Source organism: Pectinophora gossypiella, unplaced genomic scaffold (genome assembly GCF_024362695.1).
Source record: "Pectinophora gossypiella unplaced genomic scaffold, ilPecGoss1.1 Pgos_61, whole genome shotgun sequence".
Lineage (NCBI taxonomy): Eukaryota > Metazoa > Arthropoda > Insecta > Lepidoptera > Gelechiidae > Pectinophora > Pectinophora gossypiella.
In genome coordinates this window covers 45,174-113,185 of record NW_026063271.1, presented here as the reverse complement: position 1 = coordinate 113,185, position 68,012 = coordinate 45,174, and the positions used below count along the sequence as shown (strand labels likewise).

General features: G+C 38.2%; 3 long non-coding RNA genes across 4 annotated transcripts; 1 reads left to right on the top strand and 2 right to left on the bottom strand.

Annotated features, from left to right (window-relative positions):
- Positions 1-7,403: 7,403 nt before the first annotated feature.
- On the bottom strand, positions 7,404-22,794 carry LOC126381556 (uncharacterized). Of its 2 annotated transcripts, XR_007568870.1 has the most exons (9): positions 22,757-22,794; positions 9,083-9,210; positions 8,861-8,995; positions 8,636-8,773; positions 8,417-8,551; positions 8,181-8,315; positions 7,966-8,092; positions 7,731-7,864; positions 7,404-7,614 (listed from the first exon to the last, which is right to left on the bottom strand). It is a non-coding gene; the product is annotated as an uncharacterized LOC126381556 (long non-coding RNA). The 2 variants fall into 2 exon arrangements; XR_007568869.1 differs by lacking the exon at positions 22,757-22,794 and having other exon boundaries at positions 9,083-9,371.
- Positions 22,795-29,797: 7,003 nt separating this feature from the next.
- Positions 29,798-31,903, top strand: LOC126381555 (uncharacterized). The gene is made up of 2 exons (XR_007568868.1): positions 29,798-30,346; positions 30,420-31,903. It is a non-coding gene; the product is annotated as an uncharacterized LOC126381555 (long non-coding RNA).
- Positions 31,904-63,077: 31,174 nt separating this feature from the next.
- On the bottom strand, positions 63,078-64,836 carry LOC126381558 (uncharacterized). The gene is made up of 2 exons (XR_007568872.1): positions 64,257-64,836; positions 63,078-63,601 (listed from the first exon to the last, which is right to left on the bottom strand). It is a non-coding gene; the product is annotated as an uncharacterized LOC126381558 (long non-coding RNA).
- Positions 64,837-68,012: the final 3,176 nt, after the last annotated feature.

The window sequence follows — 68,012 nt, the reverse complement described above, 5'->3', positions numbered from 1 at the left end:
TGTTTTCCCGCCATTTTTTTACCGCGATAGAATTTGACCAAGACTAAAATAGATCTCGTGAAATCAAAAAAGTTCTAGGTGCTATAGTTTTGCCAGGCCGTAGGGTGTCTCCCTGATGCGGAGCAGTTTTCCAAGATGACGTTCCGATCATCAATTTTAATTCTGAGACATTTTCTAGAAAAATAAAAATTTGTATGGCGGCCATCTTGTTTTTCGGCCATTTTGTTTTTTTTTCACCGGGGATAAAATTTGACCAAGAATTTAATAGGTTTCGTGAAAATAAAAAAGGTCCAGATGCGATAGTTTCGCCAGGCCGTAGGATGCCGCCCTGATGCGGAGCAGTTTTCAAAGATCGAGAAGTATTTCCATACTTTCAAACACGTTTCGATCAAAACCCTTTTTCCGCCATTTTGATATTTTTTCAACTACGATAGAATTTGACCAAGAAATAAATAGGTTTTGTGAAAAAAGAATCGTTCCAGGTGCGACAGTTTTGCCAGGCCGTGGGATGTCTCCCTGATGCGGAGCAGTTTTTGAAGATTGAGAACATTTTCCGTTCTTGACAAGACACTCCGATTACATCCCTATACACAGTTTTTACCCCCGAGACATTTTCTAGAAAAACAAAATTTTGTATGGCGGCCATCTTGTTTTTCCGCCATTTTGGTTTTTTTTCACCGGTGATTGAATTTGACCAAGATTTAAATAGGTTTCGTGAAAACAGAATCGTTCCAGGTGCGATAGTTTTGCCAGGCCGTGGGGTGTCTCCCTGATGCGGAGCAGTTTTCCAAGATCTGGGTTTTTTCCCATACTCACCGGGAGGTCCCGATCACACCCCCCATACATCATTTTTACGCCCCGACACTCCTTCTGGGAGAACAATTATGTCAGTGAGTGAGTCAGTCAGTCAGTCAGTGGGTTTGTAGCTTTATATTATATAATATAATAACTAGATGTCGCGTGGTTCGCTCGCAGCAAGCTGCTCGCGTATCTTGTTTTCCCGCCATTTTTTTACCGCGATAGAATTTGACCAAGACTTGAATAGGTCTCGTGAAATCAAAAAGTTCTAGGTGCTATAGTTTTGCCAGGCCGTATGGTGACCCCTGATGCGGAGCAGTTTTTGAAGGTCGGGAAGTATTTCCATACTCAACATGACACTTTGATCACATCCCTTTTACGTCATATTCAACCCCGAGTCATTTTCGAGAAAACGAAAATTTTATATGGCGGCCATCTTGTTTTTCGGCCATTTTGTTTTTTTTTTTCACCGGCGATAAAATTTGACCAAGATTTAAGTAGGTTTCGTGAAAACAAAAACGTTCCAGGTGCGATAGTTTCGCCAGGCCTTAGGGTGTCTCCTTGATGCGGAGCAGTTTTTGAAGGTCGGGAAGTATTTCCATACTCAACATGACACTTTGATCACATCCCTTTTACGTCATATTCAACCCCGAGTCATTTTCGAGAAAAACGAAAAATTTGTATGGCGGCCATCTTGATTTTCCACCATTTTGTTTTTTTTCAACGGCTATTAAATTTGACCAAGATTTAAATAGGTTCTGTGAAAAAATAATCGTTCCAGGTGCGATAGTTTTGTCAGGCCGTAGGGTGTCTCCCTGATGCGGAGCAGTTTCAGAAGATCAAGAAGTATTTCCATACTCAACAAGACGTTCCAATTACAACCTCATACACAGTTTTTATCCCCGAGACATTTTCTAAAAAAATAAAATTTTGTATGGCGGCCATCTTGTTTTTCCGCCATTTTGTTTTTTTTTCACCGGTGATTGAATTTGACCAGGAATAAAATAGGTTTCGTGAAAAAAGAATCGTTCCAGGTGCGATAGTTTTGCCAGACGGTAGGGTGTCTCCCTGATGCGGAGCAGTTTTCCAAGATCTGGAAGTTTTCCCATACTCATCGGAAGATTTGGATCACATCCCCCATACATCATTTTCACCCCCCGGCGCTCCTTCTGGGAGAACAACCCTGTCAGTGAGTCAGTGAGTCAGTCAGTCAGTGGGTTTGTAGCTTTATATAATATAATAGCTATATATATTATAACTAGATGTCGCGTGGTTCGCTCGCAGCAAGCTGCTCGCGTGTCTTGTTTTCCCGCCATTTTTTTACCGCGATAGAATTTGACCAAGACTTGAATAGGTCTCGTGAAATCAATAAAGTTCTAGGTGCAATAGTTTTGCCAGGCCGTAGGGTGTCTCCCTGATGCGGAGCAGTTAGTTCTCGAAAACCTGGAAGTATACCCGTACTCTACATGACGTTCCGATCACATCCCTGTACATAATTTTTACCTTCGAGGCATTTTCGGAAAAAACGAAAATTTTGTATGGCGGACATCTTGTTTTTCCGCCATTTTGATTTTTTTTCAACGGTGATTAAATTTGACCAAGATTTAAATAGGTTTCGTGAAAACCAAAAAGTTCCAGGTGCGATAGTTTCGCCAGGCCGCAGGGTGTCTCCCTGATGCGGAGCAGTTTTCAAAGATCGAGCAGTATTTTCATACTTGACACGACGTTCCGATCATACCCCTGTACATCATTTTTACTCCCGAGTCATTTTCAGGAAAAACGAAAAATTTGTATGGCGGCCATCTTGTTTTTCGGCCATTTTGATTTTTTTTCACCGGTTATTAAATATGACCAAGATTTAAATAGGTTTCGTGAAAACAAAAATGTTCCAGGTGCGATAGTTTTGCCAGGCCGTAGGGTGTCTCCCTGATGCGGAGCAGATTTCAAAGATCGAGAAGTACTTCCATACTCAACATGACATTCCGATTACACCCCCATACATTGTTTTTACCTCTAAGACATTTTTCTGAAAAAACAAAATTTTGTATGGCGGCCATCTTGTTTTTCCGCCATTTTGGTTTTTTTTCACCGGCGATTGAATTTGACTAAGATTTAAGTAGGTTAAGTGGAAAAAGAATCGTACCAGGTGCGATAGTTTCGCCAGGCCGTAGGGTGTCTCCCTGATGCGGAGCAGCTATCGAAAACCCAGACATATTTTCATACTCGACATGACGTTCCGATCACATTCCTATACATTTTTTTTTTTTTTTTTTTTTTTTATTTATTTATTTATTTAGGGTGTCTCCCTGATGCGGAGCAGCTATCGAAAATCCAGACGTATTTTCATACTTGACATGACGTTCCGATCACATTCCTATACATCATTTTTACCCCCGAGGCATTTTCAGGAAAAACTACAAATTTGTATGGCAGCCATCTTGATTTTCCGCCATTTTGATTTTTTTTCACCAGCGATAAAATTTGACCAAGATTTAAATAGGTTCTGTGAAAAAATAATCGTTCCAGGTGCGATAGTTTTGCCAGGCCGTAGGGTGTCTCCCTGATGCGGAGCAGTTTTCCAAGATGACGTTCCGATCACACCCCAATACATCATTTTTACCTCTGGGACATTTTCTGGAAAAACAAAAATTTGTATGGCGGCCATCTTGTTTTTCGGTCATTTTGTTTTTTTTTTCACTGGCGATAAAATTTGACCAAGACTTTAATAGGCTTCGTGAAAACAAAAAAGTTCCAGGTGGGATAGTTTCGCCAGGCTGTAGGGTATCTCCCTGATGCGGAGCAGCTTTCTAAGATCGAAAAGAATTTCCATACTCAACATGATGTTTCGATCACATTCCTAATATATCATTTTCACCCCCGAGGCATTTTCGGGAAAAACGAAAATTTTGTATGGCGGCCATTTTGTTTTTTTTTTTATTATGTGTTTGACTTAAGTTATGTGTTACTCCGTGTTTTATATTATATATTTGTTATTTATTTTATATTTGTTACTGTGGTGTCCCTTTATAATAAACGTATCTTTCTTTCTTTCTTTCTTTCTTTCTTTTTCCGCCATTTTGTTTTTTTTTCAGCGGGGATTGGATTTGACCAAGATTTAAATATGTTTCGCGAAAGAAAAATTGCTCCAGGTTTTATAGTTTTGCCAGGCCGTAGGGTGTCTCCCTGATGCGGAGCAGATTTTCAAGATCGAGATATTTCCATACTCAACAAGACGTTCCAATTACAACCTCATACACAGTTTTTACCCACGAGACATTTTCCGGAAAAATAAAATTTTGTATGGCGGCCATCTTGTTTTTCCGCCATTTTGATTTTTTTTCACTGACAATACAATTTGACCAAGATTTAAATAGGTTTCGTGAAAAAATAATCGTTCCAGGTGCGATAGTTTTATCAGACTGTAGGGTGTCTCCCTGATGCGGAGCAGTTTTCCAAGATCTGGAAGTTTTCCTATACTCACCGGGAGGTCCCGATCACACCCCCCATACATCATTTTTACGCCCCGACACTCCTTCTGGGAGAACAATTATGTCAGTGAGTGAGTCAGTCAGTCAGTCAGCGGGTTTGTAGCTATATATATTATAATAATAATAATAATAACTAGATGTTGCGTGGTTCGCTCGCAGCAAGCTGCTCGCGTGTCCTGTATTAGTTCGAAGCTTTGTATGGCGGCCATCTTGTTTAAATCGGTCTCATGAAAACCAAAACGTTCCAGGTGCCCCCTGATGCGGAGCAGTTTTCAAAGTTGACATTCCGGTCATACCTCTATACATATTTTTTGATCTTGAGGAATTTTCTAGAAAAACAAAATTTTGTATGGCGGCCATCTTGTTTTTCCGCCATTTTGTTTTTTTTTCACCGGCGATAAAATTTGACCAAGATTTGAATAGGTCTCGTGAAATCAAAAAAGTTCTAGGTGCTATGGTTTTGCCAGGCCGGACCCCTAATGCGGAGCAGTTTTCCAAGATGACGTTCCGATCACACCCCAATACATCATTTTGACACCCGAGACATTTTCTGGAAAAACAAAAATTTATTTGTCGGCCATCTTGTTTTTCGGCCATTTTGTTTTTTTTTTCACCCACGATAAAATTTTACCAAGATTTAAATAGGTTTCGTGAAAACAAAAATGTTCCAGGTGCGATAGTTGCGCCAGGCCGTAGGGTGTCTCCCTGATGCGGAGCAGTTTTTAAAGGTCGGGAAGTATTTCCATACTCAACATGACATTTTGATCACATCCCTCATACATCATATTCACCCCCGAGGCATTTTCAGGAAAAACGAAAAATTTGTATGGCGGCCATCTTGAATTTCCGCCATTTTGTTTTTTTTTTCAACTGCAATTAAATTAGACCAAGATTTAAATAGGTTTTGTGAAATCAAAAATGTTCCAGGTGCCATAGTTTTGCCAGGCCGTGGGGTGTCTCCCTGATGCGGAGCAGATTTCAAAGATCGAGAAGTACTTCCATACTCAACATGACATTCCGATTACATCCCCATACATTGTTTTTAGCTCTAAGACATTTTTCTGAAAAAACAAAATTTTGTATGGCGGCCATCTTGTTTTTCCGCCATTTTGGTTTTTTTTCACCGGCGATTAGATTTGACTAAGATTTAAATACGTTGTGCGAAAAAATTATTGTTCCAGGTGCGATAGGTTAGCCAGGCCGTAGGGTGTCTCCCTGATGCTGAGCAGTTTTTCAAGATTGAGAAGTATTTTTATACTCAACAAGACGTTCCGATTACAACCCCATACACAGTTTTTACCCACGAGACATTTTCTGGAAAAACGAAAAATTTGTATGGCGGCCATCTTGTTTTTCCGCCATTTTGGTTATTTTTCACCGGCGATTGGATTTGACCAAGAAATAAATAGATTTTGTGAAAAAAGAATCATTCCAGGTGCTATAGTTGCGCCAGGCCGTAGGGTGTCTCCCTGATGCGGAGCAGTTTTTCAAGATCGAGCAGTTTTTCCATACTCAACTTGACGTTTCGATCACACCTCCCATACATAATTTTTACACCCGAGGCATTTTTTAAAAAAACAAAATTTTGTATGGCGGCCATCTTGTTTTTCCGCCATTTTGGTTTTTTTTCACCGGTGATTGAATTTGACCAAGATTTAAATAGGTTTCGTGAAAACAGAATCGTTCCAGGTGCGATAGTTTTGCCAGGCCGTGGGGTGTCTCCCTGATGCGGAGCAGTTTTCCAAGATCTGGGATTTTTCCCATACTCACCGGGAGGTCCCGATCACACCCCCCATACATCATTTTCACCCCCCGACGCTCCTTCTGGGAGAACAACCCTGTCAGTGAGTCAGTCAGTGAGTCAGTCAGTCAGTCAGTGGGTTTGTAGTTATATATATTATAATAATAACTAGATGTCGCGTGGTTCGCTCGCAGCAAGCTGCTCGCGTGTCTTGTTTTCCCGCCATTTTTTTACCGCGATAGAATTTGACAAAGACTAAAATAGATCTCGTGAAATCAAAAAAGTTCTAGGTGCTATAGTTTTGCCAGGCCGTTGGGTGTCTCCCTGATGCGGAGCAGTTTTCCAAGATGACGTTCCGATCACACCCCAATACATCATTTTTACCTCTGAGACATTTTCTGGAAAAACAAAAATTTGTATGGCGGCCATCTTGTTTTTCGGCCATTTTGTTTTTTTTTCACTGGCGATAAAATTTGACCAAGACTTTAATAGGCTTCGTGAAAACAAAAAAGTTCCAGGTGCGATAGTTTCGCCAGGCTGTAGGGTGTATCCCTGATGTGGAGCAGCTTTCGAAGATCGAAAAATATTTCCATACTCAACATGATGTTTCGATCATATTCCTCATACATCATTTTTACCCCCGAGGCATTTTCGGGAAAAACGAAAATTTTGTATGGCGGCCATCTTGTTTTTCCGCCATTTTGGTTTTTTTTCACCGGGGATTGGATTTGACCAAGATTTAAATACGTTGTGCGTAAAAATTATTCTTCCAAGTGCGATAGGTTAGCCAGGCCGTAGGGTGTCTCCCTGATGCGGAGCAGTTTTTCAAGATCGAGCAGTTTTTCCATACTCAACTTGACGTTTCGATCACACCTCCCATACATCATTTTTACACCCGAGGCATTTTTTAAAAAAACAAAATTTTGTATGGCGGCCATCTTGTTTTTCGGCCATTTTGTTTTTTTTTCACCCCCAATAAAATTTGACCAAGATTTAAATAGGTTTTGCGAAAAAAAAATTGATCCAGCTATAATAGTTGCGCCAGACTGTAGGGTGTCTCCCTGATGCGGAGCAGTTTTCCAAGATCTGGAAGTTTTCCCATACTCATCGGGAGGTCCCGATCACACTCCCCATACATCATTTTGACCCCCCGACGCTCCTTCTGGGAGAACAACCCTGTCAGTCAGTCAGTCAGTCAGTCAGTCAGTGGGTTTGTAGCTATATATATTATAATAACTAGATGGTGCTAAGTGCGCTCGCTGCTAAAGCAGCTTCGCGGGCGTTGTATGTGGATTGACGTTTTCGTATAGTTTGTTTCGCATCACAGATTTGTAATAACTATTAAGACAGACACAAAAAGAAATAAAAAAAATGTGTAGGATATTGTTGGTTTATTTTATGTTATCAAAAAATAAAAATATAACATTATATTCTCTCTCTCTCCCTTGCATTGTTCCCATATGGTGGTGGGGTCTTTTTTCCGAGTCTTTTCCTTCCACTTCGCTCTGTTGGATGTATCGTCTGCGGAAACATTGCAGGAACAAAGATCTTCTTTGATGACATCTGCTTCTTTGCCTTCTGTATTTCCTGTTAAAAATAAAATAATATTAATTTATTTATAATAACGTATAGATATAATATCCTTTTCTTAGTCGATAGCGATACGTTTTTGCCAAAGTGGTCGTGGTCGTCATGTAACGTACCTAGATTCTTGTCACTATTGATTGCTGGCTGTCACACTGCTGCATTCATTGAAGAAGCTACCGACATCAGGCTTGGTTGATATAATATTATTGTATTAATAATCTCCTACGCAGTTCTTTGCCTTCTGCATTTCCTATAAATAAAATATATATTAAATATTATATAATAATTTCTTTTCCTTGGTCGATAGCGATACGTCTTTGCCAAAATAGTTGTGGTCGTCATGTAACGTACCTCGATATCTTGTAACTTTTGATTGCTGGCTGTCACACTGCTGCGTGCATTGAAGGACTTCAGGCTTGGTCGATTTTATTCTATTGCAATCATAATCTCCTACACAGTTTATTACACTCTGCATTTCCTGTGAATAAAATATATATTACATTTTTTTTCCTTAGTCTATAGCGATACGTTTATGCCAAAGTGGTCGTGATCGTCATGTAACGTACCTCGACATCTTGTTACTTTTGATTGCTGGCTGTCACACTGCTGCATTCTTTGAATGAGCGGCCAACATCAGGCTTGGTTTATATAATACTATTGTATTAATGATCTCCTATGCAGTTTTTTGCCTTCTGCATTTCCTGTAAATAAAATATATAATTAAATATTATATGTAATTTATTTTCCTTAGTCGATAGCAATACGTTTTTGCCAAAATAGTTGTGGTCGTCATGTAACGTACCTCGATATCTTGTTACTTTTGATTGCTGGCTGTCACACTGCTGCATTCATTGAAGGAGCTGGCAACATCAGGTTTGGTTTATATAATACTTTTGTATTAATGATCTCCTACGCAGTTTTTTGCCTTCTGCATTTCCTGTAAATAAAATACATAATTTATTTTCCTTAGTCGATAGCGATACGTTTTTGCTAAAATAGTCGTGGTCGTCATGAAACGTACCTCGATATCTTCTTGTAACTTTTGGTTGTTGGCTGTCACACTGCTGCATTCATTGAAGGGGCTGCTGACTTCAGGCTTGGTCGATTTTATTCTATTGCAATCATGAACTCCTACACAGTTTATTGCCATCTGCATTTCCTGTAAATAAAATATATATATATTTTTTTTCCTTAGTCTATAGCGATACGTTTTTGCCAAAATAGTCGTGGTCGCCCTGAAACGTACCTCGATATGTTGTAACTTTTGATTGCTGGCTGTCACACTGCTGCATTCATTGAAGGGGCTGCTGACTTCAGGCATGGTCGATTTTATTCTATTGCCATCATGAACTCCTACACAGTTTATTGCCATCTGCATTTCCTGTAAATAAAATATATATTAATTTTTTTTCCTTAGTCTATAGCGATACGTTTTTGCCAAAGTGGTCGTGATCGTCATTTAACGTACCTCGATATCTTGTTACTTTTGATTGCTAGCTGTCACACTGCTGCATTCATTGAAATAGCGGCCAACATCAGGCTTGGTAGTACTATTGTATTAAAATCTCCTACGCAGTTTTTAGCATTGTGCATTTCCTGTTAAAAAAAATAATAATGTTAATTTATATAATTATATTAACTTTTATTTATAAATATATACATATATATATTAGGTGATTTCCAAACTACCCAGGAGGTACACCCAGTAGCTCGCTTTTTTTCATGTGGTTCCCCCGCTAATCGAGGCCGCATCCACCTACTTATATGAGAAGTAAGTTCTATCTAATGAGTTAGCAATAGTCATTCAATAAGCAGAGAAATGTGAAAGAAAAAGCAATTTTTAGCTAAGGAATTTAAAATAAAAAGCAATTTTCAGCAATTAGCATGCAATAAGCAAAGCAATTACTCAGTAATTGTCAAACATAAGCGAGTTGTATAATTTAAAGATATTATTGACAATAACAAACACGTACCGAGTTTGTTAATACTTACATTGAGTTATCATCGCTAAGTTGACCAAATTATTAGTACAGGTTATCACATTCACTAAATGAAAATATGTGTTTTTATCAATTGTAACAATGCTTGCATGACCTAACCAACCGTTGGTGTTGTGGACGCCAATCTTCAAGAGACAAGTGGACGGGTGTGAGGAAAACTGGCAAGATGAACACGTCGGTGTGGGTGCGACTGGTGCACGGGAGAGAAGTGGAGCTAGTTGGCAGATGGAATTAGGCATCACTCTCTTGCTTCAGTTAAGTTCCACTCAGATTAGGTGGGTTGTCGCATGGATGAACATCGCATGGGTTGGAGTAATTCGGAGTAGAACTGTCCATGTTGTTCCCTTCATCGTAGGCACTTCAGTGGACTGTGGATCGATCAACAATAGTTACGTGAGTTGGCTGTCAAACCGATATGACGTGCCAGCCGAATCTAGCGACCAGGTATGCAGGGGATGGAGGTATCCTGTGGAGTAATCATATCAGCAAAGGTGAAAATGTCGGTTGGGAGTGAAATGGAGGGAGAAGGAGAGCTGCAGTCAGCGGTCACGATCTTGCTGTAGATAGACTACATGCTCAGTTTACGTGTAGTTGTAACTGTTCGAAGTTAATTGAAAACGATCGATATGCAAATTCCTGTTTAATAAAACAAGTAATAAATGAACAGGCAGGTGTTTTTTCGGTGTTTAAACGCTAAGACCGTTGTTTGTTTATTGATTAGCAGTGGTATGATGAATTTTTGGATACTGATGAATGCTAATAAGCTAAGTATTTAAAACAAAATCACATTCAGAAGCATTAAAAACACATTAAATTAAAGAACGAAATAATACCATATGAAATATTATTTAATATAATATAAAGGATGGAAAGAAGAAATGACAAGAATGCTATTTAGCGTGACATGGCTCTAACCAGATCCACTGGAAAACATAAAACAATATAAAACCTAAGTTTTAGTTTAGCTCATACACGATATTATGTTTTTTGAGGAACCGTGTCATGCGAAACAGTGTTCTATTGAAAAGTATTGTAAGAAGAAATGCAAAGAACACCATTTAGCGTGACATAGCTCTAACCAGATCCACTGGAAAACATAAAACCATGTAAAACCCTAAGTTTTTGTTTAGCTCATACACGATATTATGTTTTTTGAGGAACCGTCTCATGCGAAACAGTGTTCTATTGAAAAGTATTGTAAGAAGAAATGCAAAGAACACCATTTAGCGTGACATAGCTCTAACCAGATCCACTGGAAAACATAAAACCATATAAAACCTAAGTTTTTGTTTAGCTCATACACGATATTATGTTTTTTGAGGAACCGTATCATGCGAAACAGTGTTCTATTGAAAAGTATTGTAAGAAGAAATGCAAAGAACACCATTTAGCGTGACATAGCTCTAACCAGATCCACTGGAAAACATAAAACCATATAAAACCTAAGTTTTTGTTTAGCTCATACACGATATTATGTTTTTTGAGGAACCGTCTCATGCGAAACAGTGTTCTATTGAAAAGTATTGTAAGAAGAAATGCAAAGAACACCATTTAGCGTGACATAGCTCTAACCAGATCCACTGGAAAACATAAAACCATGTAAAACCCTAAGTTTTAGTTTAGCTCATACACGATATTATGTTTTTTGAGGAACCGTCTCATGCGAAACAGTGTTCTGTTGAAAAGTATTGTAAGAAGAAATGCAAAGAACACCATTTAGCGTGACATAGCTCTAACCAGATCCACTGGAAAACATAAAACCATATAAAACCTAAGTTTTTGTTTAGCTCATACACGATATTATGTTTTTTGAGGAACCGTCTCATGCGAAACAGTGTTCTATTGAAAAGTATTGTAAGAAGAAATGCAAAGAACACCATTTATCGTGACATAGCTCTAACCAGATCCACTGGAAAACATAAAACCATATAAAACCTAAGTTTTTGTTTAGCTCATACACGATATTATGTTTTTTGAGGAACCGTCTCATGCGAAACAGTGTTCTATTGAAAAGTATTGTAAGAAGAAATGCAAAGAACACCATTTAGCGTGACATAGCTCTAACCAGATCCACTGGAAAACATAAAACCATGTAAAACCCTAAGTTTTAGTTTAGCTCATACACGATATTATGTTTTTTGAGGAACCGTCTCATGCGAAACAGTGTTCTATTGAAAAGTATTGTAAGAAGAAATGCAAAGAACACCATTTAGCGTGACATAGCTCTAACCAGATCCACTGGAAAACATAAAACCATATAAAACCTAAGTTTTTGTTTAGCTCATACACGATATTATGTTTTTTGAGGAACCGTCTCATGCGAAACAGTGTTCTATTGAAAAGTATTGTAAGAAGAAATGCAAAGAACACAATTTAGCGTGACATAGCTCTAACCAGATCCACTGGAAAACATAAAACCATATAAAACCTAAGTTTTAGTTTAGCTCATACACGATATTATGTTTTTTGAGGAACCGTCTCATGCGAAACAGTGTTCTATTGAAAAGTATTGTAAGAAGAAATGCAAAGAACACCATTTAGCGTGACATAGCTCTAACCAGATCCACTGGAAAACATAAAACCATGTAAAACCCTAAGTTTTAGTTTAGCTCATACACGATATGTTTTTTGAGGAACCGTCTCATGCGAAACAGTGTTCTATTGAAAAGTATTGTAAGAAGAAATGCAAAGAACACCATTTAGCGTGACATAGCTCTAACCAGATCCACTGGAAAACATAAAACCATATAAAACCTAAGTTTTTGTTTAGCTCATACACGATATTATGTTTTTTGAGGAACCGTCTCATGCGAAACAATGTTCTATTGAAAAGTATTGTAAGAAGAAATGCAAAGAACACCATTTAGCGTGACATAGCTCTAACCAGATCCACTGGAAAACATAAAACCATGTAAAACCCTAAGTTTTAGTTTAGCTCATACACGATATTATGTTTTTTGAGGAACCGTTTCATGCGAAACAGTGTTGTATTGAAAAGTATTGTAAGAAGAAATGCAAAGAACACCATTTAGCGTGACATAGCTCTAACCAGATCCACTGGAAAACATAAAACCATATAAAACCTAAGTTTTTGTTTAGCTCATACACGATATTATGTTTTTTGAGGAACCGTCTCATGCGAAACAGTATTCTATTGAAAAGTATTGTAAGAAGAAATGCAAAGAACACCATTTAGCGTGACATAGCTCTAACCAGATCCACTGGAAAACATAAAACCATGTAAAACCCTAAGTTTTAGTTTAGCTCATACACGATATGTTTTTTGAGGAACCGTCTCATGCGAAACAGTGTTCTATTGAAAAGTATTGTAAGAAGAAATGCAAAGAACACCATTTAGCGTGACATAGCTCTAACCAGATCCACTGGAAAACATAATAATACCTTATAAAACCTAAGTTTTTGTTTAGATCATACACGATATTATGTTTTTTGAGGAACCGTCTCATGCGAAACAGTGTTCTATTGAAAAGTATTGCAAGAAGAAACGCAAAGAACACAATTTAGCGTGACATAGCTCTAACCAGATCCACTGGAAAACATAATAATACCTTATAAAACCTAAGTTTTTGTTTAGATCATACACGATATTATGTTTTTTGAGGAACCGTCTCATGCGAAACAGTGTTCTATTGAAAAGTATTGCAAGAAGAAACGCAAAGAACACAATTTAGCGTGACATAGCTCTAACCAGATTCACTGGAAAACATAAAACCATGTAAAACCCTAAGTTTTAGTTTAGCTCATACACGATATTATGTTTTTTGAGGAACCGTCTCATGCGAAACAGTGTTCTATTGAAAAGTATTGTAAGAAGAAACGCAAAGAACACAATTTAGCGTGACATAGCTCTAACCAGATCCACTGGAAAACATAATACGTTATAAAACCTAAGTTTTTGTTTAAATCATACACGATATTATGTTTTTTGAGGAACCGTCTCATGCGAAACAGTGTTCTATTGAAAAGTATTGTAAGAAGAAATGCAAAAAACACCATTTAGCGTGACATAGCTCTAACCAGATCCACTGGAAAACATAATACGTTATAAAACCTAAGTTTTTGTTTAGATCATACACGATATTATGTTTTTTGAGGAACCGTGTCATGCGAAACAGTTTTCTATTGAAAAGTAATGTAAGAAGAAATGCAAAGAACACAATTTAGCGTGACATGGCTCTAACCAGATCCACTGGAAAACATAAAACCATATAAAACCTAAGTTTTAGTTTAGCTCATACACGATATTATGTTTTTTGAGGAACCGTCTCATGCGAATCAGTGTTCTATTGAAAAGAATTGTAAAAAGAAATGCAAAAAACACTATTTAGCATGACATAGCTCTAACCAGATCCACTGGAAAACATAAAACCATGTAAAACCCTAAATTTTAGTTTAGCTCATACACGATATTATGTTTTTTGAGGAACCGTCTCATGCGAAACAGTGTTATATTGAAAAGTATTGTAAGAAGAAATGCAAAAAACACCATTTAGCGTGACATAGCTCTAACCAGATCCACTGGAAAACATAAAACCATGTAAAACCCTAAGTTTTTGTTTATTTCATACACGATATTATGTTTTTTGAGGAACCGTCTCATGCGAAACAGTGTTCTATTGAAAAGTATTGTAAGGAGAAATGCAAAGAACACAATTTAGCGTGACATGGCTCTAACCAGATCCACTGGAAAACATAAAACCATATAAAACCTAAGTTTTAGTTTAGCTCATACACGATATTATGTTTTTTGAGGAACCGTCTCATGCGAAACAGTGTTCTATTGAAAAGTATTGTAAGAAGAAATGCAAAGAATACTATTTAGCGTGACATAGCTCTAACCAGATCCACCGGAAAACATAAAACCTTGTAATCCCTAAGTTTTTATTCTGCACTTACTATGTATATTATATTATCATTGTATATTCATGGTAAGTTGGATTTACTGTAGGTGTATGCAAATTAATAACAAGCATAGTTGTTTGTTATTTGCGTCATTATAAGTAAATAAATAACGAATGTAGACTTAAAAAATAAAACGTAGGTAGTATGTTGGTTATGACTGTACACATATGAATTAAACTATATGCAGTTACTTTCATTTCTAATAACATTTGGTGTATTTGGTAAGATTTAAAACTAAACAATTTTACCAGAATATATAAAATATGACTCGCTTTCTATTTTTTTAACTAAAGGTGTTTTCTTTTACCTTTAAATTTTTAAGTATTTTTTTTTGTTTTAGCCATATTTGATTTGAAAATTTGAATATCAAAGTTTCACGTTGTTAGGTAGTGCTTTCTTCTCCAATTATTGTTTTTCCAAGTAGTAGGTATTTTCTAGCAATTTCACTTTATTTAGCCTGTATACATGTATTAATTACTTTATGCATGTTTTTGTATCGATGAGTGATCATTCTTCTGTCAATACTGGTGAGACCCGCTTGTGGGAGGCCAGAAATTAACATGATCAAATTTGTTTTTGAATTTGCTTAGAATGGTATAGAACATTCATTGTTGATTATAGGCTTTATTATTTTTACATACACCATTAAAGGTAAAGCATGGTCGTACTTAATATCCTCCTGCGGCTTAGATTTTCAAACACAATAGCGAAACAATGGGATTTGGTTTAAGGACTTTTTTCATGTTTAGCCCATCTGACAGTCGTCATATTTACCCATGTTTATGAATGAAATTGTTCGTCACTGCCGGATACAGGTAATTATTGACCTATTTTATTCCACAACACAATAAATAATGTTCTAAATAATACTTTTCATTTATATATTTGTAGCCACAAATCTGTGCAATTGATGAAGCGTCTTTGCTGACACAATGACGATGACCATTCATACACCATTGAATGCTAATGTATAATATTTTACTGTACTGATTCAACGTACCATAACACATATTCTTTATTCTGTCCGTTCCATTACATGACACACGAGTTTCACTATGTAGCGCTTATGTGTACTCGTTAATCGATTTCCAGCTTGGCATTTGTTTAAGTTTTTGAATATTTCTTCGAGCAAACATTTGTAGTAATGTTATTTCTTAAAGTTTCCTTGATGACGAGTAAACAGGCATCCGGGTAGTTTACTTTCTTCCTTATATTTATTATTTAAGCGTATATTTTTTTGTTTATTTACTTAATTCTAACTTAAGTTACTAATATACGCTAGTATAAAATATTCTTTAGTACAATTTTAATGGAACTTATATTTTTTACAAATCAATATAATTTGCAAATGTTAAATACATTAAAATGTATACACTACACATTACACAAATTTAATCGGTTATAAAAACTTATTTTTCATTATACATTTATTTTCCTGAATTAATGCATGAAAATATCAAGTCGTTTGTGTTATAAAATAGCTAATCCAACTTACCATGAATATCGTATTTTTTTTTATTATTTTAGTAAATATATTTTGCTTACTGCTTAGTGAATGATAAAAAAATAAGTGACTAAAATGACAAAGATTAATTTTACTTAATGTAAGTTAAGTATTGGGTAAAATGCTTTTGAATGATGATTTGTTTAAATATACTCGTAGAAGTATAATTACTGCATAACTTATTGCTTTAAGTTGAGAAAGTAGCACTTAGGAGAAAAATGTATCAATAAACATCATTGGTGTCTTCATCGAAATATTTTAGTATTAATTTATTGTTTATATACGCACTTAAATTTGGTAACAAAATCATTTGTATACCGTTAGCGTTATAAAGTAAAAAATGAAGATCAATAAATCATACGTTTGCTTACAAAAAACAAACAGTTTTAGCGCTTAAACACTGAAACAGAATTCTTTTCAAATAACTTCGAACAATTACCACTTTAATACACCTAAACTAAACATTGTCCATGTACAGCGAGATCCTGAATACTGATTACAGTTTCCGTACTCCCTCCTTTCCAGTCCTAAACGACATTCAAACCTTCGCTGACACGATCATTCCACAGGATACGTCCATCCCTTGTATCCCAGATCGCAAGAATCGGCTAGCACGGCATAGCAGCTTGACAGCTAAAACTCACGCAACCATTGTTGATCGACCTACAAAATCCACCGAAAATGCCTACGACGATGGGAACGACACCGACAGTTCTACTCCGGATCATTCCAACCTGCGACATTCATCCATATGACAGCTTACTTGAACTGAGTGGAACTCAGCTAAAGCAATCGAGTGATACCTGCCTCCATCTTCCAGCCAGCTCCACTTCACTCCCATGCACCGGTCGCACCCGCAGCCAAGTGTTCATCCTGCCAGTTCCCTTCACGCCCGTTCTCTCGTCCCCTAAAGATGAGCCTCCACAGCGTTAACGGCTGGGAAGGGCATGCACACATTGCCAATTGATTAACACACATTTTAATTCAGTGATTGTGACTAATAAAATGGTAAACCTAGCTTTGAAATTCAATGTAACCATCATCAAATCGAGTGCAAGCTTGTTAAAGTCAGTTCTATCGTTAAATTATACGAAAAGAAGAAAAAACAAGATAGAATGAATATAAATAATAATAAATAATTCGCAATATACGATAATTTCAGCACATGATTTAACCGATCTAAAAAAACCCAATAAGCTTAATAACAGAGATGAACTGTTCAGTCTTTTCAAGAAGTGCCACCCTAAATAAAGTTACGTTAAACTTAAAAGTTCTGATATGATAACGTTATTCGAGAAAGGTTGGTCATTTTCGATTCGGTGCCTGGGTAGTAGTACTTTTATGTCACGTCTTTCGCGAACGCGACCTAAAGCTACATACAGTTGACCGTGACTAAACATATCAGATCTAAGATCGACCCCAACGCGACTAATCGTTTGACCCTGGCTCTTGTGAATAGTCATTGCATAACATACCTGCAATGGAAATTGACGGCGACACATCTCGTAAGGGCTGTTATGTTCTATAGGCGCTTTAAAAAGAATTCGAGGGATCAAATAATCTCCTAGTTCACCTTGTTTCCGAACTTTAATAATATATGGAGATGTTTCAACAACTATTACTTTGGTGCCATTTACTAAGCCGTCCGCGAAACTAAGATTACGCGTAATTACACAAACACATTCTAATTTTAATTGTAAGTCGAAATCTGGAACACCTTGTGGTCGAAGTGTATGTAAAAATTCGGGACTAAAATATACTTGATCAGCGTTGTCGCTTAAAACTTTATCTATTGCATAAAAATGTAATACTTCTCCTGGTAGTTTGTCTAAAATAACGGCATTAATTTCTCTAACTGCATCGTTACGGGTGCATAGAATCGCTCTGAAGGAGCATACGCCTGGCTCAGTAAGGGTAACTTCTGGGAATACAAAATCAATTAAATCTTCTAATTCAGTAACATAATCAATGGATTCAAGTTGGACTAATTGCAAATCATTATTATTTGTTTCTAACCTAAGAGTAGGTAATAAATTTGAACCCAGTTTTAAAAGAAATTCTGCATACTGTGCGTCATCCTTACATCTCTGTGAAGTTACCAAACTAAATTTTTTCAATTGTTTCCAAATAGGTGAAGTTTTTAGTGACGCGTTTAATATATCAAAATTCGTTCGGGCTTCTGGGACTACAGGAGGAATTTGACGAAAATCTCCTGCAAAAATAATTATTTTAGAACCAAAAATTTTGTCTGACCTCATCAAATCCTGCAATGATCTATTTAATAAATTTATAAGGTATTTATGAGCCATCGGCGCCTCATCATACACAATGAGATTAGAATTATAAATCAATTCAGCTCTTTGAGTACCATTAGAGATGTTCCAGTATCCGCTATCATCTAATAGATGTAAAGGAAATCTAAACAAGGAATGAGCCGTCATTCCGTTTGTGTAATTTTGAGCAGCAATTGCAGACGATGCACAGGTTAAAGCTATACCTTTAAGGTTACCGCGGATATATGCAGTTATGACCTTCAATAAAAGCGTTTTTCCGGTGCCGGCCGGACCATCGATAAAAATCGCACAGTTGTTGGATTCTCGGTAAACACTATCAACGCAAAGCTTTTCCACGTAATCGAATACGGCACGTTGATCGGGAGATAACTGTGGCAACCACTCTTCTACGTATGATTTCAAACTATCTAAATCATATTCAGTGCGTTCCCTATCCAACTCTGTTGACCTATAAATTACTTCCGGCAAACCTTGTTCTATTAACGAAGTTCCGTGTCTGCGTAGCATTCTATCTATTTGAATGAGGCACATGTTAAACGCGTTTTCTTCGTCATCTGGCACCCTGTAAAGGAAATCTTCGGCCAATTGACGTTTATACGTGTTCCACAGTGACGCCACTGAGGCACCATTAACAGCCAGCGTTACAAAAAAGCTACGAAGTCGTGGTCCGGTTAAAAAAGTGGAAGCTTCTTCCATAGCCCGTTCATATTCGACTGCGTCGTCCGCAAGTCCTACGAATTTGGCAGCTTCTTGAAAAGTTGTGCAATTTGGACCTCCAATTTGAAGTAAATCCGCGAAACTACGACAAGGGTAAACACTTAAAAGAAGTCTTAAAAAGAACTGTTCACCTCTGTTCGGCGCGACCCAAAATAGACGCGCGACGAGCTCACCCCGCATTCTCCGCGTAAGAAATTTGCCGTTTTGCATTTGCACCGCCTGAACTGTCTTTAAACAAGGATCTTTCGCATGAATGTTATAATTTTCAAAAAAGTCTAAGTAGGATACCCGATCAAACTCCTCAGTTAAAGGCCTACTGAAATAGTCAAGAAGATCTGAACCTGCATTATTAACTGCCTCGTTCGCGTGGCCAGGCTTAAAAAATACCGAATTTTGATCGGGCAAATGTACTGTTAACATTTTTACCGTAGGGTTCCTAGCTACAATATCAAATTCGAGAACACGCCACGCTGCTTCGCTAGAACTAATATATCGCTTAGTGACATATTGTTCGATTTCATCCTCACGATGTTCTTCATCAACAACGGCAATACGGGCTTCATCAGGTCCTTTTGTCATGTATTTGAATAAATACTTAATTATGGCACGCTGTGTGGACACTTCTAAATTTATGTGAGCATCATATTTTAGGAGAAGAGCAGGATTATAAGGAACGACCCATAAATCATTAACTATTACGTCTCTGCCGCGATATTTAATAATCGCCTGATTTTTACTATTACGATGTAAATGTATAAAACCTCTATCGTCACTGAAGGTGACTGGTGTTTCTTTTTTTGGAAAATATTTTAAACAGTTTTTTTTTTCACTATTCCAACACGGCAAATTAGTTCGGTAAGGAGGGCCGCATGGACCGTGTATCATGTGATCCATGACAACTTTGTATAATAAAGTTTGTGTTGGATCGGGTATGGTAGCACGAACAAACTTATCAATATCCGGACTTTCTACTGGTCCACCACCTTCCACTCTAAAAGCAATATGCGCATGTGGTAGTCCTCTTTTTTGGAACTCTATAACATGCATTATATAAACAATTTTTCCGAACCATTTACCCGATTTTAAATCTTTTAATAACTCTCCGAGTTTTAAGTTGAAAACTCGAGCACAAGTAAGGGGGTCTTTTGATCGACCTGATAATGTTGAATTTTTTATTTCAGGCCAGTTGGGGTTACATGTTAAAGTTAAAAAATATGATGGTGGACCTAACCTGTTTACCATTGCTATAGCATCCAGGTATTTCTTTTTCATGTATCGTGGACCCCCTGTGAATGAGCTAGGTAAATAAATTTTACCAGGTTCTACTCCACCTTCTCCTAAAATAAACTCGTCATTAATTAATTCTTGGAGTGGAGCTACTCTTAGCCTGTTTTGTTGTTTTGTTTGGCTATTTTTCAAAAACCGCAAGCGTTCTTCTAAAATTCTACAAAACATATCGACTAACCACTCTTCAGATAAACGACCAAATATGCTAAATCGCGATTCGGATAAAAGTAAACAACGGACATATTTAACCTGATTAAGCTTATTGCCCTTATTATCTCTCATATCTGGATGCCAACCAGTATTTCCGTGAGGATATAAGAGAGGATACTGGAAAGTCTCGTATAAGGAATCCATTATATCTATTGTTCGAGGCCTACCGTCTGCTATCTTTTTGACTACAATACAGCGTGGAGAAAATTCTTCGCGGTCTGTACTAATAATTGCGGCAATTTCTTGACCAATAGGTTGATCTCCGAGGATGTTACCGTGAGTCGCACGAGTAGTTTTTTCGAATTTCAAGAAAGCTTCTGATGATACCTCTAAACTTAACCTTCTAAAACAGTTTATATATGGATTAACTGTGTACATGAACCCTGTAATCATTCGAACTACCGTTTTATCTAAACTTAATTCGCTAGCTAAACTCTCTCTCTCGCTACTGTCATTTATGTAAAAATTAATATTATTAGGACTTTCATTGTAAGACAAATCAAAGATACGGTGGTAAATACGTCCTTGAATTTTTAGAAAAGATATACCTTCTGGATGATGATAACCGTGGGAAACACCTAATGCCGAAAATGCAAAAATATTATTGTAAGCGCGTGGTCTATTTAAAAAAGCTGAATTTGAATAAAATTCTTCATTTAATGGGAGAAAATTCTGAACGTTATAATCTCCTGAATGACAACACCATTGTCGACGAGATTTCTCTTCTTCGAACAATGGAGCATTACAATTTGGACATCTATATGTCTTATCAGACAGAAGCGACGTATTTTTTAAATTATATAATCTAATAACATTAAGTTCGCGTCCCTGTTTTTCACCTATTAAATTTTTTGAATATCTCAGCGGCGTTTCTATGTTACGACTATTCTCTGTGTATTTTCGTGCTGCTTTTTTGATAATTTCGGGGTGGAGCTCGTTATAACGTTGAACAGCCTCGCGATGAACGTCTGGGTTGCGTTCGTTATAACGGTGAACGGCCTCGCGTTGAACATCTGGGTTGCGTTCGTTATAACGTTGAACGGCCTCGCGATGAACATCTGGGTTGCTTTTGTTATAACGTTGAACGGCCGCACGATGAACGTCTGGGTTGAGTTCGATATACCGTTGAACGGCCTCGCGATGAACATCTGGGTTGCGTTCGTTATAACGTTGAACGGCCTCGCGATGAACAGCAGGGTTTTTTTTTGTGTATTTCCTTACAGCTTCGCGGTGCGCGTTTTCTTTGCGCGGATTCGGTCCGCGTTTCTGTTTTTTGGGTCGGCCGCCTTTATTTTTAACGCATTGATTTGCGACTTCATTATCAATTCTTTCTAATAGGACAACTGGTATTAAAGTTGTCAATTTTAAATCATTTGTAGAGTCATTATCTGAATTTTGCACAGAGGTTTTATGTGGGGCCAGTGTTGACTGATAGTTCATCAAAATCGAATCTAAAGTTTGATTCACATTCAGTAATGGTGAAGATATTAAATCTACTAAAATAGACTGTGACGTTTCGGAACTAACCCGCGATTCATTTTGCCATATAGAATCGTCATTTAGTACTCTCAATCGAGTTAATGAATATTCGGATCCGTCATAAACTTCATTCGCGAGCAATAGTTTTGCTAGCGCTTCGGTTGAATCACATTTAAATAAACGTGCTACGTAAGGACCGTCCTCTGGCTTTCCCTTTCCTATATTAATGTTTTTGCTGTTAACCGCATGGCTATTAAAGAAATAATATTCACCATTAAACCGCCAAAAACTAAAAGTATAACCCTGACCCGTAAACAATATGCTATCCGTACTGTCGTTGTGATTTGAATTGTTTACATTATAAGCGAATTGCGAATCAACAGTATAGTCACTTGTATTAAAAAACACTCTGTTGTCCAATATATTTTTTAACGTTAATAAACCTATGTCTTTATTCGCGGGAGTTGTAGGATACGTATTAGAAATGATCCAATTGTCCTCCATGCTAACTATATGTACGACGTTACTCCCGACGCGAAGCTCATTGGGTAATTCGTCTGGCATAAAATAACTGACACCCCTCTGAAGTAAATATTTTAACTGCATGTAAAGAGTATCCCCCATTTTTAAAATTTCATCAATTTCGGCAGTAGCGAAAGATGCGCGATTATGGAACACAGAATAAATTGAAGCGCATGCTGAGATAACCGTACATTGCGAATTGTTACCTTCATACATATCGGAGCCTTGGTGTGTTAGACCTAATGAAACAGTAAATGTTAGATATGAATTTATTTAATAGATAAGGTAATACACCCTATTATTGACGTCCCTACTGACTTTATTAGAAAAAAATAAGAAAAATTTCTGTGCTATATAAACAAAAATGATTAGACCGTACCAATAATTTAAGGTGCTAATAATTAGGCAGTTTATCCTATATACTTAAATATAATTATCAATATTATCATTCTCCAATAATCTTTTTTTAATAAAAATAAAATATTCACAGGGAATGCAATAATTTGTATAGGAAAATTAAATTACCTATTATTAAAAAAATAAATTACACACTTAAAATTTCAGTCGGATCAATAAACCTAGGTAACTTTGTTTAAGAACTTTTACACAATGCCGTCAGCTCGTGCCGCACAAAGCAGCAAAAGCAAAGTCACGACAGTCATGTAGAGCACACTTTGTACTTGAACTTGTTGAACATCAAGTCGATCAATAAATTCGTCAACATTGCCATCGTAGCTATGGCTAAAGTGAAAAAAATACGAAGCGCCCACTTTACAATATACAAAATGGCATAACGGTTCTGTAAGTAATATGGTATGATATGGTATATAAAATAAAAAACTTATGGAATACTGAAACTATGAGCTTAAGACTATCGAATATCATTCTAAGCAACTATCTCAAAAAAATACATACTTAAGATTACGCATATTTCCCGGAAGTGGGCTGGACATACTATTAGAGGTGGAGATAAATGGAGCAAAGTTGTTACACTATGGTACCCTAGAGGCCATAAGAGAAACAGGGGTAGGCAATTTAAAAGGAGGGCCGACGAAATAATGTCAATGGCTGGAAACACTAAGACCTGGACCAGATTCGTAGATAATAAAAAAGAATATAGAGAAATGGGGGAGGCCTTTGCCCGAAGGCACAGAGATTGGTTATTGTAGATTAAGGAAAAACTTTAAAATGTAACTTCTATATCTGAAAAAAGGCTATAAATAAATAAAAATATTTCCCATTGGGATAGGCAGAGACCACGCGATTCCACTTACTACGATCCTGACACATCACTTTCGCTTCGACCACTCTTATCAAAAACTTTATGCACGCTCGCTGAGCCCCAGTACTCTTGACCGTGGCTTTTCTTTTAAATATCCTGGAATGAATCGAGGTATGTACTACCTAGGCCTTCTTCTTCCGATTCTACCAATTATACCCGCATAATAAATCTTGTCCATGTCCAAACTATCTAGGCATTTATTATAATGTCAATTCTCGTCACTACATCTTCTTTCACAACGGTCCCTTATCACACTATTTTATCATTATAAGTCATTCCACTCATACTCCTCAACGTTCTCATTAGTAACCTTTTGACAATTTTAACATAACACAAATATTTAATTCCAATTTCATTCATATTCTTTCTCATAATCTGTTCTCTGCCTACCCCAATGAGAAATAGGCGAGATATTATGTAGGTATGCAATGCAGCACTCTATTGACGGAATATTTCGAAGATTTAATATAAAATAACAGTAAAACGTAATACCACAATCTTGATCTTGTTGCATCATAGTGTGAGATTATTTCAAACTAATACAGGTGAAGTATGTATATTTGTCAACTATCACAAAAAGTAATTTAAAAAATTAAACCGATTTCAAAATCTGTCAAATAAAAGTAAGAAATAATATTTAGTTGAATAATTAGAATCAAAATTTTGAAATTACTTTTTATTTAAACTCAGTGTGACTAATAATATTAATACGCCACTAACCAGGTACCTTCGTTAACAAAACACTGGAATACCTATAACGTGTCTTCTAAATTGTTTAATGTATATGGTGCCCGACACACCCTTGACCGTTTTCCAAATTTCTTTAATTTATGCTCAAACCATTAATAATCATACTTACTTAAGCTCGAAGCCTCTTTTAGTATAGTGGAAACACAAGATTCCTAATTTTTAACTGTTTTTCAACCAAAAGTTGGAAATTTCTAAACCAATTTTGATGAGACTTGCATTCTTTCCTATGTTGGACGATACTTAATCTCATAAACAAGCATTATTGCAATATGATTTGTAATTGCTAAGAAATGCATGGACAAACATACATGCATATACACTTCTCATCAAAAAAATCGAAACACCTTGCAAGTTTACGTTTTGTCAGGATTATCAGAAAAATGTGTACATTTAGGAATAAATGTTAAATGTCGTTTAATAGTGAGTAATATGAGCTTATCAAATCTTAATGTTAATGTTCTAAATTTAAATGAATTTTTCATAGGTTTCGTATTTTGTTAAATGAGTCATTTTTATTCCGTATGGAGTATAAAGGAAATGGATAAAACAACACACGTAAATGAAAAAAAAAGCTAAAAAACGTTTATTTAATAACTTGTATTCCCTCCCCGAGCTCTAATTACTGCTTCCATACGGTTCTTCATCGATCGGATGAGAGTCACGATCACATGCTGTGGTATATTGTCCCATTCCTCTTGGATTGCATCTTGCAGCTGGCTAAGTGTTTCTGGGGCAGGATCTCTTGCTCGAATTCGTCTCTTTAATTCATCCCACAGATGTTCAATGGGATTCATGTCCGGGCTTCTTGCTGGCCATTCCATAATAGAGATATCGACTTCGTTAAGATAATCTCGTACGACGCCCGCGGTGTGAGCCCTAGCATTGTCGTGCATGAATATGAAGCCGTTGCCAATAAAATGTGCATAGGGCATCACATGAGGCTCGAGACACTCTTCGACGTACCGATGACAGTTTAGTGCAGGCAGACGTGGCCCAGACACGAAAGCAAGCTCTGTCTTACCGTCGGCGCTGATTCCTCCCCAAACCGTCCACGAACCGCCACCATAGCTGACCTTTTCTTCAATGCAGCATTGTGCATAGCGTTCTCCGTCTCTTCTGTAGACCTTGTTCCTTCCGTCGTTACCATACAGCATAATTTTACACTCATCAGAAAAGAGAACTTTGCTCCACTGTAGGTATGACCAATTTAGGTGCTCACGTGCAAAGTTAAGGCGCGCTCTTCGATGGTCTGCAGTTAATTTCGGCCCATTTGCTGGCTTATGCGGTACCAGTCCACGATCCTTCAACCTTCTTCTAATTGTAGAGTCACTTACAGCCACCCTTCGTACAACACGAAGCCGCTGCTGCAGTTGAAAAGCGTTAAGGCGTCGATTTCTTAAAGAAGTTGTTACAATAAATCGATCATCTCGCTCAGAAGTGACCCGATTCCTGCCAGATCCTGAACGGCGCGTGAACAAACCAGTCTCCCGATAACGTTTATAGACTCTATGAACAGATGACAGGCTTAGATGCAGTCTTGCAGCCACAACACGCTGACTAAGGCCAGAATCCAGCAATGCCACAACTTGGGCGGCTTCTGTGGGCGAAGTATCCATACGTTTTAGAAAAAAAACCTTTTTTCAGACGTCCCAAAGTCACAGTATTGAAATAAAAAACAAAAAGTTTAAGGATAGGCGCCAATTTTTAGTTTTTAAACGCTAAATGTACTCCAACCCTAAACACACATTTGTCTCAAAACAGTGATTCATTTCGTTTATAAGATAAACAAATGAAATTATAATTTTGAATTTAGAATTTTCGCTTATTACTGTAATGGCCAAACTGCCAGCTATACATTTATGTATTTTTTTTCATCGTATGAATTCTTTTTTGTGTTAAATTCGGACAGAAACAATGAAAACGGAAGTGTTTCGATTTTTTTGATGAGAAGTGTATATGGAATTGCAGCTATATATAATATAATTTGGCACACATTACAATATATGGGTCAAATTGATAACCTTTTTTTTGAAGTCTGTTAAAAATGGAATTAGATTAGTTTCCTTCAGTCCCCACCACATGGTCATCAAGATATATAACCATAACCCTAACCATATTCAAAATATAAACAAACCTACATACTCTCTGACAGTTATTTAAAAAAATTCTTGTAGACGAATGTTATTATAGCATTCAAACTTTTTTTCTTCAGATAAACTAAATACTTCAAAGCTTCGATATCTCTATCTCTATATACTTACTTACTTACTTGTTTGATAATAAAAGATAATATTGTAATTATAAATAGCTGTGTTATATAATTAATAAGTAGATAACTTTATAATAGTTAAAATATCTTATAATATTATTATCATTGATTATAGTTGTATTTAACCATCTGTAGTAACTTGTCATTTTGGATAAAATACACTACTTCTTATACGCATAAAACAGACACACTTAGTTGGCTTTTTCACGATTTTAGAGAAAGGTTTAACTTTTCACACAGAATATTAAGATAGTGACTGCTATAGCATAGAATAAGTAATAATACTATGGTCATAGGTTAACTTATGTGTGTATTATAATTTGTTACAGAACTACTTATTACAGGTCATCTAATGAGTGATGTTACTGTTGTGCTACAACATGGGTTGCTGTCAAACCAGAATTACACTCGGATTGTTAGAATTCAAAAAGGATTCAATCGTATTATTATTATCTATAGTGTTATGATCTCTATCTAAATTTATCATAACCTACCAACCTACTTATTTAAATATTCAAAAAAATATTAATAGTAATTAACTACCTATCGCCTATTCTAGTCACACAGCATAAGTAGGGGCAATGATCTCCATCTAAATTTATCATAGGTTAACTAACTTACTTCATATACCTACCAACAGTACCAACCTTCTTACTTAATTCTAAAAAAATATTAATAGTAATTAACTACCTATTGCCTATTCTAGTCACACAGCATAAGTAGGGGCAATGCAATTGATTTAAGTAGATAGGTACCTAATGCCTGTTATTAAGTAAAGTTTTTTTCCATGGCTGATATCAAGCGGCTATTTTAGACATTATAATCATCATAAAATCAATCGATCGTTTCCTAAAATGGATGTAACATAAAAAAATGTGTATTAGGTATTAAGCTCCGTAAAATTTAAATAGGTACTTACCGGCACCGATGCAGGTAACAGCAGTCGCCTGCTGCTCGTCGTCGACGCGACGGCGAAGCATTGTAGAGCACAATGGAATTTCAACGCTTGAACGCTTCATCTGTAAACAAACCACTTCTGTACTCATCATCATCAGCCGTACGACGCCCACTGCTGGGCATAGGCCTCCCCCAAGGATCTCCACGACGATCGGTCCCGCGCTGCCCGCATCCAACGGTTTCCCGCGACCTTCACCAGATCGTCGGTCCACCTTGTAGCGGGCCTACCCACTGAGCGTCGTCCGAGGTCCGACACGTGGTCGCCATTCCAGAACCCTTCCGCCCCAGCGGCCATCGGTTCTCCTCGCTATGTGTCCTGCCCACTGCCACTTCAGCTTTGCAATTCTCCGAGCTATGTCGGTGACTTCTGTACTATATGTGTTTATCTAATAGATAAACAATAAAATAAGAATTACTTATAGCTTTTAAGTAGGTAGGTACTTACCTTTTAATGTTTTCACTTTCAATAAGTGAAAAAGAGAAAATCAGTACAGAAAGTTAAATATCTTACAATTATAATTGTTTATATGGCTAACTTTTTTACGATTTTAAAGATTATTACCTTATTATATACCTAAATATTATAAATAATTGTTAAATTATTAATAACAAAATCGACTTACCTTTGGAAATCTTGAAATACAAGTGAAAAAACGCTTGTCACTTTTTCGCGCCAACGGTTTTGGTACGAATTTACTTTTTTTTTCCATGAGACTAACAAAGAAATTCTGCCAAAACAGATTCAAACAGCCAATATCGAAAAATATTGAGGTACTTTTTTATGTCACTTGGACGCATAGATATCGATGGAATTAATAAATAAGCAATATAAAATCTAATTGTTTTTTGTCACATCAGTACCATTTAACTTTTTTAAATAAGCAACAATGATTGAGTATTTTCATTCATTTTTCCGTAGGTTTTTGGCGGGAAAGTTGCTTTCTTCATTGAATAATCTTTTTTTTTTTCTTATTTTGTCACCACTTGCAAGTGGTCCGAGGACCATAAGCAGGTCTGGGGGGGCTGCCGTTCCTTCATTTCATCAGTCGCGTGTTTTGAATAATCTAAATATTTAATACGAAGTGAACATTGAACATTGAGGGACATTCATGGCTACGTTCCCCAAAAAAATATAGATAACGCTGTGTATCCATGGATGATGGCGCAAAGCAACCTGCTTAGTAATTTGAGTTTAAGGCCCCAGGAAATTAGATTCACCCCGGGTGAGACCGCGCTATTATAATAGAAGATGAAGCTGTAGGTATTGCATAAATAATACCTTTGCGTAACCTGTGGATAAGACATAACAACTGTAGAAACTGTATGGCTGTGTACCATTGCCTTCCGATTTAAGAAAATTAAAAAACGTTTACCTATTTTTAACCAAAGACCTTGTATTTTAACGAATTTAACGTAGTACAGGCTTTTTGGCGGGAAACGGGAACGGGACAGTTGCTTTCTTCATTGAATAGGTAATCTAAATAATTAATACGAAATGGTGTTTTGTGGTTGATGATCGCATTAAGTTAGTCAGAAGACATTCGCGAGTGTTATTATATTGGAGTGTTCAATAAACAAAGTGTATCTGCCTATTTTCGCTTCGTGCCAAGAAACCGCTTCATAACTCGAAAGTTTATGCGGACTTTCGAGTTAATTCGTTTGGGGTTCGGAGTAGGAGTCTACTCCGAGGGTGGGGGCTTAGGTTTCATCATCATCACCTTCATCATTTCATTAATTATCAAGAAAAAAAATACGTAAGACATGGCTGTATGGGCATAGTTCCCTTTGCTTTACCCTTCGGGGAAAACCAAGACAAAAAAAAAAATAACGTAGTACATTTGGCTGTATGGGTTATGTTCCCTTTGCCTGTTCTATGGACAAAATCACCAAAGAAAAGTTTATTATATTTTATTTTATTTTTTTAGACTTTTTGGCTGGAATGGGACAGTTGTTTTCTTCATTGAATAATCTTAAATCTAAATAAAAAATAATTAATACGAAGTGGTGTTTTGTGGTTAATGATCGCATTAAGTTAGTCGGAAGACATTCGCGAGTGTTATTATATCGGAGTATTCAATAAACAAAGTGTATCTGCCTGTTTTCGCTTCGTGCCGGGAAGCCGCTTCATAACTCGAAAGTTTATGCGAAGTTTTGAGTTAATTCGTTTGGGGTTCGGAGTAGGAGTCTACTCCGAGGGTGGTGGCTTAGGTCTCATCATCATCATCACCTTTCATCATTTCATTAATCATCAAGAAAAAAAATACGTAAGACATGGCTGTATGGGCATAGTTCCCTTTGCCTTACCCTTCGAGGAAAACCAAAACAAAAAAAAATGGTGGAGTTCTATTGTTATTGATGTATTGATATTTTCCTGTGCTACTTTTTTCCTACCTAGGTACTTTGTTCGAATTTGTAACTTACAAGTTCATCGAGTCGAGCCCTACTTCCCCGTTTTTGCGTGGATATTCAACTGGTAAAACTTCCAGAACCATTATGTGTTTTGGATAAAGCCGAAATGATAAAAAGTTTGTGGATAATGTTCGTTGATAAATTGCAATGTAAGTAATATACAATCGAATGACACTGTTATTATAAAGTTATTTATTTATAGGTGTTAGATGCTGATCGACTTTGTGTGTAACTCATACTAAGAGATGCAAGCAACAATAACAAGTCTCCTGATGAATGTTCCAGTCCAAGTGTTGGAAGCAATGTGTCTGTATAAGTTGTGGAATATCTTTGGGAAGGCATACAAGAAGAGAAAATCACAGGCCATAAGCTTATGGAAAGAAATGAAGAGTGACATTATATAAAAAAACAAAAATATCTCCGAGACAGGTAATAGGGTGAATATCAAAATGTGCCAAGTTTGGTGGCGAACTTTCATATTCACCCAATAAAGTATTAAGGATTATAATTTACATTGTGTAAGAGCTATTTAAAAGGTTTTATGTGTTCCAATCAGTGTTCCCCAAAAACACAATAGATGGCATTGTTAAGTTTTTTCTTCGTTTAAACTTCTAACTTCATGGATAATAGACATATGCATCTTTTATCTTTGTTTTTGGGTATAAATGATGATGGTAGGTGTATTATGATGATACAACTTCCACCTATTATTATTCTGATCAAAATAAAGAGAAGCAATATAGGTAGCTATATCATTCTATACATAATGTGATCTGAATATCAAGAAACAATTAGTTTTATATTATATGATGATGATGATTCCATCATTTCATTACAAATAGGTAATTATCACGTTAAAAGTGAACAACGCCATCTATCATGTGTTTGGGGAATGTCAATTAGAAAGACCCTCATTGTTATAAGGCAACTTAAGTTGGCATATTTTAATTTCATCCCTATAGATTTAATAATATTGTTATAATCAAGCATATTGTGTAAAACATATTATTGTACATGGGACATCAAAACTACAATTATTTCTTTAAGAACATTCATATTTGCCTTCAGATTCCTGATGGATGTATGTGTTGTTTGCAGGATGAGCTCACCTCAAAAGTATGAACATAAGAGCTGTGTTAAGTGTGCCGTTCCGTTGCATTGTATGTAGTTAGTAGCTATTTAGGTTCATTAATGTTGTTAAACTATGAGCTTAAATCACTTTATAATTTGTTAATAATATCATATCATTAAATAGTTAAATAAGCTAGTTAGGCACATAACCCATATATTTTAATGTTATTGTCAAGTTTATTCTATACCTACTTACTAATATGTTACCATATTAAATTCCCTGACATGATTTATGTAATGACTATGTACTAACATCAGTAAGTAGTAACTGGGACCAGCAGCTTAACATGCCATTTGAAGCATAGATTATCTTACTTCAGGCAATAGGTTGATCAGCCAGCCATCTCCAAACCAAACTGGGGATCACAAAGTAATTTTTGTGGATTTGAACCTAGGACCTCCAGATGTGTTGACTCAACAGTCAGCTACTGGACCATGGAGGCCAAGAGTACTTGGTTAAGTTGCTGTTTTATTTCAACTATTTAATTAAATGTAGAAATATTTTGTGTGGTAGCACCTACTTATGATATTTTAAATATATAATAAAACAACTTATTTCTAAAAATATATCTTTCATTGTCTTTTAATAAAATTGTTTCATTTTAAAATTATTTTGAAAAATATAAATAGTAATCACATTGTTTACCACCACTTCAACTGATAAGATCTCACAATCAGTGTTTTTGTTGTATCAAAATTGTTAGTTGCATTTTAATGTAGGTACCTACCTACCTACCTACTGACAGTGAACTTATGACCTTTTGAGACCGGATTTCCACATCAAACATCCTTTGGTAGTCTTTATTGGCTTAAATACAAGACAAATATTATTACAAAATGTATAGGTACCAATGAGGGACTTTCCAGACTACTTTTCCCAAACAAAGATAGATGGCTCTGTACAGATGTGCGATCGTTTAACCTTCTAATTTTACGGATAATTTATATACTTACTGCCATTGCATTATTATATATTTGAATAATTATTTATTCGAGTAATTAGAAAATAGGTATTTACGTATTTATCACGTTAAATCTGGACAGCTCCATCTGTTTTTTTTTTTTTGAGAAAATAGCCTGGAAAGTCATCTATTAGTATTTTATAAAATATTTCTATTACCTACCTACCTACTTAGTTACTAAATATGCAAGAGTAACATGTGTTGTTGGTGCTGATTCCAGTACACACTATCGAAGTTTATTTGAAGTTATACCTGTAATTTTCTTATCAACCGAAAAGGAAAGGGACGGATGATTGAAAACTGTAACTGGGTACCTTCACACGACTTATTTAAACTATGATAATCGCTAATTACAGTACCCAATGCACCTAGAGCGAGGCGTCAAAGTCACATCGAGATTGGGATAATCGACGCTATTACAGTAGCTCGTGATTACCATGGTTACTCCCCACCAACTCGCTTAAAATCGTCGTTACCATGGTTACGAACTACACGATCCTGATCGACAAGCCCGTGACCTTGACGCACCGGGTTAGAAACCGGCGCAGAATGGATTAGAAACTGTAATTGCCGCGCGATAAAATTTGATCAAGATTTAATTAGGTCTCGTGAAAACAAAAAAAATCCAGGTGCGATAGGTTTGCGAGGCCGTAGGGTGTCCGAAGCAGTATTTCAATACTCAACATCACTTTCCGATCAAATCCCTCATACATACGTTTTACCCCTGAGGATTTTTTTGGAAAAACAACAATTTTCTGGAATTTTGTATGGCGACCGTTTTGTTTTTTTTTTTTACCGGCGATAGAATTTGACCAAGATTTAAATACGTCTTGCGAAAAATAATTGAACCAGATTTTATAGTTTTGTCAGGCCGTGGGGTGTCTCCCTGATGCGGAGCAGTTTTTGAAAACCTGGAAGTATATCCGTACTTTTCATGATGTTCCAAACAAAATCCTCATACATCATTTTTACCCCCGAGACATTTTCTGGTAAAACTATTTTTTGTATGGCGGCCATCTTGTTTTTCCGCCATTTTGATTTATTTTCAACGGTGATTGGATTTGACGAAGATTTAAGTACGTATAGTGGAAAAATAAATGTCTCAAGTGCGATAGATTTGCCAGGCCGTAGGGTATCTCCCTGATGCGGAGCAGTTTTTGAAAACCTTGAAGTATACTCGTACTCTAGATGACGTTCCGATCACACCCCTATACATCAATCTTACCTCTCAGACATTTTCTGGAAAAACAAAACTTTGTATGGCGGCCATCTTGTTCTTCCGCCATTTTGTTTTTTTTTCACCGGCGATTGGATTTGAACAAGATTTAAATAGGTTTCGTGAAAAAATTATTGCTCCAGGTTTTATAGTTTTGCCAGGCCGTAGGGTGTCTCCCTGATGCGGAGCAGTTTTTCAAGATCGAGCAGTATTTTCATATTCAACTTGACGTTTTGATAACACTTACCATACATCATTTTTACCCCCGAGGCATTTTCGGGTAAAACGAAAATTTTGTATGGCGGCCATCTTGATTTTCCGCCATTTTGTTTTTTTTTCACCGGCGATAAAATTTGACCAAGATTTAAATAGGTATCGTGAAAACAAAAAAGTCCTAGGTGCGATAGTTTGGCCAGGCCGTAGGGTGTCTCCCTGATGCGGAGCAGGTTTTCAAGATCGAGAAGTATTTTCATACTCAACAATACGTTCCGATTACACCCCCATACACAGTTTTTACCCACGAGACATTTTCTAGAAAAAAGAAATTTTGTATGGCGGCCATCTTGTTTTTCCGCCATTTTGTTTTTTTTTTCACCAGCGATAGGATTTGACCAAGATTTAAATAGGTTTTGTGGAAAAAGAATCGTTCTAGGTGCGATAGTTGCGCCAGGCCGTAGAGTGTCTCCCTGATGCGGAGCAGTTTTCCAAGATCTGGAAGTTTTCCCATACTCACCGGGAGGTCCCGATCACACCCCCCATACATCATTTTCACCCCCCGACACTCCTTCTGGGAGAACAACTATGTCAGTCAGTCAGTCAGTCAATAGGTACATGGGTTTGTAGCTATATATAGTATAATAATAACTAGATTTCGCGTGGTTCGCTCGCAGCAAGCTGCTCGCGTGTCCTGTATTAGTTCGAAGCTTTATATAGATATTAACCAAGACTTAAATAGGTTTTGTGAAAACAAAAAAGGTCCAGATGCGATAGTTTCGCCAGGCCGTAGGGTGCCGCCCTGATGCGGAGCAGCTTTCAAAGATCGAGAAGTATTTCCATACTCTACAAGACGTTCCAATTACAACCCTATACACAGTTATTTAACCCGAGGCATTTTCTGGAAAAACAAAATTTTGTATGGCGGCCATCTTGTTTTTCCGCCATTTTGTTTTTTTTTCACCGGGTTAAAATTTGACCAAGAATTAAATAGGTTTCGTGAAAACAAAAACGGTCCAGATGCGATAGTTTCGCCAGGCCGTGGAGTGCCGGCCTGATGCGGAGCAGGTTTTCAAGATCAAGAAGTGGTTATATATTCAACTTGACGTTTTGATCACACCCCCTATACATCATTTTCACCTACGAGGCATTTTCTAGGAAAACAAAATTTTGTATGGCGGCCATCTTGTTTTTCCGCCATTTTGATTTTTTTTCACTCACGATAGAATTTGACCAAGATTTAAATAGGTTCTGTGAAAAAATAATCGTTCCAAGTGCAATAGTTTTGCCAGGCCGTAGGGTGTCTCCCTGATGCGGAGCAGTTTTCCAAAATCTAGAAGTTTTCCCATACTCTCCGGGAGGTCCAGATAACACCCCTATACACAGTTTTTACCCCCGAGACATTTTTTGAAAAAACAAAATTTTGTATGGCGGCCATCTTGTTTTTCCGCCATTTTGATTTTTTTTCATCCACGATAGAATTTGACCAAGATTTAAGAAGGTTTTGTGAAAAAAGAATCGTTCCAGGTGCGATAGTTGCGCCAGACCGTAGGGTGTCTCCCTGATGCGGAGCAGTTTTCCAAGATCTGGAAGTTTTCCCATACTCATCGGAAGATTTTGATCATACCCCCCATACATCATTTTCACCCCCCGATGCTCCTTCTGGGAGAACAACTCTGTCAGTGAGTGAGTCAGTCACTACATGGGTTTGTAGCTATATATAATATAATAACTAGATTTTGCGTGGTTCGCTCGCAGCAAGCTGCTCGCGTGTCTTGTTTTCCCGCCATTTTTTTTAGGCGATAGAATTTGACCAAGACTTAAATAGGTCTCGTGAAATCAAAAAAGTTCTAGGTGCTATAGTTTTGCCAGGCCGTAGGGTGACCGCTGATGCGGAGCAGTTTTCAAAGATGACGTTCCGATCACACCCCTATACATCAATTTTACCTCTGAGACATTCTCTGGAAAAACAAAACTTTGTATGGCGGCCATCTTGTTTTTCGGCCATTTTTTTTTTTTCTCCGGCGATAAAATGTGACCAAGATATAAATAGGTTTCGTGAAAACAAAAAAGTTCCAGGTGCGATAGTTTCGCCAGGCCGTAGGGTGTCTCCCTGATGCGGAGCAGTTTTTCAAGATCGAGCAGTTTTTCCATACTCAACTTGACGTTTCGATCACATCTCCTATACATCATTTTTACCTCCGAGACATTTTCTGGGAAAACAAATTTTTGTATGGCGGCCATCTTGTTTTTCGGCCATTTTGTTTTTTTTTCACTGGCGATAAAATTTGACCAAGACTTTAATAGGCTTCGTGAAAACAAAAACGTTCCAGGTGCGATAGTTTCGCCAGGCTGTAGGGTGTCTCCCTGATGCGGAGCAGCTTTCGAAGATCGAAAAGTATTTCCATACTTAACATGATGTTTCGATCACATTCCTCATACATCATTTTTACCCCCGACGCATTTTCGGGAAAAACGAAAATTTTGTATGGCGGCCATCTTGTTTTTCCGCCATTTTGGTTTTTTTTCACCGGGGATTGAATTTGACCAAGATTTAAATAGGTTTTGTGAAAAAAATATTGCTCTAGGTTTTATAAGTTTGCCAGGCCGTAGGGTGTCTCCCTGATGCGGAGCAGATTTCAAAGATCGAGAAGTATTTTTATACTCGACATGACGTTCCGATTACACCCCTATACATTATTTTTACCCCAGAGGCATTTTGAGGAAAAACGAAAAATTTGTATGGCGGCCATCTTGTTTTTCCGCCATTTTGGTTTTTTTTCACCGGGGATTGAATTTGACCAAGATTTAAATAGGTTTTGTGAAAAAAATATTGCTCTAGGTTTTATAAGTTTGCCAGGCCGTAGGGTGTCTCCCTGATGCGGAGCAGATTTCAAAGATCGAGAAGTATTTTTATACTCGACATGACGTTCCGATTACACCCCTATACATTATTTTTACCCCAGAGGCATTTTTAGGAAAAACGAAAAATTTGTATGGCGGCCATCTTGAATTTCCGCCATTTTGATTTTTTTTCAACGGTAATTAAATTTGACCAAGATTTTAATAGGATTGGTGGAAAAAATAATGTTCTAGGTGCGATAGTTTGGCCAGGCCGTAGGGTGTCTCCCTGATGCGGAGTAGTTTCTGAAGATCAAGAAGCATTTACATACTCAACATGACCTTCCGATTACAACCCCATACACAGTTTTTACCAACGAGACATTTTCTGGAAAAACTAAATTTTGTATGGCGGCCATCTTGTTTTTCCGCCATTTGGTTTTTTTTTCACCGACAATAGAATTTGACCAAGATTTAATTAGGTTTTGCGAAAAAAAAATTGATCCAGGTATAATAGTTGCGCCAGACTGTAGGGTGTCTCCCTGATGCGGAGCAGTTTTCCAAGATCTGGAAGTTTTCCCATACTCACCGGAAGATTTTGATCACACCCCCCATACACCATTTTTACCGCCCGACACTCCTTCTGGGAGAACAACCCTGTCAGTGAGTCAGTGAGTCAGTCAGTCAGTCAGTGGGTTTGCAGCTATATATAGTATAACTAGATGTCGCGTGGTTCGCTCGCAGCAAGCTGCTCGCGTGTCTTGTTTTCCCGCCATTTTTTTACCGCGATAGAATTTGACCAAGACTTGAATAGGTCTCGTGAAATCAAAAAAGTTCTAGGTGCTATGGTTTTGCCAGGCCGTAGGGTGACCCCTGACGCGGAGCAGTTTTCCAAGATGACGTTCCGATCACACCCCTATGCATACTTTTTACCTCTGAGACATTTTCTGGAAAAACAAAATTTTGTATGACGGCCATCTTGTTTTTCGGCCATTTTGTTTTTTTTTTCACCGGCGATAAAATTTGACCAAGATTTAAATAGGTCTCGTGAAATCAAAAAAGTTCTAGGTGCTATAGTTTTGCCAGGCCGTAGGGTGTCTCCCGGATGCGGAGCAGTTTTCCAAGATGACGTTCCGATCACACCCCTGTACATCATTTTTACACCCGAGACATTTTCATCAAAAACGAAATTTTTGTATGGCGGCCATCTTAATTTTCCGCCATTTTGTTTTTTTTTTACCGGCGATAAAATTTGACCAAGATTTAAATAGGTTTTGTGGAAAAAATATTGCTCCAGGTTTTATAGTTTTGCCAGGCCGTAGGGTGTCTCCCTGATGCGGAGCAGTTTTTCAAGATCGAGCAGTATTGAAATACTCAACATGACGATCCGATCACATTCCTATACATCATTTTTACCCCCGAGGCATTTTCAGGAAAAACGAAATTTTTGTATGGCGGCCATCTTGAATTTCCGCCATTTTGATTTTTTTTCAACGGCAATTAAATTTGACCAAGATTTTAATAGGATTGGTGGAAAAAATAATGTTCTAGGTGCTATAGTTTTGCGAGGCCGTGGGGTGTCTCCCTGATGCGGAGCAGTTTTCCAAGATGACGTTCCGATCACACCCCTATACATATTTTTTGACCTTGAGGAATTTTCTAGGAAAAAAAAATTTGTATGGCGGCCATCTTGTTTTCCCGCCATTTTGTTTTTTTTCACCGGCGATAAAATTTGACCAAGATTTAAATAGGTTTCGTGGAAATAAAAAAGTTCCAGGTGCTATAGTTTCGCCAGGCCGTAGGGTGTCTCCCTGATGCGGAGCAGCTATCGAAAATCCAGACGTATTTCATACTCGACATGACTTTCCGATCACATTCCTATACATCATTTTTATCCCCGAGGCATTTTCAGGAAAAACGAAAAATTTGTATGGCAGCCATCTTGATTTTCCGCCATTTTGATTTTTTTTCACCGGCGATAAAATTTGACCAAGGTTTAAATACGTTGTGCGGAAAAAGAATCATTCCAGGTGCGATAGTTTCGCCAGGCCGTAGGGTGTCTCCCTGATGCGGAGCAGTTTTTCAAGATCGAACAGTTTTTCCATACTCAGCTTGACGTTTCGATCACACCTCCCATACATCATTTTTACCTCCGAGACATTTTCTAGAAAAAAGAAATTTTGTATGGCGGCCATCTTGTTTTTCCGCCATTTTGTTTTTTTTTCACTGGCGATTGGATTTGACTAAGAATTAAATAGGTTTTGTGAAAAAAGAATCGATCCAGGTGCGATAGTTTTGCCAGGCCGTAGGGTGTCTCCCTGATGCGGAGCAGTTTTCCAAGATCTGGAAGTTTTCCCATACTCACCGGGAGATCCAGATCACACCCCCCATACATAATTTTTACCCCCCGACGCTCCTTCTGGGAGAACAATTATGTCAGTGAGTGAGTGAGTGAGTGAGTCAGTCAGTCAGTGGGTTTGCAGCTATATATAGTATAACTAGATGTCGCGTGGTTCGCTCGCAGCAAGCTGCTCGCGTGTCCTGTATTAGTTCGAAGCTTTGTATGGCGGCCATCTTGTTTTCCCGCCATTTTCTTACCGCGATAGAATTTGACCAAGACTTGAATAGGTCTCGTGAAATCAAAAAAGTTCTAGGTGCTATAGTTTTGCCAGGCCGTAGGGTGTCTCCCTGATGCGGAGCAGTTTTCCAAGATGACGTTCCGATCACACCCCTATACATCATTTTTACACCCGAGACATTTTCTGTAAAAACATAAATTTATATGGCGGCCATCTTGTTTTTCGGCCATTTTGTTTTTTTTTTCACCGGCGATAAAATTTGACTAAGATTTTAATAGGTTTGGTGGAAAAAAAAAATGTTCCAAGTGCGATAGTTTTGCCACGCCTTAGGGTGACTCCCTGATGCGGAGCAGCTTTCGAAGATCGAAAAGTATTTCCATACTCAACATGATGTTTCGATCACATTCCTCATACATCATTTTTACCCCCGAGGCATTTTCGGGAAAAACAAAAATTTTGTATGGCGGCCATCTTGTTTTTCCGCCATTTTGGTTTTTTTTCACCGGGAATAGAATTTGACTAAGATTTAAATAGGTTTCGTGAAAAAAATATTGCTCTAGGTTTTATAGTTTTGCCAGGCCGTAGGGTGTCTCCCTGATGCGGAGCAGTTTTTCAAGATCGAGCAGTATTGAAATACTCAACATGACGATCCGATCACATCCCTTTATATCATTTTTACTCTCGAGGCATTTTCAGGAAAAACGAAAATTTTGTATGGCGGCCATCTTGTTTTTCCGCCATTTTGATTTTTTTTCACCGGGGATTGGATTTGACCAAGATTTAAATATGTTTCGCGAAAGAAAAATTGCTCCAGGTTTTATAGTTTTGCCAGGCTGTAGGGTGTCTCCCTGATGCGGAGCAGTTTTTCAAGATCGAGCAGTTTTTCCATACTCAACTTGACGTTTCGATCACACCTCCCATACATAATTTTTACACCCGAGGCATTTTTTAAAAAAACAAAATTTTGTATGGCGGCCATCTTGTTTTTCCGCCATTTTGGTTTTTTTTCACCGGTGATTGAATTTGACCAAGATTTAAATAGGTTTCGTGAAAACAGAATCGTTCCAGGTGCGATAGTTTTGCCAGGCCGTGGGGTGTCTCCCTGATGCGGAGCAGTTTTCCAAGATCTGGGATTTTTCCCATACTCACCGGGAGGTCCCGATCACACCCCCCATACATCATTTTCACCCCCCGACGCTCCTTCTGGGAGAACAACCCTGTCAGTGAGTCAGTCAGTGAGTCAGTCAGTCAGTCAGTGGGTTTGTAGCTATATATATTATAATAATAATATTATAATAACTAGATTTCGCGTGGTTCGCTCGCAGCAAGCTGCTCGCGTGTCCTGTATTATTCGAAGCTATGTATGGCAGCCATCTTGTTTTTCCGCCATTTTTTTTACCGCGATAGAATTTGACCAAGACTTAAATAGGTCTCGTGGAATCAAAAAAGTTCTAGGTGCTATAGTTTTGCCAGGCCGCAGGGTGTCTCCCTGATTCGGAGCAGTTTTCCGAGATGACGTTCCGATCATCAATTTTAATTCTGAGACATTTTCTAGAAAAATAAAAATTTGTATGGCGGCCATCTTGTTTTTCGGCCATTTTGTTTTTTTTTCACCGGGGATAAAATTTGACCAAGAATTTAATAGGTTTCGTGAAAATAAAAAAGGTCCAGATGCGATAGTACACCCCCAGACATTTTCTGGAAAAATAAAAATTTATATGGCGGCCATCTTGTTTTTCGGCCATTTTGTTTTTTTTTTCACCGGCGATTGGATTTGACCAAGATTTAAATAGGTTTTGCGAAAAAAAAATTGTTCCAGGTGCGATAGTTTCGCCAGGCTGTAGGGTGTCTCCCTGATGCGGAGCAGTTTTCGAAGATTGAGAACATTTTCCGTACTCGACAAGACACTCCAATTACACTCCCATATACAGTTTTTACCCCCGAGACATTTTCTGGAAAAACGAAAATTTTGTATGGCGGCCATCTTGATTTTCCGCCATTTTGTTTTTTTTTACCCACAATAGAATTTGACCAAGATTTAAATAGGTTTTGCGAAAAAAAATTTGATCCAGCTATAATAGTTGCGCCAGACTGTAGGGTGTCTCCCTGATGCAGAGCAGTTTTCAAAGATCGAGCAGTATTTCCATATTTAGCTTGACGTTTCGATCAAACCCCCCATACATCATTTTCAACTACGAGGCATTTCTTGAAAAAACAAAATTTTGTATGGCGGCCATCTTGTTTTTGCGCTATTTTGTTTTTTTTTCACCGACAGTAGAATTTGACCAAGGTTCAAATACGTTGTGCGTAAAAAGAATTGTTCCAGGTGCGATAGTTTCGCCAGGCCGTAGGATGTATCTCTGATGCGGAGCAGTTTTCCAAAATCTGGAAAGTTCCCCATACTCGACGGGAGGTCCAGATCACAACCCTATATACAGTTTTTACTCGCGAGACATTTTCTGGAAAAACAAAATTTTGTATGGCGGCCATCTTGTTTTTCCGCCATTTTGGATTTTTTTCACCTACAATTGAATTTGACCAAGATTTAAATAGGTTTTGTGAAAAAAGAATCTTTCCAGGTGCGATAGTTTTGCCAGGCCGTAGGGTGTCTCCCTGATGCGGAGCAGTTTTCCAAGATGACGTTCCGATAACACCCCTATACATCGTTTTTACACCCGAGACATTTTTATATGGTATAAAAATTTGTATGGCGGCCATCTTGTTTTTCGGCCATTTTGTTTTTTTTTACCGGCGATAAAATTTGACCAAGATTTTATTAGGTTTGGTGAAAAAAGAATCGTTCCAGGTGCGATAGTTTTCCCAGGCCGTAGGGTGCCGCCCTGATGCGGAGCAGTTTTTGAAGGTCGGGAAGTATTTCCATACTCTATATGACATTTTGATCTCATCCCTCTTACATCACATTCACCCCGAGGCATTTTCGAGAAAAACGAAAAATTTGTATGGCGGCCATCTTGATTTTCCGCCATTTTGATTTTTTTTTACCGGCGATAAAATTTGACCAAGCTTTAAATACGTTGTGCGAAAAAAGAATCGTTCCAGGTGCGATAGTTTCGGCAGGCCGTAGGGTGTCTCCCTGATGCGGAGCAGTTTTCGAAGATCGAGTAATATTTAAATACTCAACATGACGATCCGATCAAATCCCTCATACATAATTTTTACCCCTGAGGCTTTTTTCTGGAAAAACAAATTTTTGTATGGCGGCCAACTTGTTTTTCCGCCATTTTGTTTTTTTTTCACCGGCGATAAAATTTGACCAAGATTTAAATAGGTCTAGTGGAAAAAGAATCGTTCCAGGTGTGATAGTTTTGCCAGGCCGTAGGGTGTCTCCCTGATGCGGAGCAGTTTCTGAAGATCAAGAAGTATTTACATACTCAACATGCCCTTCCGATTACGCCGCCATACATCGTTTTTGCCCCCGAGACACTTTCTGAAAAAACAAAATTTTGTATGGCGGCCATCTTGTTTTTCCGCCATTTTGATTTTTTTTCACCGGCGATTGAATTTGATCAAGATTTAAATAGGTTTTGCGAAAAAAAAATTGATCCAGGTTTGATGGTTGCGCCAGACTGTAGGGTGTCTTAATATAATAATAATAATATAGTATAATAATATAATAATAATAATATAATAATAATAATAATATAATAATAATAACTAGATGTCGCGTGGTTCGCTCGCAGCAAGCTGCTCGCGTGTCCTGTATTAGTTCGAAGCTTTGTTTGGCGGCCATTTTGTTTTTTTTTACCGGCAATTGGATTCGACCAAGATTTAAATAGGTCTCATGAAAACCAAAACGTTCCAGGTGCCCTCTGATGCGGAGCAGTTATCAAAGTTGACGTTCCGATCACACCCCTATACATATTTTTTGACCTTGATGAATTTTCTAGAAAAACAAAATTTTTTATGGCGGCCATCTTGTTTTTCCGCCATTTTGTTTTTTTTTTTTCACCGGCGATAAAATTTGACCAAGATTTAAATAGGTTTTGTGAAAACAAAAAAGGTCCAGATGCGATAGTTTTGCCACGCCGTAGGGTGCCGCTTTGATGCGGAGCAGCTTTCAAAGATCGAGAAGTATTTCTATACTTCACAAGACGTTCCGATTACAACCCTATACACAGTTATTTTCCCTGATACATTTTCTAGAAAAACAAAATTTTGTATGGCGGCCATCTTGTTTTGCCGCCATTTTGATTTTTTTTCAACTACGATAGAATTTGATCAAGAATTAAATAGGTCTTGTGGAAAAATAATCATTCCAGGTGTGATACTTTTGCCAGGCCGTAGGGTGTCTCCCTGATGCGGAGCAGTTTTCAAAGATCGAGAAGTATTTCCATACTCAACAAGACGTTCCGATTACAACCACATACACAATTTTTACCAACGAAATATTTTCTGGAAAAACAAAATTTTGTATGGTTGCCATCTTGTTTTTCCGCTATTTTGTTTTTTTTTTTCATTGTCGATTGGATTTGACGAAGATTTTAATAGGTTTTGCGAAAAAAAACTTGATCCAGGTATAATAGTTGCGCCAGACTGTAGGGTGTCTCCCTGATGCGGAGCAGTTTTCCATGATCTGGAATAGTAACGCCCATTATTAGCGTTAGTTATTTTTAACGTTATCGCATTATTTTTTACCTGTGGTATCACTACTGCAGCGCCCTCTGGCGAGCGACTTAACTTTTTTGGTTGCCAATTTCAAAATGGCTACAATCCGCGCCTTCTAACTTTCCCGCACCCGCAATTTTGTTTTTGTTTAAACCGCTGACGTTTCATTCAACCCCCTTAAGCCACAAACACACCTATTGTACACACAACAACTCAAAAATACATCATAACACTTCAAACATTCGAAAAGTGGTGAGTGATAGTTTTAGTTCCCGCGCGACCCCTTGGTAAGTGATTTTACTTTTTGTAAACACTATTTTCATTATTATATTCGCCTAGCCTACGCTCAACGGCCACCAGGGGAAGCTGGTGCCCGGCGTAGCTATAGAATTTGGTGCCTCCTGTGAGGATTAGTCCTCAAAACATTGTTTGTCGACCGCGTTTTCTCGTGTTACCCGCCATTTTCTTGTTAGAAAAAGTTGGAAATTATTTTCGGTGTATTTCAGCTTTCCTCGCATTTAAACCTTAATAATCCGTCTTATAACTACTATTACTACTGTAATTTCCATATTTTTTTGTGTGTGTAAAGTGGCATAATCGCATATTTTCTTATAATTTTGTCCACCGCATTTTTCTTGTGTGTTGCGTCACTATGGCGCCACCCACTGAGAAAGATTTTCGCAAAAAAATATACATTCTCGAATCACGCCGCGATGCTTATTATGCACGTATGCAACGTATTTATGATAGCGGTCCTTCTATTTCAACGGTAGAATCTTGCGACTTATTTCTTTCACAATGTGAAACAATTCTAATCAATGTTGTGGTACTTTTTGTTTATGCTTTTTATTCCAATTTTCTGTGTATAAGGTGTACATTTTATGGTGTTTTATGACGTGCTGTATCGGTGCAAATCGGTTAATTATCAACTTCAACTTGTTTACTACAGTTAATATATGTACCTACGCCATATTATTAATAATTAATCATTTTATAACATTTTTAAATATTCATTTTTTGGAATTGCTGATTATATATTTTTGCATGTTTTTTACACATATTGTTTTATATACTATACGTTTTACAAATGCTAACAGATTATACAGTTTACACAAAAAAATATTATTTATATATTTATATCCATATGATATAAACAGTGTTTATGCTATTAATTACCCACTCAAAAATGAGACCAATGGCTACTAAAACCAAACTCTTTGGGTTAGCTCTATTTAATGTGGGATCACTAAACACAGGACACGACGATTTTCTTGTGGCAATGGATCGCTTTAATGCTGATATAGTCGCCATCAATGAGTCATGGCTACGAGCTACGGGATGGAGAGACGGCATGCGCGCCGGCGCCGCCTGGCTACCGACTGCGCCTCGCGCCGCGTCCGCCGCATATGAAGAATGGCCGGGGTGGTGGGGTAGGGTTCTATGTAAAGGATGATGTCCGTGTTCGTTACATGAAAACCTCTAATATCTCTATAGAACAGAAGTGGCTAACTACGAAAATTAATGGATATTCCCTCGTGATTGGAACCGCGTACAGGCCACAATGGGTAGATGTAGATACTTTCATTGACGCTCTGACGGATTCAGTATCTAGGTTTTCACAATATGATTATATGGTTCTTATGGGCGACTTTAATGTTCATATGCTTACACCCAATGACAGTCAAACTATAAAACTGAATCAGTTTTTGCATTGTGTCGATTTGCGACAAGTTGTCACCGAACCTACTCACTTCACTGCAGATTCAGAGAGGCTAATCGACGTTGTGTGCACCAATTGTCCGGTTCGTGCAGTGTCAGTCATCAATATTACCGGGGCACTCGGACATGCAATGATCAATGTTACGTTAACTTTGAAAAAGGAAAAAATATCTCCAAGATTTTTCACCTACAGACCGCTACAGGAAATTGTCATGGCAAATTTTAGTAGTGACCTAGACTCCATTGACTGGGAATCGGTGGCTATTGCACCTTCTGTAGATGATATGGTATTAAAATTCAACACATTACTCACTGAACTGTTCGACCGACATGCTCCTCTTAAAACAGTACGCATTAAAGGCAAAAAATCCTTACCATGAATCTCGGACACTGTTAAGCTTATGATTAAGTTGCGCAACGAGGCCCATGTAAGAAAAACGCGAACAAATCTTGATGCACACAAACAATACTATAAAGATCTTAAAAAACTTGTAGTAACTAGCATAAATAACAAAAAACGAGCATATTTTAATCATTATATTTATTCCAATGTAAATGATAGTGCAAAGTTTTGGAAAAATTTGAAAAACAAAATTTTAATTGATCCAACTAAAGATGACTGCTTGCCAGACTGTTTCGATGATCCTAATCGGATTAACGATCACTTTTTAAATATCCCAGGACATAATGTGACTGCTACTACACTCGAAACGTATAAATTCAATAATTCTACGTTTGGGCCTGATATCCTAGCTCTTAAGCCTGTTCTAGAAACTAATATCTCTAAATATATCATGTCTATTAAGACTAATGCTACGGGGTGTGATGGTATTAGTAAGGACATGATTATTCTTACTCTTCCTAGAACACTATCGACAATCACTACGATTGTGAATAGATCCATTGTAACTGGAGAAGTACCTGCATTGTGGAAGGAAGCATTGGTCACGCCGTTGCCTAAGGTTACCAATCCCTGTGAACTTAAAGACCTTAGACCGATAAGTGTATTGCCAGTTCTTTCTAAAGTACTAGAAAAGGCAGTATATGACCAGGTAATGAAACATGCAGAGAGGAATAATGTCCTTCCCACACTCCAGTCGGGTTTCCGAAGGGTTCGTGGTACCGTTACAGCGCTATTGGATGTTACTGACAATATACTCGCTGAGCAAGACGTGGGTCGGGGAACGATTCTTACACTTTTAGATTTCTCTAGAGCTTTTGATAGCATTGATACTTCCCTTTTATTATCGAAACTAGCTTATTACGGATTTGATTTAAGGGCAGTGGAATGGTTTAGAAATTATTTAAATAACCGGTACCAGTCTGTGAGACTTAAAAAAACACGATGGTACCAGCTCTACATCCAACCCGCAAATGGTTCAACGTGGTGTACCACAGGGCTCCATCCTAGGTCCTCTTCTATTCATCATATATAGTGCTGACGTAGTCAATATGATTCAGCACTGCAAATATCATTTGTACGCTGATGACATTCAGCTTTATATTTCGGAAGTCCCGACTAGAATATCAGATGCGATAAAGTTGCTAAATGAAGATCTTAAACGGATCGCTGAATGGTCTGTCAGAAATGCATTGGTACTCAATCCCAATAAGTCTCTATTTATGGTACTTGGATCAAGATCACAAATTGAAAAAATTGTACATCAAAAACCTGTGGTACGCATTCAGGACCAAATTATTAATCTGGTAGAAGAAGCTAGAAATTTGGGTATTCTGATGGATAGCCAAATGCGTTTTGAAAAACATGTTGAAAATCTTGTAAGAAATTGTTTTTATAGGATAAAGGTTTTGTACAAAATTAGAAACTTAATATCTGAAAAAGTAAGAATTTCTTTATGTGAGTCATTGGTATTGTCTCGTCTGAATTACGCGGATCTTGTATATGGCCCTCGATTGTTATATAAAACAAGTCGGTTAATACAACGAGTGCAGAATGCATGTTGTAGATATATTTTTTATGTACCGCCGAGGAGTCATATCACTCCTTTTTTAAACAATGCAAGTATACTCAATATGCAATTTTGCAGACGTTTACATATCGCTTCATTAATGTTCGACATAATAAACTTTAAAAACCCAAACTATCTTTTTTCAAAACTCAAATTTCCACATTTTAATAATTTATACAATCGTGGGCATGTGCCAAGAACTTTGCGTCCGCCTTTAAGTGTCCAGCTACATCGAACAGCAGCATTTGCTGGCAGTTTTCGCTACCATGCAACAAAGTGTTGGAATAATATCCCACCACCGATAAGGGCTTTGAAATCCAAATTTACTTTTAAGGAACAAATGAAATCTCTACTTTTGGATATACAGAAACAGGTAAATTCATAGGATGTTGCATAAGTGGCGAGAATTTTTAAATTTTAATTTTACAAGTTGCAAACTTAAAGTATTTATGCTTTTTTTTTCTCATTTTATAATACAAACTGATATAATATATGTCGTAGCAGTGGGGGTCGGTCGTAACATCATCATCAGAATGGAGGGTGGGCGTTAGAAGACAATAATGGCCGTCATCAGTATCACAATCATTTTATTTACTTCCACATAGTTTTTGTATCACGATTAAATAAAGTCACAGCATAAGGTACACACTCACGGCAACGTCACGGTATTCGTAACGGTTACACAGTCTCTCGTTATCTAGCGCGCATAAGGACGTTAGCGCGAAGGGGCCCTCCACCACCCATGGTTCCAACATTCGGACCGAATCATCGGGACATGTGAACGTACTTGCTAGGTGCTCTTTTCCGATCACACTTTCTTGACGTCCCTACAAGTTATAGGTGAGCGACTATAGCACTCCACGTTCCGATCGTAATTATTCGACACGTCCGTTCACGACGAAGGTTCGCGGTAGACTGCCCGACTAGAACGGCAGTGCACGTCCGCTCGACACGACGACTCTGTAGTGACTCCCGACTTCACTCCGCTCTGCTCGTACACCACCTTTCGTCGGAGCGTTGCAACTTCATGACGGAAGTGACGTAACTTCATTTTATTTTCCGATTTGATCAATTTCTCTTCTTAATTCATAACTAACTCCGACACGGCCATCCTGCGCGACACACGTCCTCGTGTGTTAATCTGAAACAACATACCACAGCACAGTATCCAAGTTCGCTCGGTCATTCCTGACCAACATGAGACTCTACTTGTGACTCTACACGAGCTCTACTTGTGACTCTACACGAGCTCTACTTGTGACTCTACACGAGCTCTACTTGTGACTCTACACGAGCTCTACTTGTGACTCTACACGAGCTCTCATGACATCATGATAAATCATCAACTAACAATACACGGACCATTGACCAGTATTCACACACTATAAACAACCAAACATGAAAATCCAATTACTCTTTACACGTCTGTCGTTACTATCACCTAAACGAGCGATAGTAACTCATGCCACTCTACTGAGTGACGATATCTCACAACCAGGCGTCACTACCACCTAAATCGAGCGGTAGCAACTCATGCCACTCTACTGAGTGACGATATCTCACAACCAGGCGTCACTACCACCTAAATCGAGCGGTAGCAACTCATGCCACTTACACCAAGTGACGATATCTCAACACAGTCGTTACTGCCACCTAAATCGAGCGACAGCAACTCATGCCACTTACACCAAGTGACGATATCTCAACACAGTCGTTACTGCCACCTAAATCGAGCGACAGTAACTCATGCCACTTACACCAAGTGACGATATCTCAACACAGTCGTCACTGCCACCTAAATCGAGCGACAGCAACTCATGCCACTTGCACCAAGTGACGATATCTCAACACAGCTAGCACACAAACTTTACATTTTAGTTGGTAGAATAGTGGTCCATGGGTTACAAATTTCTTCTACATCACTAATTTCTAATTCGTGTAGTTTGACTAATTCTACCGGAAGTCAACTTGACTTAGATTCAGGTACAATGTCATGACCAAATACAAAGTCAACATGACATCCAGGCCTCGACCGCATACCTGTAGTTTCTAAGACGAGCAGCACAAAAGTGGCTGCAGCCCCGAACACTACAAGTGCGCAGCTTCCTATCAGAGTTGCTCCGAAACAGGTCAATCATAGCTGTCATTGCTCAATTAAATCAACCAACATTACACATCTACTGCAAAGCACAACAGGCTGTAATATTCCTCCCCCAACTGCGGTTACGCTACAAAACAGTCATGAGTCACAACATCCCCTCCCGGGATGGCCACCATGGTCCACGACCACAAAACGACAGAGCACCCTGCTCTCACACACACAAGTCATAAAGTCACAATGTAGCGACCAACACCTCGAGGAAATATTACCGCACTTACACAATTACTGATTCGGTATGATCATCATTTAGAATGTTTTGCTCCAATTTTTACCGACTTCAAAAAAGGAGGAGGTTCTCAATTCGACCGTATATATTTTTTATTTTTTTTTTTATGTTTGTTCGGGCATATCTTCGTCGTATATGAACCGATTTTGATAATTCTTTTTTTGTTTGAAAGGAGATATACCCAAGGGGGTCCCATGTCAAGGAAGTCAGGATCTGATGATGGAAGACCAGAGAAATCGAGGGGAATTTTCAAAAATCGTAGGAGCGACTAGTGCGTTTGTAAAGTTTTATTGATCGGATCGATCTTTAGGCTTTGGGAAAACTTCCCGACCTTCGAAAACTGGTCAGCATCAGGGAGATACCCTATGGCCTGGCAAAACTATACAACCTAGAGCAATTTTTCTTTCACGAAACGTATTTAAATCTTGATCAAATTCAATCGCCGGTGCAAAAAAACAAAATGGCGGAAAAAAAAGATGGCCGCCATACAAAATTTTGTCGATTTTGGAAGAAGCCCGTTTGGGTAAAAATAATGTATGGGGCGCTTACTCAAAACGTCATGTAGAGTACGGAAATACTTTCTGGTCACCAAAAACTGCTCCGCATCAGAGAGATACTCTACGGCCTGGCAAAACTATCGCACGTGAACCAATATTTCTTTCAGAGCACTTATTTAAATCTTGGTCAAATTCCATAGCGCGTAAAAAAAAAAACAAAATGGCGGAAAAACAAGATGGCCGCCATACACAATTTTGTTTTTTTTTTCAGAAAATGTCTCGGGATATAAAATATATATCGGGGTTGTGATCGGATCGTCATGTTAAGTATGGAAATACTTCCCGATTTTCGAAAACTGCTCCGCATCAGGGTGACACCCTACGGCCTGGCGAAACTATCACACCTGAACCAATTTTTCTTTCACGAAACCTATTTAAATCTTGGTCGAATTTAATGGCCGGTGAAAAAAATACAAAATGGCGAAAAAACAAGTGGGCCGCCATACAAAATTTTGTTTTTCCAGAAAATGTCTTGGGGGTAAAAATGATGTATAGGGGTGTGATCGGAACGTCATCTTTGAAAACTGCTCCCAATCAGGGAGACATCCTACGGTCTGGCAAACCTATTGCACCTGGATTTTGTTTGTTTCCACGACACCCATTTAAATCTTGGTCAAATTCTGTCGCCGGTGAAAAAAAACAAAATGGCGGAAAAACAAGATGGCCGCCATACGAAGAGGGACAGTTTCGAATAAACAGGACACGCGAGCTGCTTTAGCAGCGAGCGAACCACGCGAAATCTACTGTATCTATATGTATGCGTGAGTGTGTATGATAGCAGCTTCCACTGACAACCACATGTGTGTATGTACACATACACATGTGTGTGTGTGTGTGTGTGTGTGTGTGTGTGTGTGTGTGTGTGTGTGTGTGTGCGTGTGTCTGTGTGTGTGCGTGTATCTGTGTGTGTGTGTGTGTGTGTGTGTGTGTGTGCGTGTGTCTGTGTGTGTGCGTGTGTACGTGCGCGTGTGCTCGTGTGCGTTAGCGCGTGTGTGAGTGTGTGTGTGTAAACATGTTCATCAATAATAATTGTGATCACTACTAATAATATATTATTTATTATTATATATGAATATAAATCAGAAAATCTGTCTGTCTGCATCCTTGCTCGGTCTAACCATCACTTTAAATCGTAAAATAAAATAAAATTTTTAACAAAAAAAAACCGACTTCAAACGCAAAACTAAAAAGCAATAAATAAATTTACTTCGCACAAAGTAATTAGTACGTATTTTCAATTAGTTAATTAATTTATAATTCTGAAGTCGGTGCCAAGTAAATGCTACAACAACCCTACTACAATATCAAATTACTATGTACACACAATATTGTTTAATACCTATATCAAAGCAATTACAAAACAATGTCAAACAAAAAATTACAAAACAATCAGTATTGAAAAATATATGAATCGGTACTTCGTTGTAGCATTTCCTTGGCACCGGCTTCAGAATTATAAATTAATTAACTAATTGAAAATACGTACTAATTACTTTGTGCGAAGTAAATTTATTTATTGCTTTTTAGTTTTGCGTTTGAAGTCGGTTTTTTTTTGTTAAAAATTTTATTTTTCTCACTAATGATTTACTCTGTTTCGGGCTTTTTCTAAGCCTATTTCATTTAATCATAATCCAAATCATTTTACTTCGCAATGTTCACTTCACTTCATTACGATTCCCAATTTAACTAAAGTGAACAAAATAGAACTTTCTGCACTATATTCGTTTGAATCCTAATAAAAAAATCCATTACTTATTCAAATCAGGTAAAACAGATACGACTCACCGGGACGTATAAGAATTTCCAATAAAAGATCAACCACTGGTCTTGTGACATGGTTTAGGTCTTCAACAGCACCAGCGCAGCAAGTCCGGCTGGTATACAACTCGCTGCCATGATGTCGTCACTTTACACGGCTACAGCTCAGCCCGCGCCATTTTCATCCCCGCTTGCAATCCACCAGTTGCCGAACCACGTGCAAAGTTTTGGCATGAAACAAAAGAATTCACTGTATCACAGATCATATAATACTAACGTACAGATGCCTCACGTCATACAACGAAACTGTGCCGTTCTAACTCGGGCAATTCTTCGGGCTATTTTTAGTTCTAATAAATGACCACTAGATGCCGCTAAAACGCCCCTTTTTTAGCGGCATCTAGTGGTCATTTATTGATGGGATCGAACGAATCGAGCGACATCTAGTGAAATTTCAGCTTACTGAGTGCAAGTTATTGCAAGCACAATATATTTACTTAGAGTTAGAGTAAAATTAAGATAATAGATGGCGCAAACGGATTTTATTTCTCAACGTTGACATGTTAGTATTATAATCTGTGACAATGATCTGTGACATTGTCAAGGTGACAGTTGTTAGTTGACATACGATTATATCTGATGTTTGGTGGGCAAAGAATACAAGGTCTTTGTTTGGTGGGGTTTATTGATTACGTCTTCATTTTGTATTGGCAAAAATATATCTCCAACTCCTGTAAGTATCTAATTAGTTACTAAAACTGGAAGATAATTAAAAACATAGCTAAGGTCCTACCTAGAACGCAATCGTCCCTTATCATCCCGGGCGTGTCGTAAACCCGACTGAGGAGAACCTTTATGAAAGACAAGTCTTTTCTAGCATGATGAAACATTACATTGGACCACCGGTTAAGCACCTGAGGACTTTGTATAAAGTGCTTCCAAATTGGTCTCTGCTTACTCGTGGCTCTGCCCAGCCTAATCGGGATTACAGGCGTGAGTATAAGTATGTATGTAGTAGATACTTTTTTGTGTAGCTGTCACCTATCTATGGTACAAATCATAATATACTGTTTGTTGAAAAAAAGTTAAATAAGTCTAGTTAGGCAGTGAGCGTGTTGTGAATTTAAGCCTGTAATTTATTTCAGATCTCTAAACACGATGATAACCATTATGAAGCATGCAAAGGCTATTTGAACCACATATCAACAATTTTCTGACCATGACCAAGTGATGAATATGATACAAGTCTACCTCATGAAAGCCACACTACTTTTCAAAGAAAAATATTTTCTTTGGAGTTGTAGGTATTATAGTGAAAACTTAATCCTGACTTCTGTTCTGCATAAATGAGAATCGCACTATGCCAGGTATGTATGCTTAAATTATTATCCCATTAACCCATTTCTTTGAGCCCGAATATCTAAATGTTCAATAAAGTAGATAAATTTCAAACTCATCGGATTACATGCGTAATAGGTCATCCATGTGTCTAAATGTAAAAAATAGAGCCTACTATTACTACTCATTGGTATATGAGAGTATTAACTCACACTTACTCTCCTTCTCAGGGCAGACAGAGCAGAGTTTTGGCACACAAGTTTTGTCATACATTGCAATATACCTACTATTATTATATAGTCACTATTACTCTAATATAAAATAGGTCATAATGGTAGACTTGTTTGCATCTCAAACGATGAACCCGGTTCAAACCCTGGTACCGGACTTGCATTAATTTAATTTAAACAGTTCACATCTAGCACACTTGGCCTGACCATTATAGGTAGCGATACAGCCTATCGTTAGCCTAACGGAAAGCTCGTGAGGTGCGTGTGCTTAGTTCATCTTGTGATGAATGTTACTTTGACTACCTCAATGGGATGCAAGATCTTGCTTATGTTATGTTATTATATTATCTGTGATACATAGATAAACTAATGCCTATAATACCTAATGGGTGGTAGAAATGTTTTGTTCTGAATATCATTGCCGATCAAAATTAATGTGCTCTTTTAATAACTATTATATTTTCATTTGTAGGTAACATAATATAGCGAGTACCCTGGTTGAGTCAAGATAATATAAAATAAGTGGAAAGATAATGTGGCCCAAGTAGTAAAGGAAAGGATGTGCAAACAGCCGAATGTGAATCTGGCAATAATGTGCCTGTTTAAATGAGTTTTAGTTGAGTACCAAATAGTTACCTAGGTTTTCCTGGGAAAAACACTGATCCAGCTTTTCTGATTCAACTGAGTTTGTGTATGGTTTTGAATAAATAACTAAACAATAGAAATGTGTCTTTTTTATTTTACTATCCCCTTTCCATTACATAGATAGATATCATTTAAAGTAACTATAAATAATTAATTGTTCATTACAATTTATATAAAAGTAGTATTAGTATATTATAATTAAGATACCTACTTGATTATTAAAATTAACAAATTTAATGAAGTTGGATTTTTTTTTAATGACTAGAATGAAAATACAATAAATATTCAATTAAACTACTTCTTTAATTCAAAAGGTATTACATTTTGTTATTGTTAGATACAATACTAATTTCTTTTTTAACACTTTGCATTTTGGCGTGTCTTCAGTAATTGACAACCGTCTTCTCTTCGGCGTGTTGCACTGGTATGCTACTGCTGGCGGCTCCACGAGCTCTTCAAGTTCGCAGTCGCGAAGCCGTTTATTTTTGTACACCTTTTTCGGTGTCAGTACTTTAAAAGTACCTGATGAACCTAAAACGAAAAATAGTATGTATTAAATAATGTCGTGAATCTTATCTTCTTATCGTGGGTGGAATACCAGCCTCATCAACCCTAGTGTCAGGGTTATGATTGAGTCGCCAAAGGCCCCAAAAGATGAATGTAAAGCAAAGTTGTTGGAGATAACAATACCTAACATAAAGGAAGAAAAGGGCAATTATAACATTCATTAAAGTAGGTAGGTAACTAACGTATTAACGTAGCCATTTTATAAATATTAAAATGTGTATGATAAGTGATTCCTAAAAGATAGACATAGGTAGGTACTTATTTATAAAAAACCACAATACATTGTTTTGTTATATCTCAAAACCATTAGGCAGCTTTTTCGATGAAAGCTCCCACTAGTCTTGATTTTTTCGGACATAGATTGAACATCAGCGCTCAAAAAGCAAAGTTACTGTTAATATAGCGACGTGACAGTATTTCTCCGCGGTGCGCGATTAGGCGCCGAACTGGCAACATGCGAAGTGCGTGGTAAAAAGTTGCAAATATAGAAGCTCAAAGAAAAAAATATGTAACACTTCTTGTAAGTCATGACATTGGTGCTAATTCCTGTAAACACATCTAACTTTATTTTAAGTTATATCTGTCATTATTATTTTTTTCTTTTGAGATAGCCGCCAACAAACAGACGAGCGAATGGCGTGGGAGCTTTGTTTTATAATATTATTATAATGACAGATAGAATAAAAAAATAATAATGACAGATCTCTCAATGCGTCTTATCGGGGCTTCGGGGGATGCTAGGGCTGGTAGTTATTTCTGTCAGAGAATTAGCCTGGCGATTCAGAGGGGTAATGCTGCCAGCCTGTTGGGCACCTTGCCTCGATGTGACGCATTGGAGGAGGTGTTTTATTTATAGGGTGTGTTTGTTTTGTTTTTGTTTGAATAAATTGATTTTAATTATAATGACAGATATAACTTAAAATAAAATAAATAAAAATAATGATTAGATTACTGACGTGTTAAAGGCAACCAGACGAGATATAGAATGTAAACAAAGTTTCAGAGGTTCAAAACATTTATATTTGAATAAATTATCATAAAGTTCGAATTTTAATCGCTGTCGTCTGTACTAGACAAAGATGATTCGTCGGAAGAGTCCGAGTCAGCTGTGTTTATGATAAAACTATCTATCGTATTATCAATCATGTTGTCAATACTGTGTTTAAATCAACAACTACTCATAATACCAGCAAAAATCAAAAATAAAAGTAACAGAAACGGAATAAGGCTGCCCCCACATTGGGCGTTGGCCGAGCGTACGCGTTTCCTGAGCGTGCTGCCGGCGTCGGCGCGGCGCGGGCGTCGCGTCAGCGCGCCGTCTGTGGGGCGCGGGCTTCGCGTTGTCCAGCGCCGCACAAGCGCTGCGTGAACGCCGCGCAGACGCCGCGCTTACGTCGCGTTCCACGGGCGACTGACTGACTGACTGAGATGCTAGCGGGCGCGGGGGGGAATGTGTGCGGGGGGCACGGGCGGCCGAACGCCCGTGGAACGCGACGTAAGCGCGGCGTCTGCGCGGCGTTCACGCAGCGCTTGTGCGGCGCTGGACAACGCGAAGCCCGCGCCCCGCAGACGGTGCGCTGACGCGACGTCCGCGCCGCGCCGACGCTGGCAGCACGCTCAGGAAACGCGTACGCTCGGCCAACGCCCAATGTGGGGGCAGCCTAATAAGAACAAAAATCTAAGTAGGTAAATACGGGGACGAAAAAATATGTATCACTTCGAACGCAATCCAAACAGAAATGAACATGTTCATAAAATGGCGGTCCAAATGTTGACAGCTGCAGTACCGACTGCTTTCCTGTACCTACCACGAAACACAACGACAGCTGTCGTTGACCAACTGACGCCATAACTGCGCGTACGAGTGATAAGGACAGAGATGATAATCCCTGGTTATCGCAATGTAACTCAGTAATGGTCCGTTTGTTTACCTTTTTGTATCTCGTCTGGTTGGCCTTACTTTACGTACCTATATGATTTTAGGTAGCTACGCTGCGGTATAGGTTTTGCGTGAAAGAGCCACAAACATAGTAGGTACCTACCTACTTAAGTAAGTGGAATGATAAGGCTTTATTACCTACATTAACTCGATTCATCTGCCACACACGATGCGTCAGGTCATCGTGTGTACCAATGTAACCTACCTACCTATAAAATGTATGACGAAATCGTGGGTCGCCCACCAATGAACTGTTTATTATAACACTGCCCGATCCTGATGCCCGAGCCCGCGATCTCGACGTATCGCGTTTGGGTAGTTTAATAACCGCTATAATATATACCTATAAGCCCTGTAAGCGCGGTGCACTGTTTTGTACAAGATTGTAAACAACTACGTCTCAATTCCGTGTGTCGAGCAACTATAGACTTTATGTCATTATAAAGATAAGATCCATTCTAGCTTGTTGCGTTGCGCGAGGTCACGTGTTATTACGATTGTAGGTAAGTAGGTAGGCAGGTACCTACCTACTGGCTGAGTCGCGCAAACGCAAATGATAGGTACGTACGATGCGATGCGATGCGTAGTAGGTACCTAGGTATGTAGGTAAATCTGCCTGTATGTTTGTTACCCCTTCAGGCTTAAACAACTGGTTACGTTATGGTAGGTTACATTACCTACCCATCTACGACAATCGCCGTCTGCGTAAAGTTGAAAGCGAAAAGCTACTTTTCTACCTATAGCTACCTAACTTACCTAGGTAGATACTTACCTATTAAGGTATTATAAACTGCTTATACGTCCCACTGCTGGGCACAGGCCTCCCCTCAATCAACCGGAGGGGGTATGGAGCATATTCCACCACGTTGCTCCACTGCGGGTTGGTGGAGGTGTTTTTACGGCTAATAGCCGGGACCAACGGCTTAACGTGCCTTCCGAAGCACGGAATCATCTTACTTTTTCGAACAATCACACCTGATTGCTTGAATCACCATTCAAGCCTGAAAAGTCCTTACCAAACAAAGGACAGTCTCACAAAGTGATTTCGACAATGTCCCCATCGGGAATCGAACCCGGACCTCCAGATCTTGAGCCTATCGCTCTAACCACTAGACCACGGAGGCTGTCAATTTGTCATTAAGGTATTAAGTAGGTATTATAGATAGTAGGTAGGTATCTTGGTATAGGTACAATAAAGTAATATTTTACGTCTTTAATTATTTTAAACCCTACAATTTATGTTAATACGGCTTTATTATAGTTTAGTTACTGAAAATGGTTCGGAATCGAGACGTCTATAGGCACCTATCGAACCTATCTATCATCACAGCCCGGACACTTCATACAAACAACCTATCCCCTACTTTAAACATTTAACTAGGTAGGTAGGTACCTACATTAACTTGTCTACATCTAAGTAGTAGGTAAGTTGTAATTAGCTAGGTACCTAACATTTCAATTACATAGGAGGCCTGTTTAAGCAATTTCTTCTGTCGGTAGGTATCATTCATGTAGGTAATAACTCACTATCACTATACTAAAACCCAATATTATGTAGATATTCAAGCAATAGGTAGGTACCTAACCTACAATAAAAATTTGATTGTATTTGTATTAATTCGGTGGTAGGTAAGTACTTTTTTTTTTTTTTTTTTTTTTTTTTTGACGTGACTTATTGTAGATTTGCCGCAGATGGCATTAACTACTTGGCCGGACAAATGGGGAGCGCTGAAGGCTCTCACCCGGTACAACGTTTAAGACAACAGGCCTGAGGGTGCCCAGTTGGGCGCGAACCTCGGCTCAGGGCGTCGTCTGAGAGGAAAAATATTTGAAAGAATTAATCGACCCTAGTGGGTCGATAGCGATAAGCGCTGAATGAGGGAAATCGTCGACCACGCCGGCGGGGTCGGTATCGGGGACCTGAAGTGTTTGGTGTCGCGAGCTGATTGGCTGCCTCTATGGCTAGAGTAATCGGGTCGTCGGGATCGTATATTACGTCCTTCGGACGCCGATACTTTTCAGTACCGTCCCTAAGCGGAATGTACTCGGAAGCCGCAACTACCAGGGGATTTGGGTGGTGCGGAGCAGAATCGAAAAAACGTTTGGAAGCTAATTTGAGCCATTGGGCAATGGTTGGCAGACCTAGGTCAATGTGCAGATTTTCATTGCGAAGGAACCACGGAGCTCCCGTGGCTTTCCGCATGAAACGATTTGTATTACTTGTAGACGGTGAATTTGAGAGGGGCTCGCGTGAGCGAAAACTACCCCTGCATAGGTCATGATCGGACGGATGCAAGTCGTGTAGATTTTCACCTTATTCCTAAGGGACAATTTACTTCGCTTGTTAAGGAGACAATGAAGACGGCCCATTACAAACGCGGCGCGATCGCGCACTCGTTTGATATGGGCCTTGAAAGTAAGACGTCTATCTAAGACTACGCCGAGATATTTGACTTGCTCCTCCCAAGGGATCGGCTTGCCAAACATCGTGATGACTTTAAGTTGACGGCGTGACCGTGGCGTGTTATAATAGCCCTTTGAAAAGTACACCGCTGCACTTTTCTCCGGGTTTACCTCGATTCTCCATTTGCGAAACCACTTGCCCAAGGCATTGGCCGCGCGTTGGAGGATTCCGGTCATCATAACTCGACCACGGCACGAAGAAGGTAGGTAAGTACCTACCTACCCAATTGTAGGTAATAACTTGACAAATTATTTGTGCTTACCTGGTGAGGAAGTGCTTGAGCGATTTTGAACGTCTTGAGTCTGATATGGTTCTGGAACTGCACTTCTCTGGAGTCTTTTTCTATGACCAGTCTCATTTCGTACATACTTGATATTGAAATGGTCAATGCATAAATACCTTGACCGCAAATTTTCTGCAGGCAAGTGGGCTATGTTCATATTACCTACAAGAAAAGAATATAATTTTCAATAAAACATAAATAGCCTATAGATGTTCCACTGCTGGATCGTCTCTACCCTCAAATAACAGGAGGTAATCGTTTTGGTGGTAGCCCGGACCAACTATATAATTTCTGAAGCAAAGCTTACTCTTACTTTTTCGGACAATTAAGTGACTTAGTCCGCAATGTCATAACTAAACAAAGATTAATGGTTGGATCATGGTAGTGGTTCCCTGGAAGAAATTGCTTAAACAGGCCTCCCATGTGTACTGTAGTAGGTATGTTGCATAAATTTTTTTATGTTCTAACTGTTTGTGATCATTAAAAATATTTGATTTGTGATGAATAATCTCACAAAGTAATTTTGATAATATCAGAAACAGTACCCGGACCTCCAGATCATAAGCCTAATGTTCTAATCAATAATACACAGAGGCAGAATCTACTAAAACAGCAACTTTTGACATGTCTTATTAAGTTCTTGTAGGTACCTACCTATACATAATGTATGTATAGATTGTTACCTGCTGAAAGGTGGTCAGGTGTGAGCGAGACCAAAATACTAGGTATACCTCATTTGGGTTCCTGGCTTCTGTACACAGTCCCGATGTGTGAAATTGGTACAAAACTGTAGGTTTGGTAGATAGTAGTTTATCTTAGGTATCTATTAAGACTGTATAAGAAGAAATAAATTAATGTTTTATTTTTATTTATTTTCATCTTAAATTAAAAGTAAATGTGTAAGTAGATATCTGGGGGGCCAAAATGGCTACATCAAAGCAATTCATCTAAGAAAGCAATATTGCTATTTGACATTTGTTTGCATCGCACACTTACTTTTATATGCACAAATGTGAAACTGCAATATTGCTTTCTTAGATGAATTGCTTCGATGTGGCTATTTTAACCGCCCTGGTCTATAAAATGTTCAATAAAACAGTCCAAAATTCAGCAATAATTATGTACTTGATTGACTTTTTTTAACTTTTGTCCCTTTTATTCCACAGTTCACTTGGAAATATAAATCCATCGCATACAGTATTGGTATATAGTAGGTACTTTACAAGTTTTTGACTATTCCAGTGCTTTAGTAGTTATAGCAATTGGTTCAGAATCTGGAGGCCCTGAGTTCCCAGTAAGAATATGTTAAAAATCACTAATTATGATTTTCAAGTTTGATTAGTATATCTATATGCCATGCTAAATTACCCAATTGTACAAAAGTTAATTTAATAATTCCAAATTGACATTGAGCACAATACCTAATTATATTATGTTCTTCAGACAGAAAAAACTGTTCTACTACTCTAAACTGTTGATCTCAGCTTGAGTTTAAGTATTACATTAATTATGGTAAACTAAATGATAAATGGTGACAAATGATAAACCGATTAGGTACCAAAATAATAGTCTAGCAAGTAGGGGGAGTGGCAATAACTTTCCCACCATGTTAATTAGGTATTTCTTTTTATTTTATTCCAGTTTTGATTGTCATTGATTCTATCAAATTGTTTGTTTGATAACTTTTTGCAGTTTTAATATTAAAAATAAATAAAAGTAAACATTTAACTACTTACCGCAATTCTCAAGCCATACTTTTAGGCGGTTGACGTCATCCCACGGAAAACGGAACATTGACTTCTGTTCCGAAGAATTTGTACAATTATAATAAGAACAATTGTGTGCAGACATTTTTTATAACCACTGTTCCTGTGCCGCTACGTGAAAGCAGGTTTCATGAAGCCAAATCAAAGTCCGATTTCAGTCCAGGGTTAGTTTGTAAACCACAATACACAAAACGTAGAAGGCGCGTTCGACTCGTAATTCAAACGAAAACAAACATTTTCAAACATAGGTACCTAGGTTACTAACCTACGTTATTTGAAAGTTGCGTTTTTTTTTTGTTCTCAAATTTAGTTTTAAATGATATTTATACAGGTTATATTTTTTTTTTAAATTTGATATTGTATCTCCCATAATTTATGAGAATTACAACTAAACATTTAATTAATTCAATAAAATGTATTTTGCAAATAAACACAATCTTTTAAAAACGTAATATTTTATTATCTGTGGCAAAGCTAGATCGATGTTGCAATAATTAACGATAGATGGCGCAACTTTAAGCGAGCTTCTTACACATAATTATAGATGGCGTTAATAAAAACGAGAACGTTCAACCCCTCAACAAGCTCCATACTCGACGTAGTTCCGACGTAAATCCGCTAGAGTAACCACTAAATTTAAAAATATAAAAATCTCCATTAAATGCCAATATCTTTGATTAACTTTTGGTTGGAGTATAACTTTTAAATTATAAAACATAATTTTAGTGCCTATTTATCGATTATTGGCTTTTAAAGAAACTTTAATTACAAATCGGTACTATTAGCGTCATCTATTGAAATTTTTTTGAACAATGTTTCCTAATGTTCGCGATGAGAACCCATGACTGTATTATCGTATTCAAGTGACTTTCTTTCAATCGGTTTAAAAAGATTACAATAAAGAATGTTGAATATTGAAAGATTTTATGAATGACGGTAGATTACAAAACACGTTATTTAACGAGGCTTAATTATCATGTCATGATTAATTTCTTTTTGCTTGGAGTGCGAAAATACAACTTTAATCACGCAGGTTAAGCGTGTCTACACCAATTCGAAATATTTTTAGACCAAAATACAAAGATTTGACGATGATGAAAACAGATTGGAAAACGCGGTATGATTGACACGGATTGACACAATATGTCTCATCAATTTTCTTTTTAAACAAAGGGAAATAGTAATTTCCAAGTTAATTTTAAATCAATTTCCTCATTATTAGAAACGGAAATTCACCCAGCAATGAAGTCAATAACAATAAGGTTCCAGTATGAAAACGACTCACCGTAATAACAGTTTCCAAGTTGAGGTACCACAATTTCCAAACACGACTGCACACATTATGGAAATATTGTGATGTTCACGCCATCATATCTTACGGCATGTAGTGATGCCGATCATTAACAAGGTCCAGGTCACTTCAAATTCAGGTCCATCTTCAATGGACACTACATCTTCATCACGTGATCACACGAATGTGATAGTCATCATAATCTTCTTCTGATTGTGATAATCGAAACTTGCATTGTCTTGTTGTGAACGTCGCATCACATTGTCTTCATCCAAGTTCACTAATCCCACTTCTGATGTCGTAATTAGTGGGTGTGTCGGTCGTAACATCATCATCAGAATGGAGGGTGGGCGTTAGAAGACAATAATGGCCGTCATCAGTATCACAATCATTTTATTTACTTCCACATAGTTTTTGTATCACGATTAAATAAAGTCACAGCATAAGGTACACACTCACGGCAACGTCACGGTATTCGTAACGGTTACACAGTCTCTCGTTATCTAGCGCGCATAAGGACGTTAGCGCGAAGGGGCCCTCCACCACCCATGGTTCCAACATTCGGACCGAATCATCGGGACATGTGAACGTACTTGCTAGGTGCTCTTTTCCGATCACACTTTCTTGACGTCCCTACAAGTTATAGGTGAGCGACTATAGCACTCCACGTTCCGATCGTAATTATTCGACACGTCCGTTCACGACGAAGGTTCGCGGTAGACTGCCCGACTAGAACGGCAGTGCACGTCCGCTCGACACGACGACTCTGTAGTGACTCCCGACTTCACTCCGCTCTGCTCGTACACCACCTTTCGTCGGAGCGTTGCAACTTCATGACGGAAGTGACGTAACTTCATTTTATTTTCCGATTTGATCAATTTCTCTTCTTAATTCATAACTAACTCCGACATATAATTATATGAATAGATACACACACATATACAAATATATATATGTCGTAACAGTGTGGGTCGTAACATCATCATCAGAATGGAGGGTGGGCGTTAGAAGACAATAATGGCCGTCAATAGTATCACAATCATTTTATTTACTTCCACATAGTTTTTGTATCACGATTAAATAAAGTCACAGCATAAGGTACACACTCACGGCAACGTCACGGTATTCGTAACGGTTACACAGTCTCTCGTTATCTAGCGCGCATAAGGACGTTAGTGCGAAGGGGCTACTCGCCCTCTACTTGCCCTCCACCACCCATGGTTCCTATATTCGGACCGAATCATCGGGACACGTGCTCTTTTCCGATCACACTTTCTTGACGTCCCTACAAGTTATAGGTGAGCGACTATAGCACTCCACGTTCCGATCGTAATTATTCGACACGTCCGTTCACGACGAAGGTTCGCGGTAGACTGCCCGACTAGAACGGCAGTACACGTCCGCTCGACACGACGACTTTGTAGTGACTCTCTCGACTTCACCTCGCTCTGCTCGTACGCCACCTGACGTCGGAGCGTTGCAACTTCATGATGGAAGTGTTGCAACTTCATTGTATTTTCCGATTTGATCAATTTCTCTTCTTTATTCATAACTAACTCCGACACGGCCATCCTGCGTGACACACGTCCTCGTGTGTTAATCTGAAACAATATACCACAGCACATTATCCAAGTTCGCTCGGTCATTCCTGACCTAACATGAGACTCTATATAGGACTCTGCATGAGCTCTACACGAGCTCTATTTGTGACTCTACACGAGCTCTACTTGTGACTCTACACGAGCTCTACTTGTGACTCTACACGAGCTCTACTTGTGACTCTACACGAGCTCTACTTGTGACTCTACACGAGCTCTACTTGTGACTCTACACGAGCTCTACTTGTGACTCTACACGAGCTCTACTTGTGACTCTACACGAGCTCACATTACATCATGATAAATCAACTAACAATACACGGACCATTGACCAGTATTCACACACTATAAACAACCAAACTTGAAAATCTAATTACTCTTTACACGTCGGTCGTTACTATCACCTAAACGAGCGATAGTAACTCATGCCACTCTACTGAGCGACGATATCTCAAAACCAGGCGTCACTACCACCTAAATCGAGCGGTAGCAACTCATGCCACTCTACTGAGTGACGATATCTCATAACCAGGCGTCACTACCACCTAAATCGAGCGGTAGCAACTCATGCCACTTACACCAAGTGACGATATCTCAACACAGTCGTTGCTGCCACCTAAATCGAGCGACAGCAACTCATGCCACTTACACCAAGTGACGATATCTCAACACAGCTAGCACACAAACTTTACATTTTAGTTGGTAGAATAGTGGTCAATGCGTTACACAATTTCTTTTATATCACTAATTTCTAATTTGTGCAGTTCGACTAATTCTACCGGAGGTCAACTTGACTTAGATTCAGGTACAATGTCATGACCAAATACAAAGTCAACATGACATCCAGGCCTCGACCGCATACCTGTAGTTTCTAAGACGAGCAGCACAAAAGTGGCTGCAGCCCCGAACACTACAAGTGCACAGCTTCCTATCAGAGTTGCTCCGAAACAAGTCAATCATAACTTTCATTACTCAATTAAATCAATTAACATTATTACACATCTACTGCAAAGCACAACAGACTGTAATATTCCTCCCCAAACTGCGGTTACGCTACAAAACAGTCATAAGTCACAACATCCCCTCCCGGGATGGCCACCATGGTCCACGACCACAAAACGACAGAGCACCCTGCTCTCACACACACAAGTCATAAAGTCACAATGTAGCGACCAACACCTCGAGGAAATATTACCGCACTTAAACAATTACCAATTCGGTATGATCATCATTTAGAATGTTTTGCTCCAATTTTCTCACTAATGATTTACTCTGTTTCGGGCTTTTTCTAAGCCTATTTCATTTAATCATAATCCAAATCATTTTACTTCAGAATGTTTACTTCAATTCATTACGATTTCCAATTTAAGTAAATTTAACGAAAGACAACTGTCTGCACTATATTCGTTTGTATCCTATTAAAACTTTCCATCTTTCAAATCAGGTAAAACAGATACGACTCACCAGGACTTATAAGAATTTCCAATAAAAGATCAACCACTGGTCTTGTGACATGGTTTAGGTCTTCAACAGCACCAGCGCAGCAAGTCCGGCTGGTATACAACGCGCTGCCATGATGTCGTCACTTTACACGGCTACGGCTCAGCCCGCGCCATTTTCTTCCCCGCTTGCAATCCACCAATTGCCGAACCAAGTTATGACATGAAACAAAAGAATTCACTGTATTATCGTATTCACATGACTTTCTTTCAATCAGTTTAAAAAGATTACAATAAAGAATGTTGAATATTGAAAGATTTGATGAATGACGGTAGATTACAAAACACGTTATTTAACGAGACTCAATTATCATGTCATGATTAATTTCTTTTTGCTTGGAGTGAGAAAATACAACTTTAATCACGCAGGTTAAGCGTGTCTACACCAATTCGAAATATTTTTAGACCAAAATACAAAGATTTGACGATGATGAAAACAGATTGGAAAACGCGATATTATTGACACGGATTGACACAATATGTCTCGTAAATTTTTCTTTTTAAACAAAGGGAAATAATAATTTCCAAGTTAATTTGAAATCAATTTCCTCATTATTAGAAACGAACATTCACATAGCAATGAAATCAATAACAATAAGGTTCCAGTATGAAAACGACTCACCGTAATAACAGTTTTCAAGTTGAGGTACCATAATTTTCAAACACGACTGCACACAGTATGGAAATATTGTAATGTTCACGCCATCATATCTTACGGCGTGTAGTGATGTCGATCATTAACAAGGTCCAGGTCACTTCAAATTCAGGTCCATCTCCAAATTCAGGCATGGCTGTAGACTACATCTTCATCACTTGGTCACACGAATGTGATAATCATCATAATCTTCTTCTGATTGTGATAATCGAAACTTGCATTGTTTTGTTGTGAACGTCGCATCACGTTGTCTTCATCCAAGTTCACTAATCCCACTTCTGATGTCGTAACAGTAGGGTCGGTCGGTCGTAACATCATCATCAGAATGGAGGGTGGGCGTTAGAAGACAATAATGGCCGTCAATAGTATCACAATCATTTTATTTACTTCCACATAGTTTTTGTATCACGATTAAATAAAGTCACAGCATAAGGTACACACTCACGGCAACGTCACGGTATTCGTAACGGTTACACAGTCTCTCGTTATCTAGCGCGCATAAGGACGTTAGTGCGAAGGGGCTACTCGCCCTCTACTTGCCCTCCACCACCCATGGTTCCTATATTCGGACCGAATCATCGGGACACGTGCTCTTTTCCGATCACACTTTCTTGACGTCCCTACAAGTTATAGGTGAGCGACTATAGCACTCCACGTTCCGATCGTAATTATTCGACACGTCCGTTCACGACGAAGGTTCGCGGTAGACTGCCCGACTAGAACGGCAGTACACGTCCGCTCGACACGACGACTCTGTAGTGACTCTCTCGACTTCACCCCGCTCTGCTCGTACGCCACCTGACGTCGGAGCGTTGCAACTTCATTGTATTTTCCGATTTGATCAATTTCTCTTCTTTATTCATAACTAACTCCGACATATATATATATATATATATATATATATATATATATATATATATATATATACCGGGTGTTAGTGACATCGTAACGAAAACTTTGAGGGATGATTCAGACCATGATTCTGAGTTAATATCTAGTGGAATTTTCCGTCGCAAAATTCATGAAATTTTGAGTTTTTTTTTTAATTATTTTCAATTCCATGTTGTACTTTAAGCTGCATAGAACCCAAATTTCAATAAAAAAACCAATAATTACAAATTATCGAAAATCTTCAATGTAATGGAGACTTCAACAATTTTGCGGTAAGTACTTATCCATAATCAGCCGCTCGAACGGGTCAACGGCCACACTCACCGCGCGCCGCGCGCCCCGCTCCGTACGCCCTACTCCGCGCGCCCCGCACCGCACGCCGGCGGCGGCGCGGCGGCGGCGCGGCGCTACAAAGTAGGCACTACGAACCGATCCTATTTCTTTCTTTGTCTATCGTAACCTCCTACAGCATAAAAGTTGGTGCTGATTCCTGCAGACGGCATCTAATTTTATTTTAAGTTATACCTACCTGTCATTGTCTCATCCGTTGAAAAGGAAATGGACGGATAATCGACAGGCATAAAGTTTATGGAATACACGTCAATTTTAAGCAGAAATCTAAAACAACCGACAGAATTAAGTTGACAGCACACGTCAAACGGTTTGCATA